This window comes from Phyllobates terribilis, unplaced genomic scaffold (assembly GCF_046119375.1).
Source record: "Phyllobates terribilis strain yellow unplaced genomic scaffold, ASM4611937v1 Scaffold_4__5_contigs__length_816908805, whole genome shotgun sequence".
Taxonomy (NCBI): Eukaryota; Metazoa; Chordata; class Amphibia; order Anura; family Dendrobatidae; genus Phyllobates; species Phyllobates terribilis.
The window spans coordinates 104,446,173-104,518,261 of NW_027362764.1; positions in this window are offsets into that span (position 1 = coordinate 104,446,173).

Consider the following 72,089-nt stretch of genomic DNA (forward strand, 5'->3'; position numbering starts at 1 on the left):
TTGGTACAGATGGGCTACTACAATGAGTAACAGAGACTGCTACAGGCCAAAAAGGATTTACTGGGCTAGATGCGGTAAAAAATTGTTATTAAATACAAAGTTGGTGTAGCTTGGTACAGAAGGGCTACTACAATGAGTAACAGACACTGCTACAGGCTCAAAAGTATTTACTGGGCTAGATGCAGTAAAAAATTGTTATTAAATACAAAGGTGGTGTAGCTTGGTACAGATGGGCTACTCCAATGAGTAACAGGCACTGCTACTATGCCCAAAAGGTTTTACTTGGCTAGGTGCAGTAAAAAATTGGTATTAGATACACAGGTGGTGTAGCTTGCAAAACAGATAGGCTACTCCACTGACTAACACACACTGCTAGAGGCCCAAAAGGATTGGCTTAGCTAGATTTAGCCAAATGCTGTGAAAAACACTTGCACAGCACTGGCACAGACCTGCCTGGCAAAAAGTGCTAGGAACTGCTGTAACCTAGCCCTCAAAAGGGCTGCAATTACAACTAGTCCCTACTCCCTAAACCTATCTGTCTAGTTAAGAGCAAATTCGCTTGCAATTCACACAGTTACAAAGTATAGCGCCCACAGCAGCATCGGTGCCGTCTAACACTCAGCTGCAGCAGTGAGAAAATGGTGGCGACGGGGAAAATGGCTGGGTCTTATAGGGCAAGGACATGTGACATACACAGCCAATGACACATGCCCTTGCTTGTGTGAAAAAAAAGCACTTCGCTGCGTGTGTGCGCTGCTGATAGGCTGACAGACTGCACCTCCCCACTGTAAATGCGGGAAAGAAAAAAAAAATGGAGATCGGCATTATTTCTGCAGAGATCCATACCCTGCCCCTCCCCCCACCCACTCTACACTGAAACTGTCTATTAACATTGATTAACAGTATTACTGTGAAAAAATCCAGTTACGATTTTGGTGCACGAACAGTTATCGAACATAACCTCGAACAGCCGGGTTTTTTGCAAATCGTTCGGGTTCGTCGAACGGCTCTAATACCGCCCAAAACAGCTCGAATTTGAGATTGGCGAACAGTTCGAGTTGAACACCACTCATCTCTAGTTAGGAGTAGCTCCTGTTTCACTTAGCTTTGCTCCAGCCAGGTGTCTATCATCTTCTTTGCTATTCCTAACTTCTATGCTACAGCCAGAATTATTTCCAATCTTCGTTCAGTTTACTAAGTGTTGTCCACACCTACCCCTCAACACGCAAGGTAGCAACTTCTTACATCTGTTTTTGGCACGAGTATTTTTATGCAGTTAACCATTTCCTTGCTACAAGTTTCATTTTGCATGCATCCTTTGTTTAACTATTGCCCTGCACGAAGATACCTAACTGCATTCATGTGAATAACTGCTTCCCCACCAGAAGATACCAGTTTAATATATTATTATTATTCTCGTGTGCATCTGCACAACTGGCACAACTGGCTCTGCTTCAACTGTGCTACCTGCTCTGTGGTTTATCTGCTGTCCTGCACCTGTCCTGGTCCTTGCTGATCCATGTGTCAACCACCAAGACCAGCTACACTTCATTAGTGCCTCTGTCTGTGCTGCTCAAAAAACCATATGGCTTAGAGAATCCATCTCACTAGTTGAGCTTTTAACACTTCCCAACTGGACAAATTTGTATCCCTGAAACTTAATTGAATTAGGATTGTACTGTTATGCTTAAGAGAGTTCCCCTATTTTTCATTTAGCAGTATGTAAATATTTGAATATGTGTTTCTAATAAAAGCTGTTTCTTAACTGATTGTATCGTTTTAGAAAGGAAGATGGATTTTGTTGCATTTTTGAAAATGCTAAACTTGCAACTACTGTAAACTTTTTAGAGTAAATGAATTTTAACCTTCAATACTAATAATTGTTGCTAGTTTTACTTATTAATATTTCAATGAACTGAAACTCATTTAAATGTGGATGAGAAAGAAAAGAGATTGTGAATGTGTAATATTATATCACCTGTAATATGGAGAATTGGAACGTGGTAGCAGTTTGCAATTCTAAAGATTTATATTGGCTACACATTATCCGGAGGCAGAGGTAATTTCAAAGTTTCTGTATTCAGCTATATGCACTTACAAGAAATGATGGAAAGAAATACAGATTTTTTTATGTGCACAGGGCAAAAGGTTACACAGAAAGAGAGTCCTGGTGGAATATGTTTTGTTAATAAGCAAGGTATGGTCCAACATTGCCTTCAGTGATTGAATCTGTTGTTGGTAAGAAAGCTTCTAAAACAATATTAATATGTGTTCTTCCTGCAAATAACAGCACTGACTAAGACTTAAAGTGAATGTCCATTTTTAATATGTGTTTTTTAGGACTAACATGCTTTGTGGAATGACTTCTTAATATGTTTTCTAATGGTTAATGCTTAATTTTCTGATATAGCGTTTAACCCCTTAATGACCGGGCCATTTTACGTTTTCGTTTTTTCCTTCCCTTCTTCCCAGAGCCATAAAAAAAATAATTTTTATGTCAATATGGCCATGTGAGTGCTGTGGTTGGTTTTACCATATCATGTACTGGAAAACAGGAGAAAATGCCAAGGGCGGTGAAATTGCAAAAAAAAGTACAATTCCACTGTTGTTTAGTTTTCATTTACCATGTTCACTAAGTGATAAAACTGACCTACCATCATTATTCTCCAGGTCATTATGAGTTCGTAGATACCAAACAAGTATAGGTACTTTTTTATTTAAGTGGTAGAAAAAAAATCCAAAGTTTGTTAAAAAAAAAAAAATGGCACCATTTTCCGAGACCCGTAGTGTCTCCATTTTTCGGGATCAGGGGCCGAGTGGGGGATTACTTTTTGCATGTCGAGCTGACATTTTTATTGATACTATTTTGGGGTAGATCTGATGTTTTGATTGCCCGTTATTGCATTTTATTGCAAAAATAAAAGAGTAGCAAAACCATGTAAGTGAATACCACACATATTTCCATATTATTGCCACTACCAGGACTAATACAGTACAGACCAAAAGTTTGGACACACCTTCTCATTTAAAGATTTTTCTGTATTTTCATGACTATGAAAATTGTACATTCACACTGAAGGCATCAAAATTATGAATTAACACATGTGGAATTATATAGTTAACAAAAAAGTGTGAAGCAACTGAAAATATGTCTTATATTCTAGGTTCTTCAAAGTAGCCACCTTTTGCTTTGATGACTGCTTTGCACACTCTTGGCATTCTCTTGATGAGCTTCAAGAGATAGTCACAGGAAATGGTCTTCCAACAATCTTGAAGGAGTTCCCAGAGATGCTTAGCACTTGTTGGCCCTTTTGCCTTCACTCTGTGGTCCAGCTCATCCCAAACCATCTTGATTGGGTTCAGGTCTGGTGATTGTGGAGGCCAGGTCATCTGGCGTAGCACCCCATCACTCTCCTTCTTGGTCAAATAGCCCTTACACAGCCTTGAGGTGTGTTTGGGGTCATTGTGCTGTTGAAAAATAAATGATGGTCCAACTAAACGCAAACTGGATGGAATAGCATGCCGCTGCAAGATGCTGTGGTAGCCATGCTGGTTTAGTATGCCTTCAATTTTGAATAAATCCCCAACAGTGTCACCAGCGAAGCACCCCCACACAATCACACCTCCTCCTCCATGCTTCACGGTGGGAACCAGGCATGTAGAGTCCATCCGTTCACCTTTTCTGTGTCGCAAAAAGACACGGTGTTTGGAACCAAAGATCTCAAATTTGGACTCATTAGACCAAAGCACAGATTTTAAACTGGTCTAATGTCCATTCCTTGTGTTCTTTAGCCCAAACAAGTCTTTTCTGCTTGTTGCCTGTCCTTAGCAGTTTCCTAGCAGCTATTTTACCATGAGGGCCTGCTGCACAAAGTCTCCTCTTAACAGTTGTTGTAGAGATGTGTCTGCTGCTAGAACTCTGTGTGGCATTGACCTGGTCTCTAATCTGAGCTGCTGTTAACCTGCGATTTCTGAGGCTGGTGACTCAGATAAACTTATCCTCAGAAGCAGAGGTGACTCTTGGTCTTACTTTCCTGGGACGGTCCTCATGTGAGCCAGTTTCTTTGTAGCACTTGATGGTTTTTGCAACTGCACTTGGGGACACTTTCAAAGTTTGCCCAATTTTTCGCACTGACTGACCTTCATTTCTTAAAGTAATGATGGCCACTTGTTTTTCTTTACTTAGCTGCTTTTTTCTTGCCATAATACAAATTCTAACAGTCTATTCAGTAGGACTATCAGCTGTGTATCCACCTAACTTCTGCACAACACAACTGATGGTCCCAACCCCATTTATAAGGCAAGAAATCCCACTTATTAAACCTGACAGGGCACACCTGTGAAGTGAAAACAATTTCTGGTGACTATCTCTTGAAGCTCATCAAGAGAATGCCAAGAGTGTGCAAAGCAGTCTTCAAAGCAAAAGGTGGCTACTTTGAAGAACCTAGAATATAAGACATATTTTCAGTTGTTTCACACTTTTTTGTTAAGTATATAATTCCACATGTGTTAATTCATAGTTTTGATGCCTTCAGTGTGAATGTACAATTTTCAAAGTCATGAAAATACAGAAAAATCTTTAAATGAGAAGGTGTGTCCAAACTTTTGGTCTGTACTGTATATAGACCAATCGTTATATAGCTAGGACAAAGGGAGATGGTCCTAAAGCCAAGATAAGCGACAAAGAAGTCATTTAACCAGAAATGTAAACACTTTTTTAGTCAGAACTTACAGGATAAATGAGATCGATACACCGAACAAATAAGTGATTAAAAACAAATGAGGTGCACATAGTGGTGGATACCCAGACTATACATCATTAGTCAATATAGATAGATATAGCATACGCATAGCGTATAGCCGCAAAGTAATATGACCAAATGTCTCACATAGCTTTCTTGTCATAAGATGAAACTGAAAAACATAAATAAATATAGGGACAATAGACCCATATATTACCTCAAAGGGCAGAAGTCTGGAAACACCACGTTGCGCACGTCCCCCGAAGCATGTTTCGCCTGAGCCTTCCTCGGCTAATTCTTCTGTTTTCCATTAGGTCTATGACATCACGTGATTAAAAACTGACTAGCTGAATCCTTCTAAGCTCTATGTAGAAACATGAGGTCAATTTTCTCTGAACAAGTCATGAGTCAATGCAAAAGTCTGTGGAAGGGGTGAGAAATGGAGCTGGGTCAGAAGTTGAAGAGGGGAATGAGTAATGTAGGGACAAGATACTTCCAGTTTCTACATAGAACAATTAACTGGGTAGAATGGCAAAATGTGCAATTGTAAGTAGAGTGTTCCATACAATATGATGATTGCAATATACAGTATAAAGATGATAAAAACTTTGATGGGCGTGCTTCTTTAATACAGGAAAGTTTCGTCATCATAATACATTTTTTTTGCAGCCAACTGTGGCAGCCATCTTGCTTAACAGTATTGGATCAGTTAAAGGTTAAAAAGAAAAAAAACTCTCATCTCTCACCACTCATCTCTCCAGATGCCCCAGCTGCTCCTTGCCAGCTCCAGCCTGGTGTTCAACCTAAGCTTTGTCTTCCAGTTGCGAGCAGGCCCCAGTGGTCACTGTCTATTCGAAGTTAACTCTGGGGACTGCTCGTGAACAGTAGGCCCTAAAACAGAAAAAAAGGGCCAGAGATGCAATGCGATGGAGGTGCGGAGGTCTGCACAGCAGGCATGGAGCAGCCAGAGCAGTCGGAGAGGTGAGTTGTAAGGTGAATGCAAGTATTTTCATTTTTTACGTCTTACATTTATTGTGCTCTGAAGTCTGGAGAGCCCCCACATAGCCTCCTACGTACATACTCATATCCCATACACATGAAAAAACAACTACACATGCTCACCTTGCTCCTGTTCCCCCAGTGCTCTGCCTCTTCTCTCTCATATACACTGACTCTCCACAGTGCACAGCTGACATAATGAAATTACATCATCGCATCTGCTGCTACACACGCTGATTGTTGGAAGATGAAGCCGACAGTCCCTCCTCCACCAATGTATTCACCGCTGCTTGAATCCCGAGGATGCAGATATTGGTGACAGCAGAGAGGGCATGTTGCGGCCCGTGGTCCATTGTTTCAGTTCTTCGCCTGTGTCGAGCCGGAGTTGAACAGCCAGAGGGCCAGATGTGGCCCGCGGGCCGCAGTTTGCCCAGGTCTGCATAAAAGGAATACCAATTATTAAGTATTATAAACATTTTCCAGGGTTAATCAACACTGGTCTGGTGGGTGAGTATAGTTTTTTGCTAGTATTTTTTTTCTTATGCTGCCCTTGAATCATTACGATTAACTTGTATAGTAATAGAGAACCCCTTTAAGATTTTATTAGAAAAATAATGAAAATTGTATTAATTGCTACAAATGCAACCCATCAAATGGAAAACAGAAATCTGGGGGTGAACAAATATTATTTTATTGTGAGTTTTAATATTTTTATCACTGCTAAATTTATGGTTGTTGTCCCATATAGACACTCCTCTGTGCATCTGAGTATATAAAAATATTAGTAGAAGGGTAATAGCAGGCAAGGACTGGGATAATCATTTTAAAATGTAATTTCAGAAAGCATGAAAACCTTTTTACTTTGTTTTCATAAAGCCATTTATTAGTGTTTATATGCAATGTACTGTATATAATAATAGCAACCAAAGAGGTCCATTCAAGAAGTTTTAATGGAACCTGAAAGCAGGATTTAACCCATAAAGGTATTAAAAGTCCCTCTTCTCTACCTCCCTGTGCTCTCTCCTCCTGCTGGGATGCCTGTGAGGCAACTGTGGGCATAATCCCAGAGCACTGAAGCAATGACTGCAGTTCCGGACTAATCCGCTACCTGCGGACCGGGAGAGCAGGGAGGATTTAATATCGTTTTTAAGTACAAGAATCTTATATTCAGGTATAACACAAGGCTCATTAAAAATGGTATGAGGAGAATGATAATATGCTTTCAATGCCCCCTATGTGGTATATCCTCCTGTCATAGGCCAGGTCCCGTAGCGAACTACGTGCTGTTATCGAGGTGGGTCTTGATGGGGTTGGAGGGATGGTCCGACTTTTGCCCTGTATTGCTAAGTTTCCATCTTGAAGGTAACTTACTTTGTGGTGATTTATTAATGAATTAATTACTTTTCAAATAATTTAAGAAAAGTGGGTACCACCAAAATAATGGGGTGTGCACAATACATAGTAAGGAAGCATAATAATTAGAGAAGTGAAAAGAAACTATTCTTGAGCAGGCACATCCCAAAAAAGAAATTCAGTATTTGTATTCAACTATACAAAAACACTAAATGCATATGACGCGCCCCCTGGGCCGTGGGGTACTCGGCAGACGGGCCTCCGGTTGCTGGGGGATATCACGGTAGCTGGCCCGGTCTGTGACCCAGGGCGGTCAGTTAAAGGGGGGATATTTATAAGGGATTTTAAGTGTTCGTGACGCCACCTGTGGATTGCGGCTAAAGGGTGCCGCTGCTGCGGAGCAGTCCTCTGGAGCTGGTGTTACGGCAGCAGGGATGGTGTGGCTCTCCACAGGTAGAGCTGGCTTCAGGGCAGTGTAGGATGGGGTAATGGATGGTGGTGCAGGGGAGATGGGACCCAGCCGGGTCAGAGGAAGAACAGACACACACACCGGGGCTAGTTTCAGTACCTTTACTGCAGATGGTAGTCAGGTACGGTCCGGGGTACTTGTAGGTGGGGTGCACTTCTGGTCTTGCTCCCCAGTGAGCAGGTGTAAGGCCTCCTTCCTGTATCTTCCTGTCTCTCTCCCTGGAGCTTCTGACCTGCCTGGAGCAGGGTCTAGCTCCCTTGATGTTTCTCTCACCCGTCTTGCTTGGCTGCGAGGGCTTTCCCACTGGTTACCACGATCCCTGGATGCTAGGGCCTTCGTGGTACCTAGTAAATATGCGATATTCACGAGTGGACTGAGGGATATGAAATCCTCCTCAGTATGCCGGATTCCCTACTGGGCATAGAGATCCCAATAGGCTCGAGCCCGGTGCCCAGCTTGCAACAGGGGATGAACCCTCTGTGGTTCCTCTGTCCCTCATGGCTCTTCTCTTCTCCTTGCCTTCTAGCCCACTCTAGGCTCTCACTGACCAGACTAGCCAGCAGCTTGGGCCTAGCCTGGCTTTCAGCCACACAGACTTCAGCTTGTCTGGTGCTGCAGCATCGTGTCACATAAACAGCTTCCCACTGACTGACTTCCTGAACTCCACCCCCCAGTATATATATACCTGACAGTGCTCCATCTAGTGGACTTGGGTGGAGGTATCTGCATGTATTGAGGCCACTGGGGAGAATCCTATCTGTGCAACACAAAGGAGTTCTGTGACAGTCTGCAGCTGCAGGACTTCACATTCCCCCCTAGTAAAAGTTAGTACTCCCGGACTGAAACTAATTTTTGTATAACAGGTAACATAAGGATAACATATTTTTAAACATTACAATTTTTCTTCCCTTTATGGGAGGCACGTAGCTTGAACGTTGCAATAACAGGTTTAATAAACATTATTTATGCTTTACTGTAGCAACTAGTTTTGATGAGATCCCTCCTCGGGTGTGTCCCTCTCATCTGGGTAAGCTGGCTTGTGGGGGACCTGCTCCAAACCCCCAACAAAGGTCCAGGGTGGGCTGCAGGACTGGTGTAGGACCACTGGTTCGGCCACGCCAAGCAGGTTTTAGTGGTGGTGGTCTTGTGAAAACCACCAGGGGGCACCTCAGGAGGTGCAAACTATGTACAATGCGGGTCGTTCACAGTTCACGAACTCCAAGTTCAGGTTAACTTATACTTAGCATGAGAGCTACCGGGGAACTAGTAGCTCAAGGGCGCCCCCTCCTGGGATGCACCTGGGGATGGGAGGTAGGTGACCCGTCCTGGTCATCCTCCCGTTCAGTCAGGGTGTCCTCCTGCAGAAGTTCCGTCACCCTTTGAACATCTAGGGCATACGGCAGAGCCATGGGTATCAACGGAGTCACGACCCCTTCTGGTGGAGCGGCCGCTCTGGCCTGTGCAGCACCGGATGCAAGTTGGGCATCAGGAGCATTAACCGGTGCTCCGGCGGCTTGCTGGTCGTCGGCCATTGTTGCGCCCCCCTAGTGAACCGGAGCCTACCTTCTTCACTTTCTTTACCAGGTAGGCCGCAGCTCCGTGGGCGACGGTCTTCTTCCAGGACCTTGCGTCACTTGCGTCTGACGTCAGAGCGTCCTCTGGCTCCTTCCAGGACCTGACGCTTCCTGGTTCGACGTCAGGGGCGGGGCGTGTCCTGACTTTGCGCGCTTTAACAATTACGCCTCCCAGGTTCCTGCGGTTACGCCCCTCTTCTTCCCGCGCTGCAGCGCGATAATGGCGGCGATCCTCACCGCAGTTTAACACACAGTTCAGTTGAATAAAGACGCACAGTACCTGGTGGCAGCGGGCACGGGATCCTGTTCGTGACGCCAAAACATGATGCGCCCCCTGGGCCGTGGGGTACTCGGCAGCCGGGCCTCCGGTTGTTGGGGGATATCACGGTAGCTGGCCCGGTCCGTGACCCAGGTCGGTCAGTAAAAGGGGGGATATTTATAAGGGATTTTAAGTGTTCATAACGCCACCTGTGGATTGCGGCTAAAGGGTGCCGCCGCTGCGGAGCAGTCCTCTGGAGCTGGTGTTACGGCAGCAGGGATGGTGTGGCTCTCCACAGGTAGAGCTGGCTCCAGGGCAGTGTAAGATGGGGTAATGGATAGTGATGCAGGGGAGATGGGACCCAGCCGGGTCAGAGGAAGAACAGACACACACACCGGGGTAGTTTCAGTACCTTTACTGCAGATGGTAGTCAGGTACGGTCCGGGGTACTTGTAGGTGGTGTGCACTTCTGGTATTGCTCCCCAGTGAGCAGGTGTAAGGCCTCCTTCCTGTATCTTCCTGTCTCTCTCCCTGGAGCTTCTGACCTGCCTGGAACATGGTCTAGCTCCCTTGATGTTTCTCTCACCCGTCTTGCTTGGCTGCGAGGGCTTTCCCACTGGTTACCACGATCCCTGGACACTGGGGCCTTCGTGCTACCAAGTCCTCTAAATATGTGATATTCATGGGTGGACTGAGGGATATGAAATCCTCCTCAGTATGCCAGATTCCCTACTGGGCATAAAGATCCCAATAGGCTCGGGCCCGGTGCCCAGCTTGCAACAGGGGACGAACCCTCTGTGGTTCCTCTGTCCCTCATGGCTCTTCTCTTCTCCTTGCCTTCTAGCCCACTCTAGGCTCTCACTGGCCAAACTAGCCAGCAGCTTGGGCCTAGCCTGGCTTTCAGCCACACAGACTTCAGCTTGTCTGGTGCTGCAGCATCGTGTCACATAAACAGCTTCCCACTGACTGACTTCCTGAACTCCACCCCCCAGTATATATATACCTGACAGGGCTCCATCTAGTGGTCTTGGGTGAAGGTGTCTGCATGTATTGAGGCCACTGGGGAGAATCCCATCTGTGCAACACCAAGGAGTTCGGTGACAGCCTGCAGCTGCAGGGTGTCACGCATACATGTTAAAACCAAATAAAAACCTGCACAAAATAATGTGCCACAATAGAAATGATAGTCTAGGCTCAAATAATGAGACAATAGACCTCCCCCTCACGTAAAATATTGGTAAATATCCAAAAAGAGACCACCTGAGACTGTAGAGAAAGCATGTGATAAACAAATGCAAGAATAATCAATAATGGAAAAAATAGCACAGCATCAAAAATCACATGAACAGAGCCAATAATAAAGAATGTAATTTAACACATTAAATAGGTACTAGTCCAGGGAAGAAAGGTAGAGGATTTAAATAATAGAAAGACTCCCAGGCGTATCACCGAGATTTGGCTTCTTCAGGGAGTTAATTATTTTCCAACGTACTAGCACTCTACTTACTTCTTTGTATATTATTTTACTACTATGTTGCCACTTGCAGGTTACATTTCTTTACATGATTTGACTGTTGTACTTTAGCTGTATTTATAATTTATAATTATTTATTTAATCATGTATTTTTGCCGTGACCAACTCTCTCCTTGTTTTTGTTTTTCATTGATTATAATCATGTTCAATTGGTTTATTTTTATAATTTGATGTAATAAATATCATATTTTTTGCTCATTTTACTTCATGGATGTGTTTTTTTTGTAGCCCTGTTTTATTTAGTTAGGTTAAGACAGAAGTTGATGGGGACGGACAAGATATAATGTAATAGATAATTAAAGACAAATAAAAGCAAATGTTAGCTTTGTAAATTTTGTAACTAATTGGGAACACCGAAATTCCAATAATCATGGATTGATTTAGCAGAATATGCATTAAAGAAAAATATACTAATATTGTTGTTTTATTTAACTTGATGAAACATGGATTTCAGGTTCCTACTCTGTCACTCCAATTACTACAGAAAATAAATATTTCTGATAAGCCACTTTAAAAAAAAAAGTGAAATAGTCTGATCTGGGAGTCACATCAGGCTCTCTTTTCCCATTTAGAATTCTTATCTACGGCGACACCTTGAATTTTCAAAGTAGCGAGTTGTTGAATGGAAAACCTGTTTATACGGTTTGTACCTAGCATTTAAACGATTCTGTATTACGTGAGGAATGAAATGTTACCTAGAGATGCTATGCAGCCTTGAGATCGTTTGATATTTGGCACTACAAACAGGAAATATACTGTGTATGTACATTGTTCATTGTTAAATGCAATAAATTCAAAGCTTTGTGAAATTCCTATTAGTATTCTTTTTAAAATCTAAAAATTAGTGTGTTATGTTGTCTTCTCCAATCATCGCTGCATAGTAGAATACTGGAAAAAGAATTCCATTCTTAGAACACTGCATAGCTACTATATGTCAGTAGATGTAAAAAAAAAAAATCAAAGAATTCATTTATTATTGGCTTTAGGCCAGATTTCTGGCATGAATAAGTGGTAAATTTTAATGCATGTCATATTTGTGCTGAATTTTGTGCCTTTTTTATGTCTTTGCTACTTTTCAAAAGTATCAAGAAACGTGGGGCTATTTATTTTTTGCTATAAGTACATCCAATAGTGCGACAAACTTATGCATGCATCTATGAATGTATTTAGTGCTTCTTACTCCAGCATTAATTAGTTTAAAACTGAAGTTTAAAAAAGTCAGCTTTAATGTTTCCTATTGTCCTTAAATACTCCAATGTTTGATGGTTTTAATCAGCCGCAACTGGCCACGCAATGCCTTCTTGTAAATTCTGCTTTGTCCAATCTGATGTAGCATAACAAAGACATTTCCTTACTAGTATACTTTCTGTAGAGATACCAAAAAGTGACTTTTATTGCCCGTACTTCTGTAGTACAGATTAATAGTGACTTGTGCCAACGTATGCATACAAGTTCTGCATACGCCGTGTGCTTGATCCCCTAAAAGCTCTATGATCTATTTCTTCCCTCAGAAACTGTGAGCGGCAATGCACACATCACATAGAACTCTCTATAGTGAGACAGTTTGTTTTTAGTCTCTCTTTCAAAGTTCATCCTCATCTTGTGATGCCAGAAAATTCACGTCTTCCTGGAAGCCAGTTAGAGTAGGAAAATTCTTCTATCAGGACATGAAATTTTTAAACCTATATCTAAAACGTGTTAAACATGATCTGATAAGTCAGAAGAGTACAGGGTGGGCCATTTATATGGATACACCTAAATTAAATGGGAATGGTTGGTGATATAAACTTCCTGTTTATCACTGATAGCAACACCGAAGAAGAAATGCTAGCACAGGCTTCCAGTATCCGTTGTTTCAGATGCTGCACATCTCATATCTTCACAGCATAGACAATTGCCTTCAGATGACCCCAAAGATAAAAGTCTAAGGGGGTCAGATTGGGAGACCTTGGTGGCCATTCAACTGGCCTACGATGACCAATCCACTTTCCAGGAAACTGTTCATGTAGGAATGCTCGGACCTGACACCCATAATGTGGTGGTGCACCATCTTGTTGGAAAAACTCAGGGAACGTGCCATCTTCAGTGCATAAAGAGGGCAACACATCATCATGTAGCAATTTCAGATATCCAGTGGCATTGAGGTTTCCATTGATGAAGAATGGCCCCACTATCTTTGTACCCCATATACTACACCATACCATCAAGATACGAGATGTGCAGCATCTGTAACAATGGATACTGGAAGCCTGTGCTAGCATTTCTTCTGCTGTGTTGCTATCAGTGTGTCAAGAGTGAAAGAAGAGGGTTGCATTGACAATCCAACACAATGGGCAGCACCTTGAACACATTTTATAAGTGGTCATAAACTTGTAAAAAACTCATGAAAGAATAAAGTTACGTTAAAACCAAGCACACCATTGTTTTTCTTATAAAAATAAGTTTGATGTGTCACATGACCCTCTTCCCATTGAAAAAAATAAAGTTGGATCCAAAATGGCCGACTTCAAAGTGGTCACCACCCACCTGGAAAAGTTTTCCCCCTCCCATATACTAATGTGTCACAAGCAGGAAATTGATATCACCAACCATTCCCATTTAATTTAGGTGTATCCTGTTAAGGGGACGGTTGCAAACAACTTTATTAAATAATGGAAAGCAACCGAACCCGGGGTCCGCGATGCTGCCTAGAGGACTGTGGCCGAACACCTTCCGGGTAAGAAGGTAAAACAACCAACTAATTTATAAATCCCTCCAATGTTACTTCACACCGGGACGGGAAAAGGGATTCGCACTATCTCCGTTAACTGCACGAGAGATGTGCGACAAATAACGTAGCAGTAGCCATGTTAACTGCACAGAGGCTATGCAGCAGGCGGTAGGAAGTGTGTGTGACTCACGCCGTCGTGTACGTGCTCCCAGCCGGTATGCGACCGGACTGCGGAGTAACTCTCCACGTGACTAACAGGCGGTACCAGGGATATGGTGCCCGCAGTCTGCTCGGGGTCTATAGCGACTCCCTTGATGGAGCCAGACTGTCAAATGGAAACTACCTGCCTCCCCCCAGCTAAGACTGCCTATCCCCAGCTAAACCTGCCTGTCCGAAGCTAGGCCTGCTTAAGCGACCTGTGCTAAACAGCCGAGCGAACTCTGGCATCGGCAGGTCACGGAGGGAGCAGCTGGAGAGCACGCGGAGCCAAAACAGACAAGCGTCCACACAGGAACACAGCCTTAGCTCAATGATCAGAGTGCGCCGCCATGCTTGTGGGCGGCCTATTTAAAGACTAAGCCCTGCCCACTGTCGCATTATTGGTCGCACTACTGATGACGTCACCCGCGGCCAATCAGGCGGTGCCAGGTCAGCTGATACCAAAGCACCAATCACGGTCCGCCATGTCATGGGCATGCTCAGTGCAGTGCATCCTGGACTTAGGCTGTAGCAGCCCTTGTTCCCCTCCGCAACCTATGCTTAACACTACTAGGAACAAGGACCCAAGAGACAGCCTGTATTTCTCGTGCACTGGCTAGGTGTTGGGACCAATGGTGATGCTAAGCAGCATCTTCTCTGGCTGGACCAGAATGGGAGACCTCAGATGATTCTGACCCAATTTCAGGTCCAGCAACCACCTGATGCCTAACAAATCCATTTAAATGGCTCACCCTGCATTTAAGGGGACTAAAAGCCTTCCTCTTTATTAATACTTCCCAACTCTCTAAGGAAGTGTTGGTGGATCTCACAAAAATGCAGACCAGACCAAGAGTTGTCAAATCTGCTGAGTTTCCTTCGTGTCCCAACAAAAACTAAGAAGGTGTGGAAGAAGTATGGATAAGTGGAAGGGGCATAGAAAATAAACAACATTAAAAAAAGATTTTCAGGATTACAAGTAGCATGTTTTGCACTCCCAAATCAATCATCTCACAGATATCCATGAAAGTCATTGAGTATGCCTTTATTTATAGCTTAGAATAAATTAATCCATATGTAGCCAATTTTTTACTAACTTGTTATAAGCATATGACTCCACACTTTTATTCACACAGAAATTGAGTTAAATGCAATAATTATGTCACTAGGCTTTCACTAGGGGAAGCTAATTGTAGTTAAATATATACAGTTCACAATTAACTAAACTGTATCAATCTAAAATCAATGTGGTCTCCTAGTGGTTACAGTATGTACTGAGAAATGTAACAATTAAGGAGGACCTTTCATCAGTTTTAAAATGTTAAACTGGCAACATCATGGAATACTGAGACGAAAAATAACCAAACATCTGGACAACAGAGAATCAACATAGTGCCATATTGTCCTGTCACTAAAATCCATTTTATTTTACATACTTATGAGATACTTATAGAGGTGTTTTTAGCTTTACTCTATTTATATGTTTTTTCCCAGAATTAATTGTAGTGGTGATTTTACACACAAAACATTTTTCACTTGTTTTTGTTTTTTGTCCCACTTTGCAGTGGAGAATTTTCTTAATTTCCACTGGTTTATGGGATTTTGTATTTTATCTGCACAGCAGATCCAATTGAGACTTTGTTCAGATTGATTCGGATGCACTTTATGTTATTTCACATTATGGAATGCAAAACTGAATAAAAAATATTTTTTTGTTTGTTTCTTATTCAATTTCTTATTTCTGTTGCAAAGACTTAGCTAGTAAAGTTTATGGTGACTTATATTCTAACTTGTGCCTATAACCAAGGGGGCATTAGCATAGATTTTTCACTGGCGGCATGTCATTTTTCCAGAGGCATAACATTGACCAATCATAGGCAAGCAGCATTATGTATGGGGAAAAAAAAGAAAATTAAAACATCCCCAGAGAATGTCACAACTGACATGTAATGATGCACAGCTCTGTTCTCCTCCTCAAGTCACATATATCAGACACCCACATCTGCTATGATTATAAACAGGAGTTAGGAGAGCAGAGCTGCGTATCATTACTAACACCTCTCTACATCTATTTCAAGCATCAGAGAATAATGCCCTGATTGTACAGATCCAGAGTGATGTATGTGACATGCTGTAGCTCTCATCTCATAGTACTGTCAGCTTTGTTTTCCTTCTCTTCCCTCCACAATGTCAGTTCCGTGAGAAGAGAGCTGCAGAGGGTCACATACATCACTCTGGTTCAGTTCCAGTTATCAGGTCAGTATTCCCCAATTCCTGGAATGGATGCAGAAAGGTATTCATAATGAGACTCTGCAACACTTGTAAACAAAATAGGTGTGGGCAGCAATAACTGTTTGACCTGGAGAGGAGAGCAGAACTGTGTGTGATTAGATGAAACACGTCTTACAATATCAAACAGTGAAAGTCTGGTCTCTGGGACATTTTTTTTGTGCATGATGCTGCCTGCTTACAGTTAGTCAACATCATGCAGAAGAAAAAGTAGACGCTCCCAAGAAAAGATCAGTAGTAGCAAAGCCTCATGGATTAGCACGTATGGATCCAGGTATTTACCCATCATAGGATGAAAATTCCAAAATCTCATGGAACTCACTTGGAAATAACAAGTGAATAAAAAAGGTATACAGCGTCCAGGAGTTGGTGATGAAGAAATCAAACGTCTTTATTCCGTCATAGAAAATGAAAAGTTTCTACCCGTTCTAAGTCTTTTTCAAGCCCCCCAGAGAAGAATCTATGCTAATGCCATCCTGATTATTGTTTAAATTAGCATATAAACTTTACAAGACAATATCTCCAAAAGAGAGATTAGACATAAAAAAGCCACAACATTTTATTCAGCTCTGCAGCCCCTAGTCCATGATGTGTCCAATTTAACTGGTGAAAAATCCTATTTAATTCTATAATTGTGTAAGGAGAAGAAGTGCAATATTTTTTTGGCTGGAGGCCTAACACCATGGACTGTGTCAGGAACATAAACTGCTTTTATTGTAGGTATGTAAGTATAACAAAGTAAAACCGGTCTTAAAATCTGCAAAAATAAAATATGTCTCACTCAAAACAATAGCTTTTACTTGTGATACATTTTTGCTATAGCAGTGATAAATTTTATCCCTAAAATACAACATTGTGGTAAATGTTCAAAGAGGATCTGTCTGCTCTCCTGATTATGTCTGTTTAGTAAATACTCATAAAAATCTTTATAAGAAATCAATTCCAGATCTTTCCTCATAATAGTGTGTTCCGCCATTCCTTTGTTAGTCCTCCAAGAAATTCACGAAGATATCAAAAACAAGGTGCTACTTTTAGTGTGCGTAAGGTATGTGTCCCTACACTGAGTGCAACAATTGGACAGTGAGAGAGTGTGCGGGGACACACTTCTAACTGGTAACACCTAGTTGCCAATTTATTCATACATTTCTAAAAAAAAGCTGCACAACACAGAGTTTGCAAAAAATATGCTCTCAAATCATTACAAAATTTTGGACAATCCAATTACAATTTGTCAGTAGAGCTGAAAATCATTTTTAATGCTTGCTTTTATTGTAGCTTGTTTAGCCTAACAGTTGAGATATCATCACGAATATTTCATATATCCATACAGTCCTCAGCAAACTCTTCACAGACACCAAACACGCAATATCAATTCTATCAGTAGTAAAAAAAAGAAACCATCTACGTAACAAAACAACAATGCGAGTCTTCTGCACAGAAGCAATGACAATGATGAAGATATACTCTTGTCATTTTCTAAACATTGGGTGGTTGATGTTGACAGTTTAGATAAGTGCTGAGAAGCTATGCCTGACAGGGAGTAACAGGAGATATTTGCTAAGGCAAGCTCCCTTTGGTGTACTGTATATTGTGTTTGAGAAAGGGAAAAGCTTCTGGACAATTCTACAACGTAAGCAACTAATGTATTTGACGCACCCCCTGGGCCATATTCTTTAGGGGAATACCCGGAGCCGGATCAGATGGGGGTTGTAGTCTTCCGAGTGGCTGTGACCCGGTCCGTGCCCAGGGTGTCAAGCTCAGTGTGTGTGGCAGTCCTACAGATGTTATAAAGTTCTTTATTGTCGACTACGCCACCCGTTGTATTGTGGTCACTATGGCCGCCGCTGCAGCAGGGTCCGCTGAGGCTGATGGTGTTGGTGCAGCTTTTGGTAGTATAACCCCCAACGGGTGGGGTATAGCCTCAGGGGGTCAGGTGCAGAGGATGGGGGTTGCGGTGGTGCAGCGTAGATGTTAAGTGAAGACAGAGTCGGGTTGTGCAGTTTAGGGTATTTACTCACTGCTGATGTTCCGGTCACTCCAGCTTCAAGTGACCACCCGAGCCGTGCTGCGTCCACCAGGTCCTGGATTCAGCAAACCCCCAAACAAGTCCGGAGCGTGACCCTGAGCTCTCCTTCTGTCCTTTCCTCTGGCCGTCCCCACTAGTGATCCACCTAGGTCCAGCTCCCTCGGGCCTTCTGTTGGGAGACCCTTGGCCTTGGGTTCCCTGACCCTCCACGTGGTTTGCCTTCGGGGTGGATGTGGTGGGTGGCCGTGGCAGACGCTGCCCACGGCCTCCGGTCTCTGGCTAGGGTGTGCTTTTGCCCCCACCAGTTTGGGATCCGGTACCCTATTGCCGACTCTTCACCCGGGGATTGAATTTGGGTTCTCAGAGTCCTTTCTTTTTCCCCCTCTGGGTCTTTCCTTCTCTGCTCCACTCTCTCTCTGCAGGCTCATCTGGACCTCTGCTTCTTACTGGCTCTGACAGACTGACCGTCCTCTCACAGACTGACCGTCCTCTCACAGACTGACTGTCCTCTCACAGACTGACCCTGATCTTAGATGGTGCCCACCTTATATACTCCCTCTATGTGTGAGCTCAGGTGACCAGCACCCAATGAGCTCCTAACTTTACCCAGGCTGCTCCCCCTATCTGCCCCTACACTACTTGGGATGTACCACCCCCCTCCCACTCCAGCCAGGAACAGACTCGGTCGTACCTGCACATTTCTAAGTGGGAGTACCGTTGGTCTGTTCCTCGGAAATGGGATGTGTGTAGTGCATGCAGCCTTCTGAGCTCAGTTCCACACTCCATCCTTACCCGGGAGTGGAATATCACACCTCTGGGTTGAGGTGCAATACCCCTGTAGCAGCCGAATCCTCAGGGTGCTACATTCCCCCCTGGTAAATCACAGCACGTCCTCGGGCTGTAAGAACAAAACACCACAAAACATACAAATTTTTACATAAACATATAAAACATTATACAAAACATTATATATATATATATATCAATAAAACTTTTCATATAAAACATTCTTGTAGACTTTTCCTCGCTTCTAGCTCCTCCTCCGGTCACTGTGCAACGCGTGACCGGGTAAAGTGCGACAGTCTTTTCTTGAAAAACTCGTGGCTTTCCTGTAAAACCAGTAGGGAGCGCTTTAGGACGCGCAACTATATACAGGGGATATGGCCGCTCTCAGTCCTCGGCCAGGTATAAGGGAGGAATGACCGCTCTCAGTCCTCGGTCAGTGGGATTTAGGGGATAAACGGGTAAACAGTTCACACTTGCTGGTCCCAACGGGGACTATGATAGCAGCAGTAACAGTTCACTGTGCCCCGACGGGCAACTATATACAGCTTCTGCTCCGCTGTACTTAACGACGACGTCCTCCTGCTCTTTCTTTGTGGTTACCTTTAGCTTCAGACCCGTCCGGGTCCTCTTGTTCTTCCTCCTCACACCGCAGCTCTTCCTCCGTCAGGCGATGCACATGGAGGGCGTAGGGTCCTTTGGCACACTTGTGCCGGGTAAAGGTGACCTCGTCCCCGATGTAAAGGTCACGACCTCTGTGTCCCTCCGGTAGGTGGGACTCAACGTCTCTCCTGGTCACGAAGACGTCGCCTGGGGTGCGGTGGTCTCGGGTGAAGCCCCACCCATGCTGCATGTTAAACTTGATCACAGTCCCGGTGGTGCGGGGACTATGCGCTGCACGGGGGTCTCTCCTGGCCCGGCTTTTCTGCTCCGCGCTCCTTACTTGAGCTTGCTGTTCCCGGACCCGCCTCTCTCTCCGCTCCCTCTCGAAGACCTCGAGTTGTTGGCGGCAGCACTCAGCACGCTCCGCTGCAGCTGCCCGAGTCTCCTGAGTGAACCCCATGAGATCTTCTCCGGTGGGGTCCCACTCAAATTGGGCCTCTTCTAGCGGGGGCGAGATCCTCTTTACGGGCTTTGGAGCCGGGATCAGGGGTGCACACATGGCCCCAGCCCTCCTCTGCCGTTCCAGTTCATGATATTCCTGGGGCCAGATGAAAGGCTGCCCATCCGGGCACGTGTGTTGGGTAAACAGGTCCTCTCCCAGATGCGGCACTCTTTGTCTTATGGGCGCGGTGGTGTTAGCGCCCGGGTTGCCCGGGCCTTGCGGCCAGGCCTGGGGTATCTGGAAGGTGAAGGGCACCGTAAGGACGGCGGCACCCTGGGCTACTTGGCCCTGCGACCAGGCCGGGGGCTCCGCGGAGGTAGGGGGCGCTGTTGGTATTGCGGCGCCCGGGGGCACTAGGCCTTGCGACCAGGCTGGTGGTACTTCCTGCTTGGTCACGCTCGGGGTCGAGGCGTGTGACGTCACAGGGGTCGCGGCTGCGGCTTCCGGTTGAGGCCTAGTCTGTGGCGGTGACGTTGCGGTTACGGGCACGGCAGGGGGTACTTCGGGCTCTGCGACGGGGAGCTGGGGCAGGTACGCGGTTTCCCGGTTTGGGGTAGAGACGTCCCCTTTACCTGCCTCCCTTCGTTCGGCTCCCTTCTCGGCGCCGTCTCCGGCCTTTAGTCCTCCTGCGCCATCCTCAGAGGCGGTCTGTCTCCTCGTCTTGGGTGGCGTGCTCCGCTGACAGGTCTCGGTCTGCTGGGCCATCTCACGGCTCCACTCCGCCAACGTCTCTCGCTGCACCCGGGCCATCCTCCTTGCGAGGCCCTCCAGCGCAGTCTGTGCACACTCCCGATCTCGGGGGAGCTGTGCCAAGACCTCCACTAAGCCTAGTGGGGTCGTTGCTTCTAGCAGGCTCCTGACCAACGGGTCGGTGCTGCTCTGCTCTCCTTCTGTTGTCTCCAGCAGGCTCCTGGCCAGCGGGCCGGTGCTGCTCTGCTCTCCCTCCTCTGTTTCTAGCAGGCTCCTGGCCAACGGGCCGGTGCTGCTCTGCTTTCTCGCCATCTCCGGGTAAGCTCCTCCGATACTCTTCTCCAGGCTTCTTGCCTCCGGGTGCACTCGCTCCAGACAGCCCCAAGCGACACCCATCTTTGCTCTCTTGTTCTTAGTCCTCCCCCTTCGAGGGCGGTCCCGGGGCCACTTGGTGATTGTCAGCTCCAGGGGCAGTTCTTTCACGCTGACAGACAACTCTAGCATCACAGTCTCTGTTGGTGGGGGCGGTTTCCACTTTTGGCGCCATTTTCGGTCCTGGCCCACGATGGGAGGCGGCCTCTTGCCATCCTCTGGCACGCCCATAATGGCGTCAGCTCTTCCAAGGCGGGAAACCTTTGGAAATGGCGGGAATCGTCTCCCAGTGGCGGGAAACTCTGCAGATGGCGGGAAAAAGCTGTTAATGGCGGACAACCGGCGGGAATCGACCTGTGATGGAGTCCGATGGCGGGGACCCTCCGGAACCGGCAGGAGACTTCTTTTTGAGGTAAACTTGTTCTTTTCTTCAGGCACGCAGTACCCGGGTGTTGCGGGCACGTTATCCTGCCGACTACGCCAAAGTTGACGCACCCCCTGGGCCATATTCTTTAGGGGAATACCCGGAGCCGGATCAGATGGGGGTTGTAGTCTTCCGAGTGGCTGTGACCCGGTCCGTGCCCAGGGTGTCAAGCTCAGTGTGTGTGGCAGTCCTACAGATGTTATAAAGTTCTTTATTGTCGACTACGCCACCCGTTGTATTGCGGTCACTATGGCCGCCGCTGCAGCAGGGTCCGCTGAGGCTGATGGTGTTGGTGCAGCTTTTGGTAGTATAACCCCCAACGGGTGGGGTATAGCCTCAGGGGGTCAGGTGCAGAGGATGGGGGTTGCGGTGGTGCAGCGTAGATGTTAAGTGAAGACAGAGTCGGGTTGTGCAGTTTAGGGTATTTACTCACTGCTGATGTTCCGGTCACTCCAGCTTCAAGTGACCACCCGAGCCGTGCTGCGTCCACCAGGTCCTGGATTCAGCAAACCCCCAAACAAGTCCGGAGCGTGACCCTGAGCTCTCCTTCTGTCCTTTCCTCTGGCCGTCCCCACTAGTGATCCACCTAGGTCCAGCTCCCTCGGGCCTTCTGTTGGGATACCCTTGGCCTTGGGTTCCCTGACCCTCCACGTGGTTTGCCTTCGGGGTGGATGTGGTGGGTGGCCGTGGCAAACGCTGCCCACGGCCTCCGGTCTCTGGCTAGGGTGTGCTTTTGCCCCCACCAGTTTGGGATCCGGTACCCTATTGCCGACTCTTCACCCGGGGATTGAATTTGGGTTCTCAGAGTCCTTTCTTTTTCCCCATCTGGGTCTTTCCTTCTCTGCTCCACTCTCTCTCTGCAGGCTCATCTGGACCTCTGCTTCTTACTGGCTCTGACAGACTGACCGTCCTCTCACAGACTGACCGTCCTCTCACAGACTGACTGTCCTCTCACAGACTGACCCTGATCTTAGATGGTGCCCACCTTATATACTCCCTCTATGTGTGAGCTCAGGTGACCAGCACCCAATGAGCTCCTAACTTTACCCAGGCTGCTCCCCCTATCTGCCCCTACACTACTTGGGATGTACCACCCCCCTCCCACTCCAGCCAGGAACAGACTCGGTCGTACCTGCACATTTCTAAGTGGGAGTACCGTTGGTCTGTTCCTCGGAAATGGGATGTGTGTAGTGCATGCAGCCTTCTGAGCTCAGTTCCACACTCCATCCTTACCCGGGAGTGGAATATCACACCTCTGGGTTGAGGTGCAATACCCCTGTAGCAGCCGAATCCTCAGGGTGCTACATATTTTTTTCAGATTTATTTAGAATACAATAGAGACATTGGAAATGACGATAATGTGTCAAATATCAAAATAACTAAACTTGCACACTTGCTAACCCAAGTTTAGGGGAAGAGAATTATTTTTGAAGTAATTTATGACTTAAAAATTTTTTTTTAGAAAAGAGAGCAAATGTTATAAAGAAGAACCAGCCAGTCCAGCAAACGGTGGTCCGGTGGTCTCCATCAGGACAGGAAGTGATCGTGTTGCTTTCTTTGGTCCTTTGATCTCTGAGATCTGTAAAAATGAGAATTGGAAAGTCCTCAGCTGTGCAATAATCCAATCATTATTCCTTGCCTTTTTTTGTAAGTCAGACAACCCCATTAATGCTGCAGTGTGCAAATATAACTGTAAGGTTTTACACCCAATACCATGATGTAGTGATGCATAAAACAGCACTGCTAGAAATTTTTGGACATGCAGTAATAAAAATAGTTGAATGAATTAATAAATACGCAATATAAATCAATAATTTAAATGTATTAATGCAAAATGAAAACTAAGGAAAACATAACACAAAAACATGATTAAAACTATATAAATAGTTAACAAAGGGAGCAAGAAATCGCCAATACATCACCGGAAAATAATAATAATAGTAATAATAATTAATAAGCTAAATACAATAATTAATAAATAAAAAGAAGACCAAAAAGAGGACACACCTGTGTAAATTGTGCTGAATAAACATTGTATTGTATATAAATAAATATATGAAAGGATTTAAATAAATAATTAAATATATATAATATACATAAATTGGGATAAAGTATAATTGATATAAATTCTATTTGTAATAACAAAGTGCAAGTGCAATCAAAATAAAAATAAATTAAACAGCAAAATGAATCAAAAACATATAAACATTGAAACATACGAGGGACAAATGAAACTCTTAATGCAGACCTGTAGTCATATTGAATGATGACTTCCCTCTTCGCTGCCACACACCCCAATGCGCGTTTCTCGCATTACTAACTAAGGGAGTGGCATGAACAAAAAAGTCAGGGGTCAGAGATAGAAGTAGTGAGTGACACATTTGCAGGTGTTTTTATTTAATTATTTTAATTTTGTGTTTTCATTGACTGTAGGCCATAATCATCAACATATAACAGAAATAAACACTTGAAATAGATCACTCTGTTTGTAATGATTGTAATATATGAGTTTCACTTTTTGTATTGAAGAACTGAAATAAATTAACGTTTTGATGACATTCTAATTTAGTGAGATGCACCTGTATGTGAAATTTTATATCCTTATAACTCAAGAACAACTGGAGAACTTTTAGGGAGGGTCCTGTAGTCCTGTTTGGTGAAGTTCTGGGAGAGTGAATGTCCCAGTTCTGGAGTTTCAGCAGTACTCAGGAGGGAAATATTGGTAGAAGAGAACCAAAGCCTGAGGGGAGTGGAGCTGTTGGAACTTTGGCGGAGAAGAGACTGCTTCCTTGATTATGCTCAAAATACCAGAAGTCACGTGCTCTTGTGAATGACTATTAACCAGCCTAATGCAGCATCCATCAGAGGGAGAGACAAAGTAGTACAAAACTCATGGGGATCAACAGAATTAATTTCTGTTATTACAAGCAAGTCACACCACCCTTGTCATGTAGAATAGCTGCAGAAACCATTAGCTAAATATACTGTATTATTAATTTTTAATCCCATTTTCACATAGCCAGTGATATACATCAAATAAAGACAGCTTCAGTTAAGGCTGTGGATGGTTGGGTGTAATGGCTCACAGAAAAGGATATAAATGAAAAGAAACATCACAGAAAAGAAAACAGCCTTACCAACAGCAGGTCAACTTACTAAAGCACTAGCAGGATGCAGCAGACCCCTATGATAAAGATGGGGGCAGCACAGATGCATTATACTGATGCGACAGCCACTCCCTAATCTACCAATTCATGAATGGGATGGCTGTGTAGTATTACAAATGCAAACAGATGAGGCTTGCATAGGACATTATTTTTCATCTTTTTATTGCACATGTTCCATTTTTTTGCAGGATGCAGCCAGGCCCTTTAGTGCTGGTTGGGTGAATTGGGGCATCTGTCTTGTGGGGTGCACGTATATAGTGCTGGGCAGCCCGCTTGATTTAAAATTATGGGTATCATTAATAGGCTGCAAGCCAGACACTGTGCATCACATGAATCTGTGTGACTGGCATCCTATGCAAGCCCTATCTGTGTGCATTTGTAATACTACACAGTCACACCCTCCATGAATTGGTAGGTTAGGGAGAGTCTGTCGCATCAGTATTATGCACCTTTGTTGCCCCTGACTATATCATGGAGGTCTACTGCATCCTGCTAGTGCATTGGTAATCTGACCTGGTGTTGGTAAGACTGCTTTCTTTTCTGTGATCTTAGTTGGGTGTAATGCCACAGTTAAGCTACAAAAACTGTTCACCAGTTAGGAAGTCCTAAATGTTCCCTGTCAGGCCCTGAGAATTATCTCAAATTGTTGCATTATCTCAAGATTGTGCTTTTTTGATTTAACTGCTACAATTTCTACTATTTAACTGCTCCCTACCAAAGTGCACTGAGCAATAGAGATGAGCAGATCAGGAAAAATTCAAATCCACCTATTTACGCAAATTTTTCCAGGAAATTCAATTTGAATTGAATGTCTCTTTTTATGTTTTGAGGTCTTACTAGACCCCAGAGCATAATAAGCATAAGATATAAAAAAAAATACTTATACTCACTTTACCGTTGCCCATCTGGTCCTCATGGCATCATAACCCTTACAGCTCTGTTGAGGCCTGGGACGTTTTTTGTGCATGCGCGCAAGGTCACGGCGCACATTATGGCATCATGATGTCGTGATCTTGTGCACACTTGCACAGAACTTCAACGTACATGGCAGTGATAAGAAGATGCAATAAGGATAGGATGGGATATGGTGAGGAGCGGAAGGGCAGGAGAGGTGAACAGTAAGGTAAGTATAAGTATTTTGTTTTTTATATTTTCTTGGCCCTTTGTTGGTCATTTATGGATTATCAAAATGGCGGCCACCGGCACGGAAACTGGTTACAAAATAATCTGCCCTTTGGTTGAATGTGGATTTTTGCAATATTCTAGTAGAATTTAATTCCATTTGAATATATTAATTTACTTCTATCTAGCAATGAAGGACATACAAGGACATACCATGACATCATGACATGTTGGCATGACACCAGTTCTCATACAGCCGCAATAGATGACCTATGAAGAAAGAATACCTACAAAACTCTTCTATAAAAGTCAATCAGTAATCTCCATATACATAAGAATAATTGAACATGTACAGAAAACAGAAAAAAATTAAAAAGATTTAAAAAGAGAACTAGGAGTCTGTGTCAGACTGAAGTCTGTGTCCCTCAGCTTAAGTGTCCATGAGCTGAAGTGTCTGAAATTTGAATTAATCCTGAATAATATGATGCATGCAGACTGTACCTTACCGGCCACCACCGCACTCTAATCAGCATCTCTGTTTATCCATTCCTCTTACAGGTACGTGACCCAACTTTTCCATCCTGATTTCCATGCAGCCTTCCCTATATCTCTCTGCTCCTACTATATACTAATGGTACGTGACCCAACTTTTCCATCCTGATTTCCATGCAGCCTTCCCTATTTCTCTCTGCTCCTACTATATACTAATGGTACGTGACCCAAGTTACACTACCCACCCCCCACTTTCATTTATGACCTTGTTTACTGAACCTTTGAGTATCCTACATCTGGTTCAGCCTTAATCAGCTGATCAAGATGAGCACAGACCACTCCCCTCTGGTTCACAGCTGAATGCATTCTGTAGGCCATATATTGAGAACTAGGAGTCTGTGTCAGACTGAAGTCTGTGTCCCTCAGCTTAAGTGTCCATGAGCTGAAGTGTCTGAAATTTGAATTAATCCTGAATAATATGATGCATGCAGACTGTACCTTACCGGCCACCACCGCACTCTAATCAGCATCTCTGTTTATCCATTCCTCTTACAGGTACGTGACCCAACTTTTCCATCCTGATTTCCATGCAGCCTTCCGTATATCTCTCTGCTCCTACTATATACTAATGTTACGTGACCCAACTTTTCCATCCTGATTTCCATGCAGCCTTCCCTATATCTCTCTGCTCCTACTATATACTAATGGTACGTGACCCAACTTTTCCATCCTGATTTCCATGCAGCCTTCCCTATATCTCTCTGCTCCTACTATATACTAATGGTACGTGACCCAACTTTTCCATCCTGATTTCCATGCAGCCTTCCGTATATCTCTCTGCTCCTACTATATACTAATGGTACGTGACCCAACTTTTCCATCCTGATTTCCATGCAGCCTTCCCTATATCTCTCTGCTCCTACTATATACTAATGGTACGTGACCCAAGTTACACTACCCACCCCCCACTTTCATTTATGACCTTGTTTACTGAACCTTTGAGTATCCTACATCTGGTTCAGCCTTAATCAGCTGATCAAGATGAGCACAGACCACTCCCCTCTGGTTCACAGCTGAATGCATTCTGTAGGCCATATATTGAGAACTAGGAGTCTGTGTCAGACTGAAGTCTGTGTCCCTCAGCTTAAGTGTCCATGAGCTGAAGTGTCTGAAATTTGAATTAATCTTGAATAATATGATGCATGCAGACTGTACCTTACCGGCCACCACCGCACTCTAATCAGCATCTCTGTTTATCCATTCCTCTTACAGGTACGTGACCCAACTTTTCCATCCTGATTTCCATGCAGCCTTCCGTATATCTCTCTGCTCCTACTATATACTAATGGTACGTGACCCAACTTTTCCATCCTGATTTCCATGCAGCCTTCCCTATATCTCTCTACTCTTACTATATACTAATGGTACGTGACCCAAGTTACACTACCCACCCCCCACTTTCATTTATGACCTTGTTTACTGAACCTTTGAGTATCCTACATCTGGTTCAGCCTTAATCAGCTGATCAAGATGAGCACAGACCACTCCCCTCTGGTTCACAGCTGAATGCATTCTGTAGGCCATATATTGAGAACTAGGAGTCTGTGTCAGACTGAAGTCTGTGTCCCTCAGCTGAAGTGTCCATGAGCTGAAGTGTCCATGAGCTGAAGTGTCCATGAGCTGAAGTGTCTGAAATTTGAATTAATCCTGAATAATATGATGCATGCAGACTGTACCTTACCGGCCACCACCGCACTCTAATCAGCATCTCTGTTTATCCATTCCTCTTACAGGTACGTGACCCAACTTTTCCATCCTGATTTCCATGCAGCCTTCCGTATATCTCTCTGCTCCTACTATATACTAATGGTACGTGACCCAACTTTTCCATCCTGATTTCCATGCAGCCTTCCCTATATCTCTCTGCTCCTACTATATACTAATGGTACGTGACCCAAGTTACACTACCCACCCCCCACTTTCATTTATGACCTTGTTTACTGAACCTTTGAGTATCCTACATCTGGTTCAGCCTTAATCAGCTGATCAAGATGAGCATAGACCACTCCCCTCTGGTTCACAGCTGAATGCATTCTGTAGGCCATATATTGAGAACTAGGAGTCTGTGTCAGACTGAAGTCTGTGTCCCTCAGCTTAAGTGTCCATGAGCTGAAGTGTCTGAAATTTGAATTAATCCTGAATAATATGATGCATGCAGACTGTACCTTACCGGCCACCACCGCACTCTAATCAGCATCTCTGTTTATCCATTCCTCTTACAGGTACGTGACCCAACTTTTCCATCCTGATTTCCATGCAGCCTTCCGTATATCTCTCTGCTCCTACTATATACTAATGGTACGTGACCCAACTTTTCCATCCTGATTTCCATGCAGCCTTCCCTATATCTCTCTGCTCCTACTATATACTAATGGTACGTGACCCAACTTTTCCATCCTGATTTCCATGCAGCCTTCCCTATATCTCTCTGCTCCTACTATATACTAATGGTACGTGACCCAACTTTTCCATCCTGATTTCCATGCAGCCTTCCGTATATCTCTCTGCTTCTACTATATACTAATGGTACGTGACCCAACTTTTCCATCCTGATTTCCATGCAGCCTTCCCTATATCTCTCTGCTCCTACTATATACTAATGGTACGTGACCCAAGTTATACTACCCACCCCCCACTTTCATTTATGACCTTGTTTACTGAACCTTTGAGTATCCTACATCTGGTTCAGCCTTAATCAGCTGATCAAGATGAGCACAGACCACTCCCCTCTGGTTCACAGCTGAATGCATTCTGTAGGCCATATATTGAGAACTAGGAGTCTGTGTCAGACTGAAGTCTGTGTCCCTCAGCTTAAGTGTCCATGAGCTGAAGTGTCTGAAATTTGAATTAATCCTGAATAATATGATGCATGCAGACTGTACCTTACCGGCCACCACCGCACTCTAATCAGCATCTCTGTTTATCCATTCCTCTTACAGGTACGTGACCCAACTTTTCCATCCTGATTTCCATGCAGCCTTCCATATATCTCTCTGCTCCTACTATATACTAATGGTACGTGACCCAACTTTTCCATTCTGATTTCCATGCAGCCTTCCCTATATCTCTCTGCTCCTACTATATACTAATGGTACGTGACCCAAGTTACACTACCCACCCCCCACTTTCATTTATGACCTTGTTTACTGAACCTTTGAGTATCCTACATCTGGTTCAGCCTTAATCAGCTGATCAAGATGAGCACAGACCACTCCCCTCTGGTTCACAGCTGAATGCATTCTGTAGGCCATATATTGAGAACTAGGAGTCTGTGTCAGACTGAAGTCTGTGTCCCTCAGCTTAAGTGTCCATGAGCTGAAGTGTCTGAAATTTGAATTAATCCTGAATAATATGATGCATGCAGACTGTACCTTACCGGCCACCACCGCACTCTAATCAGCATCTCTGTTTATCCATTCCTCTTACAGGTACGTGACCCAACTTTTCCATCCTGATTTCCATGCAGCCTTCCGTATATCTCTCTGCTCCTACTATATACTAATGGTACGTGACCCAACTTTTCCATCCTGATTTCCATGCAGCCTTCCCTATATCTCTCTGCTCCTACTATATACTAATGGTACGTGACCCAACTTTTCCATCCTGATTTCCATGCAGCCTTCCCTATATCTCTCTGCTCCTACTATATACTAATGGTACGTGACCCAACTTTTCCATCCTGATTTCCATGCAGCCTTCCGTATATCTCTCTGCTCCTACTATATACTAATGGTACGTGACCCAACTTTTCCATCCTGATTTCCATGCAGCCTTCCCTATATCTCTCTGCTCCTACTATATACTAATGGTACGTGACCCAAGTTACACTACCCACCCCACACTTTCATTTATGACCTTGTTTACTGAACCTTTGAGTATCCTACATCTGGTTCAGCCTTAATCAGCTGATCAAGATGAGCACAGACCACTCCCCTCTGGTTCACAGCTGAATGCATTCTGTAGGCCATATATTGAGAACTAGGAGTCTGTGTCAGACTGAAGTCTGTGTCCCTCAGCTTAAGTGTCCATGAGCTGAAGTGTCTGAAATTTGAATTAATCCTGAATAATATGATGCATGCAGACTGTACCTTACCGGCCACCACCGCACTCTAATCAGCATCTCTGTTTATCCATTCCTCTTACAGGTACGTGACCCAACTTTTCCATCCTGATTTCCATGCAGCCTTCCGTATATCTCTCTGCTCCTACTATATACTAATGGTACGTGACCCAACTTTTCCATCCTGATTTCCATGCAGCCTTCCCTATATCTCTCTGCTCCTACTATATACTAATGGTACGTGACCCAAGTTACACTACCCACCCCCCACTTTCATTTATGACCTTGTTTACTGAACCTTTGAGTATCCTACATCTGGTTCAGCCTTAATCAGCTGATCAAGATGAGCACAGACCACTCCCCTCTGGTTCACAGCTGAATGCATTCTGTAGGCCATATATTGAGAACTAGGAGTCTGTGTCAGACTGAAGTCTGTGTCCCTCAGCTTAAGTGTCCATGAGCTGAAGTGTCTGAAATTTGAATTAATCCTGAATAATATGATGCATGCAGACTGTACCTTACCGGCCACCACCGCACTCTAATCAGCATCTCTGTTTATCCATTCCTCTTACAGGTACGTGACCCAACTTTTCCATCCTGATTTCCATGCAGCCTTCCGTATATCTCTCTGCTCCTACTATATACTAATGGTACGTGACCCAACTTTTCCATCCTGATTTCCATGCAGCCTTCCCTATATCTCTCTGCTCCTACTATATACTAATGGTACGTGACCCAAGTTACACTACCCACCCCCCACTTTCATTTATGACCTTGTTTACTGAACCTTTGAGTATCCTACATCTGGTTCAGCCTTAATCAGCTGATCAAGATGAGCACAGACCACTCCCCTCTGGTTCACAGCTGAATGCATTCTGTAGGCCATATATTGAGAACTAGGAGTCTGTGTCAGACTGAAGTCTGTGTCCCTCAGCTTAAGTGTCCATGAGCTGAAGTGTCTGAAATTTGAATTAATCCTGAATAATATGATGCATGCAGACTGTACCTTACCGGCCACCACCGCACTCTAATCAGCATCTCTGTTTATCCATTCCTCTTACAGGTACGTGACCCAACTTTTCCATCCTGATTTCCATGCAGCCTTCCGTATATCTCTCTGCTCCTACTATATACTAATGGTACGTGACCCAACTTTTCCATCCTGATTTCCATGCAGCCTTCCCTATATCTCTCTGCTCCTACTATATACTAATGGTACGTGACCCAAGTTACACTACCCACCCCCCACTTTCATTTATGACCTTGTTTACTGAACCTTTGAGTATCCTACATCTGGTTCAGCCTTAATCAGCTGATCAAGATGAGCACAGACCACTCCCCTCTGGTTCACAGCTGAATGCATTCTGTAGGCCATATATTGAGAACTAGGAGTCTGTGTCAGACTGAAGTCTGTGTCCCTCAGCTTAAGTGTCCATGAGCTGAAGTGTCTGAAATTTGAATTAATCCTGAATAATATGATGCATGCAGACTGTACCTTACCGGCCACCACCGCACTCTAATCAGCATCTCTGTTTATCCATTCCTCTTACAGGTACGTGACCCAACTTTTCCATCCTGATTTCCATGCAGCCTTCCGTATATCTCTCTGCTCCTACTATATACTAATGGTACGTGACCCAACTTTTCCATCCTGATTTCCATGCAGCCTTCCCTATATCTCTCTGCTCCTACTATATACTAATGGTACATGACCCAAGTTACACTACCCACCCCCCACTTTCATTTATGACCTTGTTTACTGAACCTTTGAGTATCCTACATCTGGTTCAGCCTTAATCAGCTGATCAAGATGAGCACAGACCACTCCCCTCTGGTTCACAGCTGAATGCATTCTGTAGGCCATATATTGAGAACTAGGAGTCTGTGTCAGACTGAAGTCTGTGTCCCTCAGCTTAAGTGTCCATGAGCTGAAGTGTCTGAAATTTGAATTAATCCTGAATTGAACCAGAAGTGAACTGAAGGTACCTGGATACTATGTCACAGTAAACAATATTTGTCTTTGTTTTCACTCTCACCCCCTTAATCCTTCACTTCTTTCAACCACCCCTAATCCCTACACCTGGAAAGGAACTCTTCATCTCTCTCTCCATTCTCCTCACCCATCTCACCTCTTCCTCAGAGCTATTCCACAACATACAATCCTTTGTCTCCAAACACAGACAGCCACCTCATGCCCTCTCCTGCTCCCACCTAATAACGCTTTCTCTGCTCCTCCTTACTGCCAACAACATCTCTCCAAATCCTGGCCCTCCTCACCACATCCCTACATTCACTTCCACCTCCTACCCCCGATCTATCCCAAACTCTCGTAACCCTTCTAACCTTACACCCATCCGCCCAGCCCCCGCTTCATCAGTTCCACTAACAGGAGCTCTATGGAACGCTCGCTCTGTCTGCAATAAATTTTCCTACATTCACGATCTCTTCATCACTAACAAGCTTTCCTTCCTCGGAATCACTGAAACCTGGCTCACCCCCTCCGACACAACCTCTCCTGCTGCACTTTCGTATGGCGGATTCCACCTCTCCCATACCCCCTGCCCCAACGGCAAGCACGGTGGAAGAATAGGTTTCCTCCTCTCAGAAAACTGCTCCTTCACCCAGATCCCACTGCCGCCCGCAATTACTCTCCCGTCTTTTGAAGTGCACTGTGTGTGCATCTACTCCCCCTCCAACCTCCAACTGGCTGTCATCTACCACCCCCCATGATCAGCCACCACTTTCTTTGACCACTTCACCACCTGGCTACTTCATTTCCTCTCTGTTGACATCCCCACTATCCTCATGGGCGACTTTAACATCCCCATTGATACTTCCCTCTCAGCTGCCTCTAAGCTTCTATCCCTCACTTCCTCCTTTGGTCTTACCCAGTGGTCTTCCACACCCACCCACAAAGACGGCCACACGCTGGACCTCATCTTCACCCGCCTCTGTTCCCTATCTAACCTCTCTAACTCACCTCTCCCTCTCTCTGACCACAACCTACTCACATTCTCTTCTCTCTCCTCCCCGGGGCAACAATCCCCACTCCACAAACTTGAATACCCTCGTAGAAATCTCAAACACCTTGACCTACACTCTCTCTCTGAATCCCTCCTCCCTCTTACAGACATTAGTTCCTTACATGATTCAGATGCTGCTGCCACTTTATACAACACCACAACAGCTGCAGCTCTCGATTCGGTCGCCCCCCTCATGCATACCAAGACTCGCACAATCAACAGAAAACCCTGGCACACCAGCCTAACTAAAGAACTGTGACGGGCCTCCAGGGCTGCTGAACGTAGATGGAAAAGGTCCCACTCCCATGAGCACTTCATCGCATTCAAACAGTCCCTCACTACCTTCAAGTCCACACTCACTGCAGCAAAACAAACATACTTCACATCTCTCATATCCTCCCTGTCCCACAACCCCAAACAACTATTCAACACCTTCAATTCTCTCCTCCGTCCCCCAGTGCCTCCTCCCTCTCCTCTTATTTCAGCCGAAGACTTTGCCTCATTCTTCAAGCAGAAGATTGACACCATCAGACAAAGCTTTTGCCTAAAGCCCCCACAGCCCCTCCCCACACCTACTCAACCTTCTTCCTCCAAAACCACCTTCTCCACCATTTCTGAAGATCAACTTTCCTCTTTACTCTCCAAATCACACCTCACCACCTGTAAACTTGACCCAATCCCGTCCCACCTCATCCCAAACCTTACCACTATCTTCAACCTGTCACTAACAACTGGTGTCTTCCCCTCATGTTTCAAACATGCCTCAATCACACCCATCCTCAAAAAGCCCTCCCTTGACCCATCCTCTGTGTCTAGCTATCGCCCCATATCACTTCTCCCCTATGCCTCAAAACTACTGGAACAACATGTCCATTCTGAACTGTCCTCCCACCTCTCCTCCTGCTCCCTCTTTGACCGCCTACAATCTGGTTTCCGACCGCACCATTCTACTGAAACTGCACTGACTAAAGTCACAAACGACCTACTAACCGCCAAATCTAAGCGACACTACTCTGTCCTCCTCCTCCTAGACCTGTCATCTGCCTTTGACACAGTGGACCATTCCCTCTTACTACAGACTCTCTCATCTCTCGGCATCACAGACTTGGCCCTATCCTGGATCTCCTCATACCTAACAGACCGGACATTCAGTGTCTCCCACTCACACACCACCTCTTCATCTCGCCCCCTATCTGTCGGTGTCCCCCAAGGTTCAGTTCTAGGACCCCTGCTCTTCTCCATCTACACCTTAGGCCTGGGACAGCTCATAGAGTCTCATGGCTTTCATTATCACCTCTATGCTGATGACACACAGAACTACCTCTCTGGACCCGATATCACCTCCGTATTAACCAAAATCCCACAATGTCTGTCTGCTATTTCATCCTTCTTCTCTGCTAGATTTCTAAAACTTAACATGGACAAAACAGAATTCATCATCTTTCCGCCATCTCATTCAACCCTCCCAACTGACCTATCCATCATAGTCAATGGCTGCCCACTCTCCCCAGTCCCTCAAGCTCGCTGCCTCGGGGTAACCCTGGACTCGGAACTCTCCTTCAAACCACATATCCAAGCCCTTTCCACTTCCTGCCGACTCCAACTTAAAAATATCTCCCGGATCCGCACATTCCTAAACCATGAATCTGCAAAAACACTAGTGCACACCCTCATCATCTCCCGCCTTGACTACTGCAACCTTCTGCTCTGTGGCCTCCCCTCTAACACTCTCGCACCCCTCCAATCTATCATAAACTCTGCTGCTCGACTAATCAACCTGTCCCCCCGCTATTCCCCGGCCTCTCCTCTCTGTCAATCTCTTCACTGGCTCCCCATTGCTCAGAGACTCCAGTTCAAAACCCTAACCATGACATACAAAGCCATTCACAACCTGTCTCCTCCATATATCTTCGACCTAGTCTCCCGTTACATACCTGCACGCAACCTCCGATCCTCACAAGATCTCCTGCTCTACTCCCCTCTTATCTCCTCCTCCCACAACCGTATACAAGATTTCTCCCGTGCTTCCGCCCTACTCTGGAACTCTCTACCCCAACGTATCAGACTCTCGCCTACCGTGGAAACCTTCAAAAGGAACCTGAAGACCCACCTCTTCCGACAAGCCTACAACCTGCAGTAACCACCGCTCCACCATACCGCTGCACGACCAGCTCTACCCTCACCTACTGTATCCTCACCCATCCCTCGTAGATTGTGAGCCCTCGCGGGCAGGGTCCTCGCTCCGCCTGTACCAGTCGCTGTCACATTGTGTTCAAGATTATTGAAATTGTTCTTGTATTATACCCCCTTTTTCACATGTAAAGCGCCATGGAATAAATGGCGCTATAATAATAAATAATAATAATAATAATAAAAAGGAAAATTTTACATTAACTGATTTTAATTATTAAAATATAGATGATACACTCCCCTTAAATAATGAAAATAAATTCAGAATATATTCAGCAAGTTAATAAACTGTATAGTTTGCACCATAATTCTGCACTAAAATTAATATTGTTATGCCCCTTTAAGCTTATTTTAACAGTCCTCGCACATATGTATCTTGGTTTATAACACGCCTGGCTTGTCTCACATAGTACTTTCACATCTTCCTAATTACAGATTACTTTGGAAGTTACTTATACTGCAGAGTGAATTTATCTGAAAAAATTGTATATGTTGAGTGTTCCGCCAGGAATTAAATCATCCCATGTTCTTAAATTGGTTGAGGCGTTTAACATAAACAAAAGACAGATTAGAGAGTTTTGTCACAGTTCAGTCAGACGAAATTCTGGAGGAGCAATTGTCATATTTGAATTAATCAGATTTACTTACACTCAAATGAATTTTTTATATTTTTATAACAATAGTTTTTTTTCAATTTAGCATAAAACTTCCTATGATCAACTTTCATTATTAAAGGAGGTTTGAAGCCTTTTAGAAATAAAGCTTTATGATACAGTAATATAAGAGAAGTAACTTTGTAATATAAGGCTTGTTTCTATTTTGCACACTTTCCCATTAATTAAGCCAGTAGTGTAAACAATGGGCATTTCTATTCTGGTTGACATTGCTAGGTCCAGAATCATGTATATATGTTGATATGGAAACAGGAACGGATACAGACAGAAGAGGGCCTGTGTGCATGAATAATATATAGACCCTTTGCAGTCCAATATCTCATTAAAATGCACAATTCAGCCTTCTTTGGGTGTAGAAATGGGCCCCCTTACCTCTTGGGTACTTGTGTGGCTGCATAGTATGTCCAGTGACATATCTAGGGGGTGCCATCAGGCCGACTGATGTGGAAGTCCGAGATGTCTTCCCAGCAGCTGCATTTTGCTGCCCCCCAGAGTGGGATTTAGCTGTTCTCTTAGTCAGCTGTTAAGCTGACAGCTGGCTGAGAGAAAGTGTAGCACGTCGAGTCCCATCAATCAATTGTACTAATGTATTTTAGGCACACATACAATTGAAGCCCTAACTGCTGACATTTCTGGGTCAGGGCGATGTCAGCAGCGTGATCAGGACATCTGATCACATTGCTGACTTAACTTCACATAAGCGCTAAGAATTATTGTATCCAATGGAGCTCAACAAACCAAATATTTATTGTAATTGAGGTGAATGGGAAATTGAGGAGACATTATTGGGAGCAGGGGGGGTGGAATGGATTCAGAAACAGTATGGGTAGCAAGGGAGGGAAGTTGTTGTTCCTATCTTCAAAAAGGGGAAGAAGGTGGACCCAGGGAACTATAGGCCGGTGAGTCTGACTTCTATACCAGGAAAGATCTTTGAACAAATTATTAAACAACATGTATGTAAGTACATGGATAAGAATGAAGTGATTAACCAGAGTCAGCATGGGTTTGTAACTTACTAACATGACTAACAAGTCATGTCAGACTAACTTAATTTCCTTCTATGACAGAATCACTGACTGGGTGGATCAGGGAAATGCTGTAGATATAGTATATCTTGACTTCAGCAAAGCATTTGACAAAGTATCTCACACCATCCTTATTGAAAAAATGACCAAGTATGCAATGGACCAGGCAACTGTTAGGTGGATTCATAACTGGCTTAGTGATCGGACTCAAAGGGTGGTTGTAAATGGCTTCACATCCAGCTGGATGAATGTCTCAAGTGGGGTACCACAGGGCTCCGTCCTGGGACCTGTATTGTTCAACATCTTTATCAATGATTTAGATGAAGGAATTGAGGGTAAACTGATTAAATTTGCTGATGACACAAAGCTAGGAGGGATAGCTAATACTAGAGAAGAGAGAGAGAGGATTCAAAAAGACCTAAATAAACTGGAGCAGTGGGCAGCAACCAACAGAATGGTTTTTAACAGGGAAAAATGCAAAGTACTACATCTGGGCAATAAAAATGAAAAAAGCATATACAGAATGGGAGGAATAGAGCTAAGCAACAGTACATGTGAAAAAGACTTAGGTATACTAATAGATCATAGACTGAACATGAGTCAACAGTGTGATGCAGCAGCAAAAAAGGCAAATGCAATTCTGGGATGTATTAACAGAAGCATACAGTCTAGATCACGTGAAGTCATTATCGGTCTTTACTCCTCTTTGGTCAGACCTCATCTGGAATACTGTGTACAGTTTTGGGCACCACATTTTAAAAAAGACATAGACAAACTGGAGCAAGTTCAGAGAAGAGCGACCAGAATGGTGACTGGTCTGCAAACCATGTCCTATGAGGAACGGTTGCAGGATTTGGGAATGTTTAGCTTGCAAAAAAGAAGACTGAGAGGAGACTTAATAGCTGTCTACAAATATGTCAAGGGCTGTCACATTGTAGAAGGATCATCTTTATTCTCATTTGCACAAGGAAAGACTAGAAGCAATGGGATGAAACTAAATGGGAGGAGACACAGATTAGATATTAGAAAAAACTTTTTGACAGGGTGATTAATGAGTGGAACAGGCTGCCACGAGAGGTGGTGAGTTCCCCTTCAATGGACGTCTTCAAACAGAGGCTGGACAGACATCTGTCTGAGATGATCTAGTGAATCCTGCTTTGAGCAGGGGGTTGGACCAGATGACCCAGGAGGTCCCTTCCAACTCTACCATTCTATGATTCTATGATTCTAAGTGTGAAAAAACATTATTGGGAGGGGGATGTGTGAGGAAACAGTATTTGCATGGGGGAAGTGTGAGGCGACAGTATAGAAAGCAAAGGGGGAATGTATTAGGAAACAATATGGTGAGCAAGGGGAGGAACAGGTTTAGATAAAGTATAGGAAGCGAGGAGGGGGATGTGTGAGGAAACAATATGAGGAGTGAGGGGGAATGGGTTTGGAAACAGTATGGAAGGTGTTTTTTGGGGGAGACACTATGAAAAGCAAGGGGGGAATATGTGAGGACACTGTATGATTAGTGAGGGAGAAATGTGTGAGCAAGGGGGAATCAGTGTAAACACAGTATGAGGCACAGAGGGGGTGAAGAAACAATATGAAGAAAAAGTATGGAAGCAGTATGGAAAGTGAAGGTGAGAAATGTGAAGAAAAAGTATGGTAAGCTATGAGGGGGAATACATTAGGAAACAATATGATGAGCAAGGGGGAAACATTTGCAGACACAGAATAGGGAGCAATGGGAGATGTTTGAGGAAGTGGAAGTGGAAGTTAGGAGTGGAAACAATATGGGGAGTGGGATGTATGAAAAGACAGTATGGAGAAGGGGGATGTATGAGGAGATGGTATGGAGAGTAAGTATGGTGAGTGATTAAGGAATGTCTGAAAAGACAGTTTGGGAAGTGGGGGAAAATGGGTGGTTTTGGTGCTTTATTAATGAACTGATGATACTTCTGGTGCTCCATTCATGTACTGATTGTGGATCTAGGGTTCTGGAGATGTATCAATGTACTGATTGTGGTTATGTTGATGTATTCATGTACATGTTGATGTATTCATGTACAGATGTTGGCTCTGGTGATGTACTCATGTATTGAGGTGATTTTGGTGATTTATTTCTGTACTGATGGGGGTTCTCTAGTGATGCATTTCTGTGCTGATGGTGGTTCTGGTGAAATATTCTTGTGCTGTTATTGGTTCTGATTAGTGATGAGCGGGGACTAAAATGCTCGGGTACTCATTGTTCGAGTCCAGCAAATTGGAATGCTCGAGTGCTCGGATCGAGTAACGAGCCCAATATAAGTCTATGGGAAACTTGAGCATTTTTCCGATGGCTCCCCCCGGTGGTCTGCAGAGGGCCTAAAAATTGCCCAAATCGATGGGTACAGTGCTCAAATGACATGGGAACAGCATGGGGAAGACCCCTGGAAGCATCTCTGACTCCCAGATCACTGCTGTCAGCAACGTGGTCAGAATATTACGTCACTTTTACGGACTCACAATAAAACATACAAAAACGAAACCAAAATGGATTTTCCTGGGAAATATGTTAAGGAACATCCTTTACAGGGTAATGACTTGTATATAAGGCAAAATAAATATACCAAGACAAAAAGGTTCCTCCACACCTTGGGCTATGTTCACACGTAGCGTTTTTGATGCGTTTTGCACTTTTGCATTGCTTTCAACCAACACAAATGCATTCACTGAGAAATGTAATTTTAACATTTTACAACCTTATCTGGCCATGTGGTGTGTTACACGTCATCAGACACATCCTGTTTCATTTATGATGGAGGGATTCTGAAAGTCACAAACCATATTTTTATAGAGTCATCAGGCGGCCCTTACTATTCTTAAAGGGCCAGCAGTCAGCCCTCGCTATTGTTAGACAGCCATCAGCCGGCTATGATTTGTTGTTCCCATTATTAACAACTGGGTCTCCTATACTGTTATTGCGTATGCAGTGACTGCAACGGCTGCCAAAAATTTGGAGGAACTCCAATGCCCCTTACAAGAGATCTAGAGATTGGGGGGCCTCCTGAAAACAATGTTCCCATTATTATGAAGTGTGTCTCCCATACTATTTGCCTATGCAGTGAAGCAACTGCTGCCAAAAATTTGGATGAACTCCAATGCCCCTTGCAAGAGACCTAGAGATCGGAGGGCCTCCTGAAAACAATGTTCCCATTGTTAGGAAGTGTGTCTCCCATACTGTTTGCCTATGCAGTGAAGCAACGGCTGCCAAAAATTTGGAGGAACTCAAATGCACCTTGCAAGAGACGTAGAGGTCGGAGAGCCTCCTGCAATAAATGTTCCCAATATTAGGAAATGTGTCTCCCATACTGTTTGCCTATGCAGTGAAGCAACAGCTGCCAAAAATTTGGAGGAATTCCAATTCCCCTTGCACGAGATGTACAGGTCGGAGGGCCTCCTGAAAACAATGTTACCATTATTAGGAAGTGTGTCTTCCACACTGTTTGCCTATGCAGTGAAGCAAAGGCTGCCAAAAATTTGGATGAACTCCAATGCCCCTTTCAAGAGATGTAGAGGTCGGAGGGCCTCCTGAAAACAATGTTCCCATTATTAGGAAGTGTGTCTCCCATACTGTTTGCCTATGCAGTGAAGCAACAGCTGCCAAAAATTTGAAGGAACTCCAATGCCCCTTGCAAGAGACCTAGAAGTTGGAGGGCCTCCTGAAAACAATGTTCCCATTATTAGGAAGTGTGTCTCCCATACTGTTTGCCTATACAGTGAAGCATCGGCTGCCAAAAATTTGGAGGAACTCCAACGCCCCTTGCAAGAGATCTAGAGGTCAGAGGGCCTCCTGAAAACAATGTTCCCATTATTAGGAAGTGTGTCTCCCATACTGTTTGCCTATGCAGTGAAGCAACGGCTGCCAAAAATTTGGAGGAATTTCAATGCCCCTTGCAAGAGACGTAGAGGTCGGAGAGCCTCCTGCAATAAATGTTCCATTATTAGGAAGTGTGTCTTCCATACTGTTTGCCTATGCAGTGAAACAACGGCTGTCAAAATTTTGGAGTAACTCCAATGTCCCTTGCAAGAGGCGTAGAGGTCGGAGGGCCTCCTGCAAAAGATGCTCCCATTATTAGGAAGTGTGTCTCCCATACTGTTTTCATATGCAGTGAAGCAAAGGCTGCCAAAAATTTGGAGGAATTCCAATGCCCCTTGCAAGAGACCTAAAGGTTGGAGGGCCTCCTGAAAACAATGTTCCTATTATTAGGAAGTGCGTCTCCCATACTGTTTGCCTATGCAGTGAATTAAAGGCTGCCAAAAATTTGGAGGAACTCCAATGCCCCTTGCAAGAGACGTAGAGGTCGGAGGTCCTCCTGCAAAAAATGCTCCATTTATTAGGAAGTGTGTCTCCCATACTTTTTGCCTATGCAGTGAAACGACGGCTGCCAAAAATTTGGAAGAACTCCAATGTCCCTTGCAAGAGGCGTAGATATGTTGATATTTTACATATGGTGGTGATATGGTGGTGGAGGATGCGGAGAAGGAGGAGGACAAGAGCAAATAGATAATATCAGGACACGTATTCCCATGTCTGGGTGTGAAGACAGAGGTGCATTGTAATAGAGTTAGACCTCCCAGAAAAAAACCCACTGAATTTGAGTTTATGTTACGCTGCTATTATTCGGTGGTGTTGAGAAATCTGGCCCAATCCAGCACTTGTTCATTTTTATAAGAGTCAGCCTGTCAGCATTTTCAGTTGACAGGCGGATGCACCTATCAATTATAATTCCACCGGCGGCACTAAAAACCCGCTCTGACAAAACGCTAGCAGCAGGGCAGGCCAGGACCTCCAAGGCATGGAGAGCCAGTTCCTACCACATGTCCAGCTTTGATACCCAATAATTATAAGGCACAGAGGAATCACGGAGGACTTTGGTAAGGTTGACAAGGTCCTCCCTCACCATTTTCCGAACCTTTTCCCTCCTTGAGAGAGTACCCCGCGCATCAGGGCTTGTGCGATGGGAGGGTCTCAGAAAACTGTCCCAGAACTTTGACAGTGTTCCCCTGCCTCTGCCCGATTACATGTGTGTCTCTCTCACCTGTACTCCTTGGTTGTCCAATGAACTGTGTCCTCTTCCGCCAGCGTTTTCAGATGGGAATTTTTTTAATAATTTCGCAAGAAGGGCCTTCTCATACTGCACCATTTTATTAGGCCTGTCCTGCAAGGGAATAAGATACAGAAAGTTCTCCTTGTAGCATGGGTCTAGAAGTGTCACCAACCGATAATGACTGTCACCCAAAATTTGGACAATGTGAGGGTCACGGGAATGGCAGCATAACATAAACTCAGCCATGTGTGCCAGACTGCTAACAGGCAAGACTTCTGTGTCCTCACCAAGTGGATGACTGACCATGCTCTCCTCCTCATCCTCCTCCTCCTCCCTGTCCTCAGGCCATCCACGCTGAACAGATGGTATGACAGATGTGCAGGTAGTACCATCTATAACGCAGGAAACTAGCTCTTGTTCGACTTCCTCCTCCTCTTCCTCATTGTCACCCAATCTATGTTGGGATTAGTGTTGAGCCACCCCCGTAGTGTTCGAGTTCGGTTCGGTTCATCAAACACCCGTGTGTTCGCAGAACTGTTCGTCAAACTGTTCATCGAACACCTTCGAACACCGTTAAAACCAATGGCAGGCAAACAAAAACACACAGAAACACATAGAAAACACCTTCAAAGGTGTCCAAAAGCTGACAAACTGCTCAGAAGACACAACTAACACATGGAAAAGTGACAAGTACATATAGTCATGCGAAAAGAAAAGAGGTGGAGGAGTAAAAGGAGGGGGAGACACAGATATAGGCATGTCATGCCCTTCTAAAATCCAAAAAGTGAGAAGCCGATACGGCCAGTCCGCTCCTGCCCGTGCCACCTCCGTGTCGCCGGGTTTGTGCCAGAGCCGCGGTGAACCCTGATGGCCAGCCCCCCTCTCCCAATACTGGTGCCTGTCCGCTGGTGGGTCGAGCGAGCCCCCCTGTGGTGGAGGCAGCTCTAAGCTTTTTAATTTAAATTGTCTCTCTAATTTGAATGAATACACTTTAAATCCATTTACAAGGATCTATTGGAGGGCAAGTCTCATGCCAGCAGCCGCGTAATTCCAGCTCCAGTAGCGTCCACTAAAGCTGCTGCAGTTAAAAAGCTTTTATAAGGATCGAGCTCGGCTGTCGACCGCAAGGCATCGTACTGCCAGTCCCAGCCCCTATGCCTTGGGGTGCCTCCTGATGCTCTTCACTGAGTATCCCGTGGTCCCGAAGCATTTCCTTTGAAAAAATTAAGTGTCCAAACTACAGGTGGTGTAGCTTGCTTAACAGCCGGGATAATCCGCTGACTAGCAGACACTGCTACTAGGCACAAAGTATTTCCTGGGCTAGATGCAGTTAATAATTTGTAATTAGATACTCTCGTTGGATGCTGAGAAAGCATTCCATAGAGTATCCTGGCACGCCATATATGATTCTCTTAAAAAGCTTGGGGTAGGGGTCTAGGGGACCCTTTTATAGCCAAAATCACGGCCCTGTATCGCAATACGTCACCTAGGCTGAAGATAAATGGAACTGTAGCACACTGAGGGCTCGGTTGCTACAGAGGTATTGCACCTCACCCAGAGGTGTGATATCTCACTCTCAGGTAAGGATGGAGTGTGGATCAGGACCCGACACCTGCATGCATTACACCACATTGCCATGGGGCAGGGCGACCAATATGCCCCTGAGATGGGCACGACAGTCCCTGTCCCTGGCTGGAGTGGGGGGAGGGAACACTGAGGAAGGGGAACCCTGTAGTGCAGGAGCAGGGAGGAAGCAGTTCCTGGGTGCATTGAGAAGGAAGTATAAAAGGTGGGCACCATCTTAGTTCAGTGCAGAGAAGTCTGAGCAGAAGTGACAGGGAGCAGGGGCTCTGCATGAGCTCTGCTCCGGAGGCGGGCCTAGTAACAGAGGCCCAGGCCTGGAAGAGGGAGAAGGAAGGAAGTGGAGCGGAGAAGGCTCCAGGAACGAGGAACGAAGGGATCCCAGGGATGTGGACGGGCGAGTCGCCACCGCACGCCCGAATCCACCTGCGTGGAGGGGTCAGGCCAAAGGGGGAGACCGGTCCCCGAAACTAGTGGAGGCAGGAAACGACGCTCAGCTAGAAACCGGAGGCTGTGACATTTTATGTGGTGCAGCCCCTCGCTACACCCGCTAGGAAGGCACCACATAGGGTCAGGGAGACTGGCGCCAAGTTTACCAAGAGGAGGCCCGAGGCAGCCGGACAGAAGGGTTGGTAAGAAAGGCCAGACAAAGGACACACAAAGGGGGTCCTGTGAAGCGCTCCAAAGTTATCTGGGAGTTGTCTGAGCCCCTCACCTGGTGAGCACAGTACGACGTGGGCAGCCGTTACCTGCAGACGTGGTCTGGATAATAACAACTGTGAGTAAAGGCCCTGGACTGCATCACTGACTCCGTGTCGTTACTGCTGCTGCCCTGCACCATCACCCCTATCCTCCGCATACACTGACCTGAGGCTATACTCCTCCCGTGGGGAGTTATGCTACGCTCTGCTGCACCCACAACACCAGCCTCAGCGGTCTGCCCTGCAGCGGCGGTTCACTCTGACCGCAATCCACGGGTGGCGTAGTCGGACATTTAAACATCAAAACCACATAAATAGTTCCGCCACTGGTTTGACCGACCTGAGCCACGGAACCGGGTCGCCGCCACGGAGACTACAACCACCAGCATCCACCAAAAAGGGTCCGGCTCTGGGTGTCCCAAGGCCCAGGGGGTGCATCAGAACATTTTCATCACCTTTCGCAATAACCAATGGGACAAGGCAGGGATGTCCTCTGTCCCCTCTCTTATACATCCTAGTGACGGAGCACCTGCTCTCATCAATTCGCAATAACCCCAATATTAGGTGGATTGAGGTGGGAGGCACCGAGTACAAGTGCTCTCTATTTGCTGATGATGTCCTAGTATATATCACTCAATCACATATATCCATCCATGCTGTTATGGCTGAAATAGATCACTTTGTTACATGGTCAAATTTTAAAATCAATGCAGCGAAGTCTGAGGCCCTCGATGTCTCCCTCCCTAAATCCATACAGGATTCCATACAGTCCAACTTTCCCTTTGCCTGGCCCTCACAGGGTATCAAATACTTAGGAATTCCTATTCATAGAGACCTCTCCCATCTATGTTATCTTAATTTTGGGCCCTTTATTGAACAACTCCATACAGACCACGGTTGGCAAGTTAGAACTGTAAGATTCACTACGTGAACGACTGGTGTTTTGTGGAAAAGCACATGTACACTGTGTTCCAAATTATTATGCAAAAAGTGTTTAGGAGTGATAAGGGAAGAATTTGTTTGTTTGTCAGTTAAACTCATTGATGGTGATGTGTGTCAGGGCTCTTTATATCACTGTAAGCAATTGCAGACACCTGTGCTAATTAGTTTGGCAGGTGTGTCCAATGAAAGGCAAGACTACTTAAGAAGGCTGTCACACATTATTAAGCAGCCTACATTTTCTGCCAAAATGGGAAAGAAAAAGGATGTGTCGGCTGCTGAGAAGCAACAAATTGTGGAGTGTTTAGAAGAGATGAGCGTTGTTCTACTCAAACTGTTCACCAATCTCAAATTCGAGCTGTTTTGGGCGGTGTTCGAGCCGTTCGGCGAACACGAACAATTTGAGAAAAATTCGGCTGTTCGAGGTTATGTTCGATAACTGTTCGTGCACCAAAATCATAACTGGATTTTTTCTCAGTAATGATGAAAATTAATGTTAATACGCAGTTTTAGTGTACAGCAGGGTGGGGGGAGGGGCAGGGGATGGATCTCTGCAGGAACAATGAAGATCTCCATTTTTTTTTTCTCTTTCCCGCATTTACAGTGGGGAGGTGCAATCTGTCAGCCTATCAGCAGCGCACACACGGAGCGAAGTGCTTTTTTTCACACAAGCAAGGGCATGTGTCATTGGCAGTGTATGTCACATGTCCTTGCCCTATAAGACCAAGCCATTTTCCCCGTCGCCACCATTTTCTCACTGCTGCAGCTGCGTGTTAGACGGCACCGCTGTTGCTGTGTGCGCTATACCTTGTTAATTTCAAGCCAATTTTCGCACAAATCTACAGATAGCTTGGGAGTAGGGAATAGTTGTGATTGCAGTCCTTTTAAGGACTAGGTTACAGCATTTCCTACGACTTTTATCAGGCAGGTCTGTGCTTTTAAATAGATAGATTGTGGGAGTAAAGACTAATTGTAATTGGAGTCCTTTTCAGGACTAGGTTACATCAGTTCCTATCAGTTTTTGCCAGGCAGGTCTGTGCCAGTGCTGTGCAAGTTTTTTTCACAGCATTTGGCTGAATCTAGCAAAGCTAATCCTTTTTGGCCTATTGCAGAGTGTGTTAGTCAGTGGAGTAGCCTATCTGTGTTGCAAGATATACCACCTGTGTATAGAATACCAATTTTTTTACTGCACCTAGTGAAGTAAAATCTTTTGGGCATAGCATCATTCTATTAGTCCATCTATACTGACCTCCATCAGGTTGCAAATTGAATATAATTTTTTTCTGCATCTAGCTCTGAAAAAATATTGGGCTTCTAGCTGTGTGTGGGACTTGTTGTATTAGTCCATCTATACTGACCTCCATCAGGTTGCAAACTGAATATATTTTTTTCTGCATCTACCTCTGAAAAAATATTGGGCTTCTAGCTGTGTGTGGGACTTGTTCTATTAATCCATCTATACAGACCTCCATCAGGTTGCAAACTGAATATATTTTTTTCTGCATCTACCTCTGAAAAAATATTGGGCTTCTAGCTGTGTTTGGGACTTGTTGTATTAGTCCATCTATACTGACCTCCATCAGTTTGCAAACTGAATATATTTTTTTCTGCATCTACCTCTGAAAAAATATTGGGCTTCTAGCTGTGTGTGGGACTTGTTCTATTAATCCATCTATACAGACCTCCATCAGGTTGCAAACTGAATATATTTTTTTCTGCATCTACCTCTGAAAAAATATTGGGCTTCTAGCTGTGTTTGGGACTTGTTATATTAGTCCATCTATACTGACCTCCATCAGTTTGCAAACTGAATATATTTTTTTCTGCATCTACCTCTGAAAAAATATTGGGCTTCTAGCTGTGTGTGGGACTTGTTCTATTAATCCATCTATACAGACCTCCATCAGGTTGCAAACTGAATATATTTTTTTCTGCATCTACCTCTGAAAAAATATTGGGCTTCTAGCTGTGTGTGGGACTTGTTGTATTAGTCCATCTATACTGACCTCCATCAGGTTGCAAACTGAATATATTTTTTTCTGCATCTACCTCTGAAAAAATATTGGGCTTCTAGCTGTGTGTGGGACTTGTTCTATTAATCCATCTATACAGACCTCCATCAGGTTGCAAACTGAATATATTTTTTTCTGCATCTACCTCTGAAAAAATATGTGGCCTTCTAGCAGTGTGTGGGACTTTCTCTATTAGTCCATCTATACTGACCTCCATCAGGTTGCAAGCTGAATATAATTTTTTTCTGCATCTAGCTCTGAAAAAATATTTGGCCTTCTAGCAGTGTGTGGGACTTTCTCTATTAGTCCATCTATACTGACCTCCATCAGGTTGCAAATTAAAAATAATTTTTATCTGCATCTACAGTACCTCTGAAAAAATATTTGGGCTTCTAGCTGTGTGTGGGACTTGTTCTATTAGTCCATCTATACTGACCTCCATCAGGTTGCAAATTGAAAATAATTTTTATCTGCATCTAGCTCTGAAAAAATATTTGGCCTTCTAGCAGTGTTAGGGACTTTCTCTATTAGTCCATCTATACTGACCTCCATCAGGTTGCAAATTGAATATAATTTTTATCTGCATCTAGCTCTGAAAAAATATTTGGCCTTCTAGCAGTGTGTGGGACTTTCTCTATTAGTCCATCTATACTGACCTCCATCAGGTTGCAAATTAAAAATAATTTTTATCTGCATTTACCTCTGAAAAAATATTTGGGCTTCTAGCTGTGTGTGGGACTTGTTCTATTACTACATCTATACTGACCTCCATCAGGTTGCAAACTGAATATATTTTTTTCTGCATCTACCTCTGAAAAAATATTTGGCTTCTAGCTGTGTGTGGGACTTGTTGTATTAGTCCATCTATACTGACCTCCATCAGGTTGCAAATTAAAAATAATTTTTATCTGAATCTACAGTACCTCTGAAAAAATATTTGGGCTTCTAGCTGTGTGTGGGACTTGTTCTATTAGTCCATCTATACTGACCTCCATCAGGTTGCAAATTAAAAATAATTTTTATCTGCATCTAGCTCTGAAAAAATATTTGGCCTTCTAGCAGTGTGTGGGACTTTCTCTATTAGTCCATCTATACTGACCTCCATCAGGTTGCAAATTAAAAATAATTTTTATCTGCATCTACCTCTGAAAAAATATTTGGGCTTCTAGCTGTGTGTGGCACTTGTTCTATTAATCCATCTATACAGACCTCCATCAGGTTGCAAACTGAATATAATTTTTTTCTGCATCTAGCTCTGAAAAAATATTTGGCCTTCTAGCAGTGTGTGGGACTTGTTCTATTAGTCCACCTATACTGACCTCCATCAGGTTGCAAATTCAAAATAATTTTTTGTCTGCATCTAGCTCTGAAAAAATATTTGGCCTTCTAGCAGTGTGTGGGACTTTCTCTATTAGTCCATCTATACTGACCTCCATCAGGTTGCAAACTGAATATATTTTTTTTCTGCATCTACCTCTGAAAAAATATTGGGCTTGTAGCTGTGTGTGGGACTTGTTCTATTAATCCATCTATACAGACCTCCATCAGGTTGCAAACTGAATAAAAAATTTTTCTGCATCTACCTCTGAAAAAATATTTGGGCTTCTAGCTGTGTGTGGGACTTGTTCTATTAGTCCATCTATACTGACCTCCATCAGGTTGCAAATTGAATATAATTTTTTTCTGCATCTAACCCAGCCAATAGTTTTGGCCTAATACCACAGTTTGGCCACTCAGCTCTGCTCGGTTCCCATCCATTGTTTTTTTGTGCAAACAACTCCAGAGTTGTGAATTAGTTAACCACCAAAATGAGTGGAAAAAGGCCTGCTGCTAGTGGAAAGGGGAATAGGCGTGTTGGGAAGGGGAAAAAAGGTTGTGTCCGTGGGGTAGGTGTTAAAGCAACAGTAACATCTGCAGAAGAAAGACCATCTTCCAGCCAAACTAAAATGTCTACTTCTTTTAGCGGACAATGTGATAAGATCCCTTTCTTACGGCCACGCCAATCGCTACAAATTCCAGATGAGGCACAAAAACAGCAGGTGCTTCAACGGATATCAAGTGCTCCTTTAAGTGGGCTCTCCTCCACATCAACTTCAACATCACAAATACTCCAGTCCTCAAAGGTGTCACCCCAATCGCACTTGCTTCCTCACAGCTCCCAAATCTCCAGCTGCCCATCTGAGTATGAGGTAGAACAGATGGTTGAGTCTGCAGAGCTGTTTACTCATACTATAGCCTGGGAATCAGAGGTCGACTCCAGCGCTTCTGTGAATCCAGACGAGGAAATGATCTGCACTGATGCCCAGAATCTTTATGAGTCGGATCCAAGACCAGACGCAGAAGGTTCTGACCATAATGTAGACCCTCATTCCCAAACTGTAACTCCTATTGGTGGAGACAATGAGGAAGACAATGATAAGACTCAAAAACCTGATAGGAGCGACAACTTTAGTTTTTTGTCAGGGCAGGAACAGGTTGGCTCTGAGGACGACGGGTGTGATAACGCACAGGGTGATGATGATGAGGTTGGAGATCCCACTTACTGTCAACCCACAGTCAGCCAAGAGATGAGGTCAGCAGAGGAGGTGGAGGAAGATGCTAGTGACGACGAGGTCAGGTTGCGCCTTCCTGGACAGAGACGTAGTACTGGAAGCACGTCAACAACTGCATCCTCAAACACAACTCTGCCTCTCACCACAAGTCGTGGTGGCTCTTCAGGTCGCATGGGTGCTAAGCCTTGCATAGCCTGGGCATTTTTTCAGATCGATAAAGATGACCCAACTCGTGTTATCTGTAACATTTGTCAGCAAAAGCTAAGTAGAGGCCAAAAAATACATAGTTTGAGTACTTCATGCATGAACCGGCACATGGACATGAAGCATAAGTTGCAGTGGGAAGCTCAGTGTGCTACAATGCGGCCTAGCCGGCCGGGCCAACCACCGTCTGCCATATCTTGTGCATCCGCGGCCTCTTCATCCTCTGTGACTGGGGGGACAGCAGTCACACCTGTTTTGGGGCGCAGACCTGCCACCTCTTTACCCGCAACAGCCAGCGTGATTGGCAGGTCATCATTTTCTTTGGAGGTGGTAACACCAGCTGGTGTTGAGCGCTGTCCGACATCGATAGCACCACCTTTGGATCAAGGCAACCTAACATGTCCGCCTGCATCTTCCTCACAGACCGGCAGTTTGCCGGGGACACCCTTATCAACCCCGTCTAAGCACAATAGCCAGCCCTCGGTCCCTCAGATGTGGACAAGTAAAAGACCATTTCCTCCTAGCCATGAGAAAGCTAAGAGGTTGAATTTCACCATCTGCAAGCTCTTGGCTACAGAAATGCTGCCTTTCCGCCTGGTGGACACAGAGGATTTTCGAGACCTTATGTCCGTCGCAGTGCCCCAGTACCAGATGCCCAGTCGGCACTACTTCTCAAAGAAAGGTGTGCCTGCGCTCCACCAGCATGTCGCACACAACATCACCGCTTCTTTGAGAAACTCTGTGTGTGACAGGGTGCATTTCACCACAGACACTTGGACGAGTAGGCATGGACAGGGGCGTTACATGTCGCTGACTGGGCACTGGGTAACTATGGTGACAGCAGGACAAGGGGCTGCTGTCCAAGTCTTGCCGTCCCCACGAGTTGTGCGTCAATCCTCTTTATGTCAAAGTTCCTCCACTGCTTCTGCCTCCTCAACCTCCTCTCGGTCTTCCACCTGCACCCAAAGCCTGTCTGGTCATGCCACAAGCTTTCTAACTGCGCAGAAGGGATCCTGCACACCTCCTTACTATGCTGGCAGTAGGGCTCAACGTCATCAGGCGGTTTTTACATTGAAATGTCTGGGAACTGTGAGTCACACAGCTGAGGAGTTGTGGTCAGCTCTGGAGAACCAATTTCATGAATGGTTGTCTCCACTGGACCTGAAACCAGGGAAGGCCGTGTGCGACAATGCTGCAAACCTGGGTGCGGCCCTTTGCCGGGGCAATGTCACACACGTGCCTTGTATGGCTCACGTGTTGAACCTGGTTGTCCAGCAATTTTTAGCCCACTATCCCAGTCTAGATGGCCTTCTGCAGAGGGCACGGTCGCTGTGTGCTCACTTCCGCCGTTCGCATCCCGCAGCTCAGCGACTTACATCTCTACAGAAGTCGTTGGGCCTGCCACTTCACCGGCTAAAATGCGATGTGCCTACCCGGTGGAATTCAACTCTGCACTTGTTGCAGCGACTGTGGCAGCACCGACAAGCCCTGGTGCAATACGTTCTGACGTATAGCCTGGGCCAACGAGATCCAGAGGTGGGGCAAATCACGCTGGAGGAGTGGTCTCAGATCAGGGACCTATGCACCCTTCTGCACAGTTTTGAAATGGCGACGAAGATGTTTAGTGCTGACGATGCCATTATCAGCATGACTATTCCGGTGATTTACATGCTGCAGCACATGTTAAACAGAATTCGGAGTCAGGTGGTGGCACAAGAGGAGGTGGAGGAAGTAGAGGAGGAGGAGTTGTATGCGGAAGGGCTAACATCTGCAAGGTCCAGACGGTCGGCAGCACCAAGGCGGCAGGCATGTGAGGGTGGGGGAGATGGTTTTACCAGGGCGCATGGTAGCAGCCAAACTAGTGAGGAAGGTGCAGGAGCCCAGGAAGAAGTGGAGGACGAACTGATGGAAGACTCATCAGATGAGGGAGACCTTGATCACATTTCTGTTGTGCGAGGTTGGGGGGAGAGGACAGAGGAAGGAAGCATGATTGTTATCTCGCCACCAACACAACAGGGACTTGGTGCTCCTGGATGCGCAACACACATGAGTGCCTTCTTGCTGCACTACCTGCAACATGACCCTCGAATTGTGAGAATTAGAAATAATCCTGACTACTGGGTTGCCACACTGTTAGATCCCCGGTACAAAAGTAAATTTGCAGAAATTATTCCTGCCATAGAAAGGGATGCACGCATGCAGGAGTATCAGCAGAGACTGTTGCAGAATCTTACATGTGCTTTTCCACAAAATACCAGTGGTGCACGTAGTGAATCTCACAGTTCCAACTTGCCAACCGTGGGACCGTCGAGTGTTCAGCACTCAAACCGTAACAGAACCACAGTATCTGCTGGTAACATCAATTTTGCGGAATCATTTCACCACTTTTTAAGCCCATCCTTTGCAAGGCCACAGGAGACAAGAAGTCTGACACATAGTCAACGCCTAGAGACGATGGTACAGGAGTATCTCCAAGTAAACATTGAAGCCATGACTGTGTCACTGGACCCTTGCTCTTTTTGGGCTTCCAATCTGGATAAATCGCCGGAGCTAGTCACTTACGCCTTGGAGATCTTGTCATGCCCCGCAGCCAGCGTTCTGTCTGAACGTGTGTTCAGCGCTACTGGTGGTGTGCTGACAGATAAGCGCACGCGGCTCTCCACTGATAATGTAGACAGACTCACGTTCATAAAGATGAACAAATCATGGATCCGAAACGACTTTTCTACCCCTGTGTCATCCTGGGGAGAGTAAAAGCTTGATGATTGGTTAAAATCACCCTACCAACCGTTTTAAGCTTTCAAATTACTAATCATGTTTATCTGTATCTTGGCTGGAAAATAATTTGGGCTTTGTAGCAGTGTGCAGCACTGATTCTATTAGGCCATCTATAATAAGCTCCACCAGATTTAAAATTACTAATCATGTTTATCTGTATCTTGACTGGAAAATAATTTGGGCTTTGTAGCAGTGTGCAGCACTGATCCTATTAGGCCATCTATACTAAAGCTTCACCAGATTTAAAATTAATAATAATTTTTAGCTGCATCTAGCCCGGAAAATAATTTTGGGGCTCCGAGATGCGCAAGACACATAAGTGCCTTCTTGCTGCACTACCTGCAGCATGACCCTCATATTGTCAGAATTCGAAGTAATCATGACTACTGGGTTGCCACACTCTTAGATCCCCCAAACTTTTTGATCAACCTTTTCATTTTAATAAAGACCAAAAAAATGGTCATTTTTGAAATTATAAGCATTAGCAGGTTGTTAGAAACTGAAATCAAACAGTTTTCAACTCAAAACTTTATTGTAGGTGATGCTACATTTTCACATAGGACCCCTTGTTCGAAAGGAGCTTCTGAACTCTCTCGTCCATTGAATTTGTCAGGTTTTGGATGGTTTCTGCTTCAATTGTTTTGCATGAGGACAGAATACCCTCCCAGAGCTGTTGCTTAGATGTGAACTGCCTCCCGCCATCATAGACACTCCTTTTAATGATGCTCCAAAGGTTCTGAATGGGGTAGAGGTCAGGGGAGCATGGGGGTCACACCATAAGTTTGTCCCCTTTATACCCATATCAGCCAGAGATGCAGATGTTTTATGTGCAGCATGAGATGGTGCATTATCATGCAAAAAAATGATCTTGCTGTGAAATACACGGTTCTTCTTCTTGAACCATGGCAGGAAGTGCTGTTTGAGAAAATCCACATACATTATGGAGTTCATCTTTAGCGCCTTCAGGGATCCTAAAGGGGCCGACAATCTCTCTCCCCATGATTCCAGCCCAAAACATTACTCCACCTCCTCCTTGTTGGCGCTGTAGCCGTGTTTGCGTGGGGTGTCCATCAACCAGCCATCCTCCACTCCATCCATCTGGACCATCGAGCGCTGCACGGCACTCATCCATGAACAAAACAGTTTTGAAATCAGTCTTCATGTAATGTTTGGCCCACTGGAGCCGTTTCTGCTTGTGTGAAGTGGATAGAGGAGGTCGACAGGATGGCGTATGCATAGCTGCAAACCTCTGAAGGACCCTGCATCTTGTTGTTCGGGGGACGTTGGAGGCACCAGCAGCTTCAAAAACTTGTCTGCTGCTATGACAAGGCTTTTTTGCCGTTTCTCTTTCAACCTGACGTAATTGCCTGTAGGAAAGAGTCCTCAATTTGCCCTTATCAGCACGCACACGTGTGTACTGTGAATCAGCTACATACTTCTTGATTGCCAAGACACTTCATCCTGATCATCGCACAATGTTGATTGTAGTCATGCCTTGACCTAAACACTCCACAATTTGTTGCTTCTCAGCAGCCGACACATCCTTTTTCTTTCCCATTTTGGCAGAAAATGTAGGCTGCTTAATAATCTGAGACAGCCTTCTTAAGTAGTCTTGCCTTTCATTGGACACACCTGCCAAACTAATTAGCACAGGTGTCTGCAATTGCTTGCAGTGATATAAAGAGCCCTGACACACATCACCATCAATGAGTTTAACTGACAAACAAACAAATTCTTCCCTTATCACTCCTAAACACTTTTTGCATAATAATTTGGAACACAGTGTACATGTGCTTTTCCACAAAACACCAGTGGTTCACGTAGTGAATCTTACAGTTCTAACTTGCCAACCGTGGTCTGTATGGAGTTGTTCAATAAAGGGCCCAAAATTAAGATAACATAGATGGGAGAGGTCTCTATGAATAGGAATTCCTAAGTATTTGATACCCTGTGAGGGCCAGGCAAAGGGAAAGTTGGACTGGATGGAATCCTATATGGATTTGGGGAGGGAGACATCGAGGGCCTCAGACTTCGCTGCATTGATTTTAATATTTGACCATGTAACAAAGTGATCTATTTCAGCCATAACAGCATGGATGGATATATGTGATTGAGTGATATATACTAGGACATCATCAGCAAATAGAGAGCACTTGTACTCGGTGCCTCCCACCTCAATCCACCTAATATTGGGGTTATGGCGAATTGATGAGAGCAGGTGCTCCGTCACTAGGATGTATAAGAGAGGGGACAGAGAACATCCCTGCCTTGTCCCATTGGTGATTGTGAAAGGTGATGAAAATGTTCTGACGCGCCCCCTGGGCCTAGGGACACCCGGAGTCGGACCCTTTTTGGTGGATGCTGGTGGTTGTAGTCTCCGTGGCGGCGACCCGGTTCCGTGGCTCAGGGCGGTCAAACCAGTGGCGGAACTATTTATGTGGTTTTGATGTTTAAATGTCCGACTACGCCACCCGTGGATTGCGGTCAGAGTGAACCGCCGCTCCAGGGCAGACCGCTGAGGCTGGTGTTGTGGGTGCAGCAGAGCGTAGCATAACTCCCCACGGGAGGAGTATAGCCTCAGGGCAGTTTATGCGGAGGATGGGGGTGATGGTGCAGGGCAGCAGCAATAACGACACGGAGTCAGTGATGCAGTCCAGGGCCTTTACTTACAGTTCTTATTATCCAGACCACGTCTGCAGGTAACGGCTGCCCACGTCGTACTGTGCTCACCAGGTGAGGGGCTCAGACAACTCCCAGATAACTTTGGAGCGCTTCACAGGACCCCCTTTGTGTGTCCTTTGTCTGGCCTTTCTTACCAACCCTTCTGTCCGGCTGCCTCGGGCCTCCTCTTGGTAAACTTGGCGCCAGTTTCCCTGACCCTATGTGGTGCCTTCCTAGCGGGTGTAGCGAGGGGCTGCGCCACATAAAATGTCACAGCCTCCTGTTTCTAGCTGAGGGTCGTTTCCTGCCTCCACTAGTTTCGGGGACCGGTCTCCCCCTTTGGCCTGACCCCTCCACGCAGGTGGATTCCGGCGTGCGGTGGCGACTCGCCCGTCCGCACCCCTGGGATCCCTTCGTTCCTCGTTCCTGGAGCCTTCTCCGCTCCTCTTCCTTCCTTCTCCCTCTTCCAGGCCTGGGCCTCTGTTACTAGGCCCGCCTCCGGAGCAGAGCTCATGCAGAGCCCCTGCTCCCTGCCACTTCTGCTCAGACTTCTCTGCACTGAACTAAGATGGTGCCCACCTTTTATACTCCCTTCTCAATGCACCCAGGAACTGCTTCCTCCCTGCTCCTGCACTACAGGGTTCCCCTTCCTCAGTGTTCCCTCCCCCCACTCCAGCCAGGGACAGGGACTGTCGTGCCCATCTCAGGGGCATATTGGTCGCCCTGCCCCACGGCAATGTGGTGTAATGCATGCAGGTGTCGGGTCCTGATTAGTGTTGAGCCACCCCCGTAGTGTTCGGGTTCGGCTCGGTTCGTCGAACACCGGGATGTTCGAGGAACTGTTCGTCGAACTGTTCGTCGAACACCTTAGAACACCGTCGAACACCGTTAAAACCAATGGCAGGCAAACAAAAACACATAGAAACACATAGAAAACACCTGCAAAGGTGTCCAAAAGCTGACAAACTGCTCAGAAGACACTCTCTTTAAAAAAGCCGGCCGGCAAATTCAGCAGCGGCATACACCGGTACCCGACAATTTAGAACCGAAAGAATAGAGCTTCACACATAGATTAGATAGATAGAAACATGTCAGTCACACATATAAGAAGCACAGTGACAGTGTTGGTTACTGCACTTGTCATTTAGTGTAAAGGATTTATTAAAAAAAATATTAGTGTTTTCATGCACCGTCTCTTTAAAAAAGCCGGCCGGCAATTCAGCATCTGTACCCGACAATTTAGAACAGAAAGAATAGAGCTTCACACATAGATTAGATAGACAGAAACATGTCAGTCACATATATATGAAGTACAGTGATAGTGTTGGTTACTGTACTTGTCATTTAGTATTAAAATAAAGGATTTATTATTAAAAAAATTGGCGTGGGGTTCCCCTTAATTTTAGGCTCTAGCGGAGGTTAAGCAGACGGCTGGGGCAGATGTTTGAAGCCTGGGAAGGGGGTAATACCCACGGAGCTTCCCAGGCTACTAATATCAGCCCCCAGCTGAATACATAGCCTTTACTAGCTATTAAAATGGGGGACCCCCCAAAAAAAATGACGTGGGGTCCCCCCTAATTTAATAGCTAGCAAAGGCTAGGCAGACAGCTGGGGGCTGATATTAATAGCCCAGGAAGGGAGCCATGAATATTGGCCCCCTCCCAGGCTAGAAACACCAGCCGTCAGCCGCCCCAGAAATGGCGCATTCATAGGATGCGCCAATTCTGGCACTTAGCCTCGCTCTTCCACGCTGCCCTGGTGCGGTGGCAGGGGGTAATAGGGTTGGGGTTGATGTCAGCTTATAATGCCAGCTGACATCAAGCCCAGGTTAGTAATGGAGAGTCGTCTATAAGACACCCCCATTACTAACCCCATAGTCAAAGTTAAAAAAAACACAAACACCCAGAATAAAGTCCTTTAATTGAAATAAAGACACAATCCTTTATTGTTCTAAATTAAACCATACTTACCATCACGCCCATTCCAGCTGAAGCCAACGATCTCCTGCAATAAAAGAAAAATAATAAAGCAACCTCATCCTTACCTTTCCATGGTTCCCACGACAGCTTCAGCTCTGCTACATCGAGATGACAGGCTGGACCGCAGCAGAACGCTGCCATCCAGCCTGTCATCCCGCAGACACTGAGAAGCGCAGGCTTGCTTGCGCTGCTCAGCGTCTCTCTGTGACGACATCCAGATGAGCCGAGTTCATGTCCAATGAACTCGGCTCACCTCATGCACGTCACTGACAGCGTGGGAAAATTCTCACGCTGAAGCGCTGATTGCAGGAGAATTTTCCCACGCTGTCAGTGACGTGCAGGAGGTGAGCTGAGTTCATTGGACATGAGCTCACCTCATGCACATCACTGACAGCGTGGGAGAATTCTCCTGCACTCAGCACTTCAGCGTGAGAATTTTCCCACGCTGTCAGTGACGTGCATGAGGTGAGCCGAGTTCATTGGACATGACCTCGGCTCATCTGGATGCCGTCACAGCGAGACAGTGAGGAGCGCAAGCATGCCTGCGCTTCTCAGTGTCTGCGGGATGACAGACTGGATGGCAGCGTTCTGCTGCGGTCCAGCCAGTCATCTCGATGTAGCAGAGCTGAAGCTGTCGTGGGAACCATGGAAAGGTAAGGATGAGGTTGGTTTATTATTTTTCTTTTATTGCAGGAGATCGTTGGCTTCAGCTGGAATGGGTGTGATGGTAAGTATGGTTTAATTTAGAACAATAAAGAATTGTGTCTTTATTTCAATTAAAGGACTTTATTCTGGGTGTTGTGTTTTTTTTAAATACTTTACTAGAAATTCATGGCGGTCATGTCTAATACTGGCGTGACCCCATGAATTTTGGGCTTGGGGCCAGCTGATAATACCAAGCTGGCCCTAACCCCTTTATTACCCAGTGAGCCACCGCACCAGGGCCCTGGATGAGTTGGGTACAGCGCCAGAAGATGGCGCTTCTATGAACGCGCCATTTTCCGGGGTGGCTGCGGACTGCAATTTGTAGCGGGGGGGGGCCCAGAAAGCTTGGGCCTCCCTGCGCTGCAGATTCCAGCCCCCAGCTGCCTAGTTGTACCTGGCTGGACACAAAAATAGGGCGAAGCCCCACGTACTTTTTTTTTAATTATTTCATGAAATTCATGAAATAATTAAGAAAAAAAGGCCTTCCCTATATTGTTGTGTCCGGCCAGGTACAAATAGGCAGCTGGTGGTTGGGGGCAGCCCGTTCCTGCCTGCTGTACCTGGCTGGACATAAATATAGTGCGAAGCCCCACTTCAATTTTTTTTAATTATTTCATGAAATTCATGAAATAATTAAGAAAAAAAGGGCTTCCCTATATTGTTGTGTCCGGCCAGGTACAAATAGGCAGCTGGTGGATGGGGGCAGCCCGTTCCTGCCTGCTGTACCTGGCTGGACACAAATATAGTGCGAAGCCCCACTTCAATTTTTTTTAATTATTTCATGAAATTCATGAAATAATTAAGAAAAAAAGGGCTTCCCTATATTGTTGTGTCCGGCCAGGTACAAATAGGCAGCTGGTGGATGGGGGCAGCCCGTTCCTGCCTGCTGTACCTGGCTGGACACAAATATAGTGCGAAGCCCCACTTCAATTTTTTTTAATTATTTCAGGAAATTCATGAAATAATTAAAAAAAAATTGACGTGGGGCTTCGCACTATATTTGTGTCCAGCCAGGTACAGCAGGCAGGAACGGGCTGCCCCCAACCACCAGCTGCCTATTTGTACCTGGCCGGACACAACAATATAGGGAAGCCCTTTTTTTCTTAATTATTTCATGAAATAATTTAAAGAAAATTGACGTTGGGCTTCGCCCTGTTTTTGTGTCCAGCCAGGTATAACTAGGCAGCTGGGGGCTGGAATCCGCAGCGCAGGGAGGCCCAAGCTTTCTGGGCCACCCCCGCTGCAAATTGCAGTCCGCAGCCACCCCGGAAAATGGCGCGTTCATAGAAGCGCCATCTTCTGGCGCTGTACCCAACTCATCCAGGGCCCTGATGCGGTGGCTCACTGGGTAATAAAGGGGTTAGGGCCAGCTTGGCATTATCAGCTGGCCCTAAGCCCGAAATTCATGGGGTCACGCCAATATTAGACATGACCACCATGAATTTCTAGTAAAGTATTTAAAAAAAACACAACACCCAGAAAAAAGTCCTTTAATTGAAATAAACACACAATTCTTTATTGTTCTAAATTAAACCATACTTACCATCACGCCCATTCCAGCTGAAGCCAACGATCTCCTGAAATAAAAGAAAAATAATAAAGCAACATCATCCTTACCTTTCCATGGTTCCCATGACAGCTTCAGCTCTGCTACATCGAGATGACAGGCTGGACCGCAGCAGAACGCTGCCATCCAGCCTGTCATCCCGCAGACACTGAGAAGCGCAGGCTTGCTTGCGCTCCACAGTGTCTCTCTGTGAGGGCATCCAGATGAGCCGAGTTAATGTCCAATGAACTCGGCTCACCTCATGCACGTCACTGACAGCGTGGGAAAATTCTCCTGCACTCAGCGCTTCAGCGTGGGAGAATTCTCACACTGAAGCGCTGAGTGCAGGAGAATTCTCCCACGCTGTCAGTGACGTGCAGGAGGTGAGCTGAGTTCATTGGACATGAGCTCACCTTATGCACGTCACTGACAGCGTGGGAAAATTCTCCTGCACTCAGCGCTTCAGCGTGGGAGAATTCTCACGCTGAAGCGCTGAGTGCAGGAGAATTCTCCCACGCTGTCAGTGACGTGCAGGAGGTGAGCTGAGTTCATTGGACATGAACTCGGCTCATCTGGATGTCGTCACAGAGAGACGCTGAGCAGCGCAAGCAAGCCTGCGCTTCTCAGTGTCTGCGGGATGAGAGGCTGGATGGCAGCGTTCTGCTGCGGTCCAGCCTGTCATCTCGATGTAGCAGAGCTGAAGCTGTCGTGGGAACCATGGAAAGGTAAGGATGAGGTTGCTTTATTATTTTTCTTTTATTGCAGGAGATCGTTGGCTTCAGCTGGAATGGGCGTGACGGTAAGTATGGTTTAATTTAGAACAATAAAGGATTGTGTCTTTATTTCAATTAAAGGACTTTATTCTGGGTGTTTGTGTTTTTTTTAACTTTGACTATGGGGTTAGTAATGGGGGTGTCTTATAGACGCCTCTCCATTACTAACCTGGGCTTGATGTCAGCTGGCATTATAAGCTGACATCAACCCCAACCCTATTACCCCCTGCCACCGCACCTGGGCAGCGTGGAAGAGCGAGGCTAAGTGCCAGAATTGGCGCATCCTATGAATGCGCCATTTCTGGGGCGGCTGACGGCTGGTGTTTCTAGCCTGGGAGGGGGCCAATATTCATGGCTCCCTTCCTGGGCTATTAATATCAGCCCCCAGCTGTCTGCCTAGCCTTTGCTAGCTATTAAATTAGGGGGGACCCCACGTCATTTTTTTGGGGGGGTCCCCCATTTTAATAGCTAGTAAAGGCTATGTATTCAGCTGGGGGCTGATATTAGTAGCCTGGGAAGCTCCGTGGGTATTACCCCCTTCCCAGGCTTCAAACATCTGCCCCAGCCGTCTGCTTAACCTCCGCTAGAGCCTAAAATTAAGGGGAACCCCACGCCAATTTTTTTAATAATAAATCCTTTATTTTAATACTAAATGACAAGTACAGTAACCAACACTATCACTGTACTTCATATATATGTGACTGACATGTTTCTATCTATCTAATCTATGTGTGAAGCTCTATTCTGTCTGTTATAAATTGTCGGGTACCGCTGCTGAATTGCCGGCCGGCTTTTTTAAAGAGACGGTGCATGAAAACACTATTATTTTTTTTGATAAATCCTTTACGCTAAATGACAAGTACAGTAAGCAACACTGTCACTGTACTTCGTATATATGTGGCTGACATGTTTATATCTATCTAATCTATGTGTGAAGCTCTATTCTTTCGGTTCTAAATTGTCGGGTACAGGTGTATGCCGCTGCTGAATTGCCGGCTTTTCATGTTTCACTGTTGGCACTGTTCCCATCGATTTGGGCAATCACTGTAATGCCACAACCACCATGGCTGTGGCATTACAGTGAGTGGCAGACAATCCCTGCATGATTGGTGCTCTAAATAGCGCCAGACATGCAGGACACGCTTTTGGTGCACGAACAGTTATCGAACATAACCTCGAACAGCCAAATTTTTTGCAAATCGTTCGGGTTCGTCGAACAACTCGAACACCGCCCAAAACAGCTCGAATTTGAGATTGGCGAACAGTTCTAGTCGAACACCGCTCATCTCTAGTCCTGATCCACACTACATCCTTACCTGAGAGTGAGATATCACACCTCTGGGTGAGGTGCAATACCTCTGTAGCAACCGAGCCCTCAGGGTGCTACAGTTCCATTTATCTTCAGCCTAGGTGACGTATTGCGATACAGGGCCGTGATTTTGGCTATAAAAGGGTCCCCTAGACCCCTACCCCAAGCTTTTTAAGAGAATCATATATGGCGTGCCAGGAGACTCTATGGAATGCTTTCTCAGCATCCAGCGAGAGTATCTAATTACAAATTTTTAACTGCATCTAGCCCAGGAAATACTTTGTGCCTAGTAGCAGTGTCTGCTAGTCAGCGGATTATCCCGGCTGTTAAGCAAGCTACACCACCTGTAGTTTGGACACTTAATTTTTTCAAAGGAAATGCTTCGGGACCACGGGATACTCAGTGAAGAGCATCAGGAGGCACCCCAAGGCATAGGGGCTGGGACTGGCAGTAGGATGCCTTGCGGTGGACAGCCGAGCTCGATCCTTATAAAAGCTTTTTAACTGCAGCAGCTTTAGTGGACGCTACTGGAGCTGGAATTACGCGGCTGCTGGCATGAGACTTGCCCTCCAATAGATCCTTGTAAATGGATTTAAAGTGCATTCATTCAAATTAGAGAGACAATTGAAATTAAAAAGCTTAGAGCTGCCTCCACCACAGGGGGGCTCACCAGTATTGGGAGAGGGGGGCTGGCCGTCAGGGTTCACTGCGGCTCTGGCACAAACCCGGCGATGCGGAGGTGGCACGGGCAGGAGCGGACTGAACGTGTCGGCTTCTCACTTTTTGGATTTTAGAAGGGCATGGCATGCCTATATCTGTGTCTCCCCCTTCTTTTACTCCTCCAACTCTTTTCTTTTCGCATGACTATATGTACTTGTCACTTTTCCATGTGTTAGTTGTGTCTTCTGAGCAGTTTGTCAGCTTTTGGACACCTTTGAAGGTGTTTTCTATGTGTTTCTATGTGTTTTTGTTTGCCTGCCATTGGTTTTAACGGTGTTCGAAGGTGTTCGACGAACAGTTCGACGAACAGTTCGGCGAACACACGGGTGTTCGACGAACCGAACCGAACTCGAACACTACGGGGGTGGCTCAACACTAGTGTTTAGGTCAAGGCATGACTACAATCAACATTGTGCGATGATCAGGATGAAGTGTCTTGGCAATCAAGAAGTATGTAGCTGATTCACAGTACACACGTGTGCGTGCTGATAAGGGCAAATTGAGGACTCTTTCCTACAGGCAATTACGTCAGGTTAAAAGAGCAGCGGCAAAAAAGCCTTGTCATAGCAGCAGACAAGTTTTTGAAGCTGCTGGTGCCTCCAACGTCCCCCGAACAACAAGATGCAGGGTCCTTCAGAGGTTTGCCGCTGTGCATACGCCATCCTGTTGACCTTCTCTATCCACTTCACACAAGCAGAAACGGCTCCAGTGGGCCAAACATTACATGAAGACTGATTTCAAAACTGTTTTGTTCACGGATGAGTGACGTGCAACGCTCGATGGTCCAGATGGATGGAGTGGAGGATGGCTGTTTGATGAACACCCCATGCAAACACGGCTACAGCGCCAACAAGGAGGAGGTGGAGTAATGTTTTGGGCTGGAATCATGGGGAGAGAAATTGTCGGCCCCTTTAGGATCCCTGAAGGGGTAAAGATGAACTCCATAATGTATGTGGAGTTTCTCAAACAGCACTTCCTGCCATGGTTCAAGAAGAAGAACCGTGTATTCCACAGCAAGATCATTTTTATGCATGATAATGCACCATCTCATGCTGCACATAAAACATCTGCATCTCTGGCTGATATGGGCATAAAAGGGGACAAACTTATGGTGTGACCCCCATGCTCCCCTGACCTCTACCCCATTCAGAACCTCTGGAGCATCATCAAAAGGAGTGGCTATGATGGCGGAAGGCAGTTCACATCTAAGCAACAGCTCTGGGAGGGTATTCTGTCCTCATGCAAAACAATTGAAGCAGAAACCATCCAAAACCTGACAAATTCAATGGACGAGAGAGTTCAGAAGCTCCTTTCGAACAAGGGGTCCTATGTGAAAATGTAACATCACCTAGAATAAAGTTTTGAATTGAAAACTGTTTGATTTCAGTTTCTAATAACCTGCTAATGCTTATAATTTCAAAAATGACCATTTTTTTGGTCTTTATTAAAATGAAAAGGTTGATCGAAAAGTTTGGGGGATCTAAGAGTGTGGCAACCCAGTAGTCAGGATTACTTCGAATTCTGACAATATGAGGGTCATGTTGCAGGTAGTGCAGCAAGAAGGCACTTATGTGTCTTGCGCATCTCGGAGCCCCAAAATTATTTTCCGGGCTAGATGCAGATAAAAATTATTATTAATTTTAAATCTGGTGGAGCTTAGTATAGATGGCCTAATAGAATCAGTGCTGCACACTGCTACAAAGCCCAAATTATTTTCCAGCCAAGGTACAGATAAACATGATTAGTAATTTTAAATCTGGTGGAGCTTAGTATAGATGGCCTAATAGATTCAGTACTGCACACTGCTACAAAGCCCAAATTATTTTCCAGCCAAGATACAGATAAACATGATTAGTAATTTTAAATCTGGTGGAGCTTATTATAGATGGCCTAATAGAATCAGTGCTGCACACTGCTACAAAGCCCAAATTATTTTCCAGCCAAGATACAGATAAACATGATTAGTAATTTGAAAGCTTAAAACGGTTGGTGAGGTGATTTTAACCAATCATCAAGCTTTTACTCTCCCCAGGATGACACAGGGGTAGAAAAGTCGTTTCGGATCCATGATTTGTTCATCTTTATGAACGTGAGTCTGTCTACATTATCAGTGGAGAGCCGCGTGCGCTTATCTGTCAGCACACCACCAGCAGCGCTGAACACACGTTCAGGCAGAACGCTGGCTGCGGGGCATGACAAGATCTCCAAGGCGTAAGTGGCTAGCTCCGGCCATTTATCCAGATTGGAAGCCCAAAAAGAGCAAGGGTCCAGTGACACAGTCACGGCTTCAATGTTTACTTGGAGATACTGCTGTACCATCGACTCTAGGCGCTGACTATGTGTCAGACTTCTTGTCTCCTGTGGCCTTGCAAAGGATGGGCTAAAAAAGTGGTGAAATGATTCCGCAAAATTGATGTTACCAGCAGATACAGTGGTTCTGTTACGGTTTGAGTGCTGAACACTCGACGGTCCCACGGTTGGCAAGTTGGAACTGTGAGATTCACTACGTGCACCACTGGTGTTTTGTGGAAAAGCACATGTAAGATTCTGCAACAGTCTCTGCTGATCCTCCTGCATGCGTGAATCCCTTTCTATGGCAGGAATAATTTCTGCAAATTTACTTTTGTACCGGGGATCTAACAGTGTGGCAACCCAGTAGTCAGGATTATTTCTAATTCTCACAATTCGAGGGTCATGTTGCAGGTAGTGCAGCAAGAAGGCACTCATGTGTGTTGCGCATCCAGGAGCACCAAGTCCCTGTTGTGTTGGTGGCGAGATAACAATCATGCTTCCTTCCTCTGTCCTCTCCCCCCAACCTCGCACAACAGAAATGTGATCAAGGTCTCCCTCATCTGATGAGTCTTCCATCAGTTCGTCCTCCACTTCTTCCTGGGCTCCTGCACCTTCCTCACTAGTTTGGCTGCTACCATGCGCCCTGGTAAAACCATCTCCCCCACCCTCACATGCCTGCTGCCTTGGTGCTGCCGACCGTCTGGATCTTGCAGATGTTAGCCCTTCCGCATACAACTCCTCCTCCTCTACTTCCTCCACCTCCTCTTGTGCCACCACCTGACTCCGAATTCTGTTTAACATGTGCTCCAGCATGTAAATCACCGGAATAGTCATGCTGATAATGGCATCGTCAGCACTAAACATCTTCGTCGCCATTTCAAAACTGTGCAGAAGGGTGCATAGGTCCCTGATCTGAGACCACTCATCCAGCATGATTTGCCTCACCTCTGGATCTCGTTGGCCCAGGCTATACGTTAGAACGTATTGCACCAGGGCTTGTCGGTGCTGCCACAGTCGCTGCAACATGTGCAGAGTTGAATTCCACGGGGTAGGCACATCGCATTTTAGCCGGTGAAGTGGCAGGCCCAACGACTTCTGTAGAGATGTAAGTCGCTGAGCTGCGGGATGCGAATGGCGGAAGTGAGCACACAGCGACCGTGCCCTCTGCAGAAGGCCATCTAGTCCGGGATAGTGGGCTAAAAATTGCCGGACAACCAGGTTCAACACGTGAGCCATACAAGGCACGTGTGTGACATTGCCCCGGCGAAGGGCCGCACCCAGGTTTGCAGCATTGTCGCACACGGCCTTCCCTGGTTTCAGGTCCAGTGGAGACAACCATTCATGAAATTGGTTCTCCAGAGCTGACCACAACTCCTCAGCTGTGTGACTCACATTTCCCAGACATTTCAAAGTAAAAACCGCCTGATGACGTTGAGCCCTACTGCCAGCATAGTAAGGAGGTGTGCAGGATCCCTTGTGCGCAGTTAGAAAGCTTGTGGCATGACCAGACAGGCTTTGGTGCAGGTGGAGGACCAAGAGGAGGTTGAGGAGGCTGAAGCAGTGGAGGAACTTTGAGATAAAGAGGATTGACGCACAACTCGTGGGGACGGCAAGACTTGGACAGCAGCCCCTTGTCCTGCTGTCACCATAGTTACCCAGTGCCCAGTCAGCGACATGTAACGCCCCTGTCCATGCCTACTCGTCCAAGTGTCTGTGGTGAAATGCACCCTGTCACACACAGAGTTTCTCAAAGAAGCGGTGATGTTGTGTGCGACATGCTGGTGGAGCGCAGGCACACCTTTCTTTGAGAAGTAGTGCCGACTGGGCATCTGGTACTGGGGCACTGCGACGGACATAAGGTCTCGAAAATCCTCTGTGTCCACCAGGCGGAAAGGCAGCATTTCTGTAGCCAAGAGCTTGCAGATGGTGAAATTCAACCTCTTAGCTTTCTCATGGCTAGGAGGAAATTGTCTTCCACTTGTCCACATCTGAGGGACCGAGGGCTGGCTATTGTGCTTAGACTGGGTTGATAAGGGAGTCCCCGGCAAACTGCCGGTCTGTGAGGAAGATGCAGGCGGACATGTTAGGTTGCCTTGATCCAAAGGTGGTGCTATCGATGTCGGACAGCGCTCAACACCAGCTGGTGTTACCACCTCCAAAGAAAATGATGACCTGCCAATCACGCTGGCTGTTGCGGGTAAAGAGGTGGCAGGTCTGCGCCCCAAAACAGGTGTGACTGCTGTCCCCCCAGTCATAGAGGATGAAGAGGCCGCGGATGCACAAGATATGGCAGATGGTGGTTGGCCCAGCCGGCTAGGCCGCATTGTAGCACAGTGAGCTTCCCACTGAAACTTATGCTTCATGTCCATGTGCCGGTTCATGCATCAAGTACTCAAACGATGTATTTTTTGGCCTCTACGTAGCTTTTGCTGACAAATGTTACAGATAACACGAGTTGGGTCATCTTTATCGATCTGAAAAAATGCCCAGGCTATGCAAGGCTTAGCACCCATGCGACCTGAAGAGCCACCACGACTTGTGGTGAGAGGCAGAGTTTTGTTTGAGGATGCAGTTGTTGACGTGCTTCCAGTACTACGTCTCTGTCCAGGAAGGCGCAACCTGACCTATTCGTCACTAGCATCCTCCTCCACCTCCTCTGCTGACCTCATCTCTTGGCTGACTGTGGGTTGACAGTAAGTGGGATCTCCAACCTCATCATCATCACCCTGTGCATTATCACACCCGTCGTCCTCAGAGCCAACCTGTTCCTGCCCTGACATAAAACTAAAGTTGTCGCTCCAATCACGTATTTGAGTCTCATCATCGTCTTCCTCATTGTCTCCACCAACAGGAGTTACAGTTTGGGAATGAGGGTCTACATTATGGTCAGAACCTTCTGCGTCTGGTCCTGGATCCGACTCATAAAGATTCTGGGCATCAGTGCAGATCATTTCCTCGTCTGGATTCACAGAAGCGCTGGAGTCGACCTCTGATTCCCAGGCTATAGTATGAGTAACCAGCTCTGCAGACTCAACCATCTGTTCTACCTCATACTCAGACGGGCAGCTGGAGATTTGGGAGCTGTGAGGAAGCAAATGCGATTGGGGTGACACTTTGAGGACTGGAGTATTTGTGATGTTGAAGTTGATGTGGAGGAGAGCCCACTTAAAGGAACACTTGATATCCGTTGAAGCATCTGCTGTTTTTGTGCCTCATCTGGAATTTGTAGCGATTGGCGTGGCCGTAAGAAAGGGATCTTATCACATTGTCCGCTAAAAGAAGTAGACATTTTAGTTTGGCTGGAAGATGGTCTTTCTTCTGCAGATGTTACTGTTGCTTTAACACCTACCCCACGGACACAACCTTTTTTCCCCTTCCCAACACGCCTATTCCCCTTTCCACCAGCAGCAGGCCTTTTTCCACTCATTTTGGTGGTTAACTAATTCACAACTCTGGAGTTGTTTGCACAAAAAAACAATGGATGGGAACCGAGCAGAGCTGAGTGGCCAAACTGTGGAATTAGGCCAAAACTATTGGCTGGGTTAGATGCAGAAAAAAATTATATTCAATTTGCAACCTGATGGAGGTCAGTATAGATGGACTAATAGAACAAGTCCCACACACATCTAGAAGCCCAAATATTTTTTCAGAGGTAGATGCAGAAAAAAATTGTATTCAGTTTGCAACCTGATGGAGGTCAGTATAGATGGACTAATAGAACAAGTCCCACACACAGCTAGAAGCCCAAATATTTTTTCAGAGGTAGATGCAGAAAAAAATTATATTCAGTTTGCAACCTGATGGAGGTCAGTATAGATGGACTAATAGAACAAGTCCCACACACTGCTAGAATGCCAAATATTTTTTCAGAGCTAGATGCAGAAAAAAATTATATTCAGTTTGCAACCTAATGGAGGTCAGTATAGATGGACTAATAGAACAAGTCCCACACACTGCTAGAAGGCCAAATATTATTTCAGAGCTAGATGCAGAGAAAAATTATATTCAGTTTGCAACCTGATGGAGGTCAGTATAGATGGACTAATAGAACAAGTCCCACACACAGCTAGAAGCCCAAATATTTTTTCAGAGGAAGATGCAGAAAAAAAATATATTCAGTTTGCAACCCGATGGAGGTCAGTATAGATGGACTAATAGAGAAAGTCCCACACACTGCTAGAAGGCCAAATATTTTTTCAGAGCTAGATGCAGAAAAAAATTATTTTTAATTTGCAACCTGATGGAGATCAGTATAGATGGACTAATAGAGAAAGTCCCACACACTGCTAGAAGGCCAAATATTTTTTCAGAGGTAGATGCAGAAAAAAATTGTATTCAGTTTGCAACCTGATGGAGGTCAGTATAGATGGACTAATAGAACAAGTCCCACACACAGCTAGAAGCCCAAATATTTTTTCAGAGGTAGATGCAGAAAAAAATTATATTCAGTTTGCAACCTGATGGAGGTCAGTATAGATGGACTAATAGAACAAGTCCCACACACAGCTAGAAGCCCAAATATTTTTTCAGAGGTAGATGCAGAAAAAAAATATATTCAGTTTGCAACCTGATGGAGGTCAGTATAGATGGACTAATAGAGAAAGTCCCACACACTGCTAGAAGGCCAAATATTTTTTCAGAGCTAGATGCATAAAAAAATTATATTCAGTTTGCAACCTGATGGAGGTCAGTATAGATGGACTAATAGAACAAGTCCCACACACTGCTAGAAGCCCAAATATTTTTTCAGAGCTAGACGCAGAAAAAAAATATATTCAGTTTGCAACCTGATGGAGGTCAGTATAGATGGACTAATAGAGAAAGTCCCACACACTGCTAGAAGGCCAAATATTTTTTCAGAGCTAGATGCAGACAAAAAATTATTTTTAATTTGCAACCTGATGGAGGTCAGTATAGATGGACTAATAGAGAAAGTCCCACACACTGCTAGAGGGCCAAATATTTTTTCAGAGCTAGATGCAGATAAAAATTATTTTTAATTTGCAACCTGATGGAGGTCAGTATAGATGGACTAATAGAGAAAGTCCCACACACTGCTAGAAGGCCAAATATTTTTTCAGAGCTAGATGCAGAAAAAAATGATATTCAGTTTGCAACCTGATGGAGGTCAGTATAGATGGACTAATAGAACAAGTCCCACACACAGCTAGAAGCCCAAATATTTTTTCAGAGGTAGATGCAGATAAAAATTATTTTTAATTTGCAACCTGATGGAGGTCAGTATAGATGGACTAATAGAGAAAGTCCCACACACTGCTAGAAGGCCAAATATTTTTTCAGAGCTAGATGCAGACAAAAAATTATTTTGAATTTGCAACGTGATGGAGGTCAGTATAGATGGACTAATAGAACAAGTCCCACACACTGCTAGAAGGCCAAATATTTTTTCAGAGCTAGATGCAGAAAAAAATTATATTCAGTTTGCAACCTGATGGAGGTCAGTATAGATGGACTAATAGAACAAGTCCCACACACTGCTAGAAGCCCAAATATTTTTTCAGAGCTAGATGCAGAAAAAAATTATATTCGATTTGCAACCTGATGGAGGTCAGTATAGATGGACTATTAGAATGATGCTATGCCCAAAAGATTTTACTTCACTAGGTGCAGTAAAAAAATTGGTATTCTATACACAGGTGGTATATCTTGCAATACAGATAGGCTACTCCACTGACTAACACACTCTGCAATAGGCCAAAAAGGATTAGCTTTGCTAGATTCAGCCAAATGCTATGAAAAAAACTTGCACAGCACTGGCACAGACCTGCCTGGTAAAAACTGATAGGAACTGATGTAACCTAGTCCTGAAAAGGACTGCAATTACAATTAGTCTTTACTCCCACAACCTATCTATTTAAGAGCACAGACCTGCCTGATAAAAGTCGTAGGAAATGCTGTAACCTAGTCCTTAAAAGGACTGCAATCACAACTATTCCCTACTCCCAAGCTATCTGTAGATTTGTGCGAAAATTGGCTTGAAATTAACAAGGTATAGCGCACACAGCAACAGCGGTGCCGTCTAACACGCAGCTGCAGCAGTGAGAAAATGGTGGCGACGGGGAAAATGGCTTGGTCTTATAGGGCAAGGACATGTGACATACACTGCCAATGACACATGCCCTTGCTTGTGTGAAAAAAAGCACTTCGCTCCGTGTGTGCGCTGCTGATAGGCTGACAGATTGCACCTCCCCACTGTAAATGCGGGAAAAAGAAAAAAAAATGGAGATCTTCATTATTCCTGCAGAGATCCATCCCCTGCCCCTCCCCCCGCCCCGCTGTACACTCAAACTGCGTATTAACATTAATTTTCATCATTACTGAGAAAAAATCCAGTTATGATTTTGGTGCACGAACAGTTATCGAACATAACCTCGAACAGCCGAATTTTTCTCAAATCGTTCGTGTTCGCCGAACGGCTCGAACACTGCCCAAAACAGCTCGAATTTGAGATTGGCGAACAGTTCGAGTCGAACAACGCTCATCTCTAGTTGGGATGAGATGAGGCTGGGCTGTGTGTAATCACCCTGTATGGTTCCTTGCTCCATCTCCTTGTGCTCTGCCTGCAATGCATCCACTTTAATTGTGAGCAGAGGGCATTTCAGAAGACAGAGAAGCGTGATGGTGATGCTAATTATGGTGTCATCACCGCTCACCATCTTGATAGAGTCCTCAAAGTTTTGGAAGATGGTACATATGTCTGACATCCATGTCCACTCCTGAGGTTTTATGTGTGGAGTCTGACCTGAATACCGACGGCCTTGCTGATGCTGGTAGTCAACAATTGTCCTCTTCTGCTCACAAATCCTTCCCAACATCTGCAATGTAGAGTTCCAACGCGTGGGGACATCGCAGATTAGTCAGTGTGCTGGAAGCTGCAAACGCTGCTGAAGCACGGCAAGGG